The sequence below is a fragment of the Phodopus roborovskii genome, unplaced genomic scaffold, assembly GCF_943737965.1.
Source record: "Phodopus roborovskii unplaced genomic scaffold, PHOROB, whole genome shotgun sequence".
Lineage (NCBI taxonomy): Eukaryota > Metazoa > Chordata > Mammalia > Rodentia > Cricetidae > Phodopus > Phodopus roborovskii.
Genome location: NW_026126511.1, coordinates 36,115,557 through 36,187,645, shown reverse-complemented (window position 1 = coordinate 36,187,645; position 72,089 = coordinate 36,115,557). Strand labels below are relative to the sequence as shown.

The 72,089-nt window shown below is 43.9% G+C and overlaps 1 protein-coding gene and 1 pseudogene across 1 annotated transcript; one reads left to right on the top strand and one right to left on the bottom strand.

Moving 5' to 3' along the window:
- Nucleotides 1-23,355: 23,355 nt before the first annotated feature.
- Nucleotides 23,356-53,802, bottom strand: Tnfsf11 (TNF superfamily member 11). Its single transcript, XM_051195772.1, has 5 exons — nt 53,534-53,802; nt 46,486-46,653; nt 29,870-29,915; nt 29,694-29,792; nt 23,356-24,546 (listed from the first exon to the last, which is right to left on the bottom strand). The coding sequence occupies exons 1-5, from the start codon at nt 53,753-53,755 to the stop codon at nt 24,125-24,127; spliced, it is 957 nt and encodes a 318-aa protein (XP_051051729.1). The 5' UTR covers nt 53,756-53,802; the 3' UTR covers nt 23,356-24,124.
- Nucleotides 53,803-60,566: 6,764 nt separating this feature from the next.
- LOC127230482 (ceramide-1-phosphate transfer protein-like) lies at nt 60,567-61,296 on the top strand (annotated as a pseudogene).
- The last annotated feature ends 10,793 nt before the right edge of the window (nt 61,297-72,089 follow it).

Sequence of the window (72,089 nt, the reverse complement as noted above, 5' to 3'; positions counted from 1 at the left end):
AACAAGCCTAAGCTAGGCCGGACATTCAAATCTAGTAAGTCTCCATGTCATGATTTGGGAGCTGATAGGTGGTCTAAAAGAAAAGGCCTGGTACAAGCCTTCCATCATTATTTCGTGTAATCCAAGTAATCTCCCACAGGTATGCCCGGGAGCCCTTCTCCCAGGTGGCTTTGGATTCTGTCAAGGTGACAACTCTAACCATCACAGTGGTCACTCGTTATCCTGAGTCCACATCTGTGGGTTCAAACTACTGCAGGTGTGTGTGTGTGTGTGTGTGTGTGTGTGTGTGTGTGTGTGTGTGTAAAAATTAAAATTAAAAATTAAAAAATTAAACAAAAATGAAATCTATCCTGAGCTGGGCATGGTGGCACATGTTATTAGTCCACTCAGGAGGCCAGCCAAAGCTATGTAGTGGAATCTGGGATCCTGTCTCAGAAAAGAAAAGGAAGAAAATGTCTACCTCAAACATGTGAAGGCATTTTTCTTGTATTATTCCCCAACCAATGCAATAAAACTGCTATTTAAATTGTATTAGGTACAATTTAGACATTACAGTTACCTAAAGATGATCCAAAGTGTACCCAGGGACGTGTGTAAGCAATCTGTAACTATCACGTCATTTTATATACTCAGGGCTTGAGCATCAGCAGACTTTGGAATTTGCACAGGGATCTGGGAGCCAATGTCATCCAGATGCTGAGGGACGGCTGCACCGATACACTGCTCAAAATATTCTCCTAGTGTTGTTTCAGATCATGTGTTTAAAGCAGATTCCTCATGTCCTGTGCTATTCACACCAGAGAAGGAGGCACTGAGCACACAGGAAGTAATCCGTCTACTTTCTCTGGGGCTACAAGAATGGTTTAGTCAGCAAAACTCTTGCCCTGCCAGCCCGAGGATGTGAGCTTCATGTCCAAAGACTATATAAAATGCCAGGTGCATGCTTGTAATCTCAGCACTGGGGAGGCAAAGTCAGGACATCCCTGGGAAAAGCCACCATAAAAGAGTTATTTCTAAGTCACAGGGAAAATGGGTACTGGAAATGACAATCAGTTTCCACATGAAGTCACCAGCTACCCGTGAGAACCCTCACAATTACAAGGAATGCATTTACTCTGCTCTCAATGGAGGGACTGAAGAAGACTTGTAGATTTGGCTTTCACAGAAGCCCCAAGGTTTTTAGATGGCCTTAACATTTGTTTTCAAGACTGGTGTATCCCAGAATGTCCAAACCAATGGGCTCATTTTCTTCACCTTCCCGATGCTTAGAGGATGGAAGATGAGTCAAAAAGGAGAGCTGACACAAAACCCCATTGGGATGAGAGTGAATAGAAAACAACCATTGCTTGACTTAGGGATGTTGAAATCTTCCTTGGAAAGATTTGAGACACATCAGGCAATTTAGAAAATTCCTTGGGCTGTAGATGGTGATTCTGAGCTCTAAGAGAAATTCCTTCCCTACCCTGACCTCTTGGAGACTCTGCTCTCCATAAACTTATGTGGTCACAATAACAGTGAGTATAGGGGCATATGCCCTCCTTGAGGCTGCCCAGCCTTCCTGGGGCCTTCGTTATAGATCAGAAAATTATAGCTTTTGCAGGCCAGGTTTGTGGTTTCTTTGATCACACACTGCTCTCAAAATCCTTAGCAGTTTTCTGGGTTACTTGCTTCTAGTCATTTCCATGAACATGTAAGGATAGCCAAAACCTTGTCTACATAAATCGTCAGCTTCTGGATACTCCTATATTTACTCATGTCTGTATTTGGATTATTTTCGCTCCAGTAGCAACTTTGAGGCCACGTGAAATAACAGGCTTGCATGAGACAACAACATGTTTAATTCTGCATTTGCCATTTGATTGGCTCCTCGGATTCCATTAACAACAGATCCCAGAGAAAGGTCCATAGATAGCGTATTATCTTTTTCTCTTTATGGTGTGGAAACAACTCTGTGATAACTAAATTACTGGATTGCTAGTCTGTTCAGGTTAAAGTCCCAAACCCAAGGGAGGTCCCTACCACAGTGTGCTTCCTGCCCTTTTTGCTTGCACACTGGCAAATTCCTACCAAAAGGCATCTTCCCCACCAAAAGCATCAAGGAACAGTCAACAGAAACCAGCATTTTGATTTGGCTCACTATTTCCTCCAGAGCTCCAAGTGTGGTAAGCTGGTAGCCACCTTTCCGAGTCATGATGGGACCAGTTTTTCCCAGTGCACTGCCATTGTTTGAGAAAGGTGACCTGACCCAAGCCCACAGCATCTGTTTCCTTGATGCCTGTTCCATAATTGCTAAAATGAGAGGGACAATCCAATGTCTCTGTTGCTCCTTCAGGATATGAGTGGCACCGCTCATGTTTAGCACAATTCAGGCTAACATAACTGTTATCAAAGCCCTCAGACTACACTGTTGTACGAGACGTTTCTCACCCAAAGGAAGGGGTTTTGTACCTTAAGCAGAAACTGAGGATCTCCGTTTATGAGGCTGTCCAGGTCCCCAAGTCTTCTTTGTTTCCCTTCTGTACTTGCTAAGGTTTCATTCTAAATGAATGAGCCTATTGATTCACAAATACTGTTTCCAACCCCAAGGCAAGTAGCAAGAAGGTGAACAAATCGGTTGCTTTCTTTAGATGGATGTTAATCTCAGGTTGACCATATCCTCATTTTGAGACAGAGGGGAGACTATATGTCTTCACAGAGTCATGTAGGGCAGCTATCTATTACTAAATGCAAGGAAATGAATGTTAGAGACAAGCAGAGCCCCTCGACACCAATGAGCCATGAGCATTTACTAATAGCATCTTATTTCCTGTAGAATATTTTGTCACATTCTTCTTTCCATAGAAATCATTTCCTAGTCTGAGCTATAATATAAAAGCTTTAGTGGACATCTTTAGCCGCCTTTTCTAAGACTTTTTAATTAATATATATTTAATTTAATTAATTTTTAAATTAATATACACGTATGTCTACATGGTGGTGTGTACATGTGAGTTCAGTTGCCTGAGGAAGCCAGAAGAGGTCATAAAATGTCCTCTTATTCCTTAGATCTGTAGTTATAAGTGTTTTTAAGCAGTCCAATATGGATACCAGGAACTTAGCTAGGCTCTAGCAGTTTTTATACACACCTCTGAATCACCCATTTAAGAGAAATTCTTCAATATAAAAATATTACATATACAAATACTTTTAAAGATTTACTTTTCACTTAAATGTGTAGGTTGCATGACTGCATATGAGTGTCTACACATAAATGCAGATGTCTTCCAAGGCCAGGTCTGGAGTTCGGGTTATAGGTAGTTGTAAGCCACCTAATGTAGGTGCTGGGTATTGAACTCAGGTCCTCTAGAAGAGCAGCATATGCTGTTAATGGCTGAGCTGACTCTCTAGCCCTCTGCACATGTCAAAGTCTGCCTAATTGAATTTTTATAACTGTCATAACAATTTATAATTCCAGCTGAAGTATATAAATATGTTTCCTTCTCAAATACTCTATAGTATTCTAACATTCTTACACTTTAAATTCTGGCTTTATTTAACACACACTGGCTTCTGGAGACACACTTACTCTATGAAATCATCAACCACAAATATTTTTGTTTGTTTGTTTGTTTTTGAGACAGGGTTTCTCTGTGGCTTTGAAGGATGTCCTGGAACTAGTTCTTGTAGACCAGGCTGGTCTCGAACTCACAGAGATCTGCCTGCCTCTGCCTCTGTCTCTGCCTCCTGAATGCTGGGATTAAAGACATGCGCCACCACTGCCCAGCAGCCACAAATATGTATTGACCACCAGCAATAATTCTTTCTCTAAAATACTAAGGTAAATAGAGTGATTATTAAATCACTCTTCTTATAAGAAAATATTTGAAGGGTAAAGGTTGAGGAGGAGAGTCAGGCTTGATCTCTTTAGATAAATTTTAAACTGTGGGAACTGCTTTACTGGGATAAAAACAAACACTGTCTAATAAGAACTTAAAATAAGAACAGAACTCTCTAAAGAAAATCAGAGTCCCCCAAATTATAACAGAGAAGAAAATCATCATTTAATATTTCACAGCTACCCACCCAAATCTTCTTCCTAAATATGTATATATACATTGACATATTTTACAAACTTCTTTTCTTCATTCATATAGCATTCCAAATCCTTCTTTAATTAAAAATATGACTACACATTTTGCACAAATATTAGAAATCCTTCCCAAATATCCATTTTAATAACCATATTACATGTTCATAGTAATACATGTAACATAATAGACACTAGCTTCTATTGCCCGCTTAGTAGCAGCAATAGAATTTAGCCATTTGAAACACAACATAAGGTCAATAACAATTTAATAGCAACCATTGAAGATTTCATTGTTGCTCCCACATGTGGGACGGAGGCCAAGCCTGTGATCCTCAAGAAATACTGTACGGAGATATTTTTAGTTGTCAGGCTTCAGGGATGCTCCTGGTCTCTGGTGTGTAGGAGAATCCAGGAATGTTAGCTGATCATCTGACATACCCAGTTCAGCCCCCTGGAACAAAAGTTACCCAGCTCCATGATCAAAACTGCAGGAGGAAGAGCTTTGTTACTGTGGGTTTAGGTTGTCTGTTCTCTCTGTCTCTGTCTGTCTGTCTCTGTCTCTCTGTCTCTCTGTGTGGGGGGGTTGCCTTCTTTACCTTGCAAATTGTTAACTTGTTTACCATTAAAATGGGGGGGTGGCAGGATTTCAGGGTGACATTCTCACCGACCATCACTCCACTCTGGTTTTTCTATCAGCATGTAAAGCCTGTGCTCTGCCCACTCCCGGATGAGGGGAAGTTGAACTCCACACGGAACAGGGCCACCCCTGCACACACACGTGCACACCCACACACACACACACACACACACACACACACACACACACACACGCAGTGTCTCTACAGAGAGAAACAGAGCTGCCCAACCCACAGCCAATCTGCAACGTGTAAGGTATGACCATTGATGACTAATAATGAACCCACTGAGCTGCAGAGTAATTTTTATTCGATAGCTGCTGGTTCACATGTTGGATGAGAAGATCGGCTTGTCATAGAGGAGGTAGTTTTTAGCCAGGACCTGGTTGGCTCTTGTGCCCACCCTTATCCTTACAGTTAGCTCTGCATCCCTAGCTTGGATTCATCCAGCTGTGGACCAAAAACAAGCCAGTGTCTAAGTGAGGCCACAGACAAGGAGCTGCCTGTGTGAGGACTCGGGATATGCAGAAATGTACTCTCTTCTGCTTCCTTTCCCTGCTCTCTCGTTCCTCCCCCATTCTCCCTCCCTTCCTCCCCCCTCCCTTCCTACTTTTTGACTTCCTTTCCTTCTTCCTCTTTTAAATATTCCCCAGGCAACTTCCTAGACTGGCCACCTTGCTGGGTAATTCCCTGTCCCAACGCCAGGGAGGGAACAAACAGATAAACAAAATTAGTTATCATATGACCTGTGAAGGTGAACCTGAAGGAATCAGTATCGACTCAGGTCCCCCAAGACCAAGTTCTCAGCACAAAGGAGATTTGTTTGCCCCAGAGGGACAAAGGGCAGGTGTTTGCTTGGAACCCCTGCTTGCCCCAGCACAAGCTAGGAAACCTGTCTGCCAAACTTACCCCAACCCTGCCCACCCACATTCAGAAAACTCTACACAAAGGAATGGTGACAAAAGAATATTTCACATGTGTGACAACCGAGGCCGCTCACCTTTCTGACGTAGCAGCCCATCCAAGTGTCAGCCCAAGGGCTTAGCTTTTACCCTACTTAGGCGTCACAGGTCCTGGCTGGTACAACATCCCCTTGCCTAAGGTCTATAAAACCTCCCTGATTAGGCCAGAGTGTGTAACTTGCCTGGCATTTCTTAGGACTCCTGTCTGCGAGCAACACCCAATAAACCTGCATTTATCTTAATCTTGTCTGATCTGGCCTTTCGTATCATCAGAAACATCTGCAGGGAATAAGAGACAAAGACAGGAGATAGAGGACGAAGGAGAAAGGGAAGGGAACAGGGAAAGAGAGGGGAAAGAGAGGGGTATTTGTCCCAGAGGGGAACAAACGGACTACCTCTGGATAGAGGCGAGACAGGCATGGCCCACAGGCAAATGGCAATTTATAAAGGTAAGAAGGGAAACCCTGTGTTAGGATGAGGTGATCAGTTGTAATTGGGCATGTTAATTAGGTGACCCAAAGGTGGCTTTTGATTGCTGGGCTTCAGTACTTTGATAGCTAGACCATAGTAGTCAGCCTCAGGAAGAGGAAGAGGCCAAATAAGGGAGTAGACCTTGTTGTCTAGCTTTAGGGATGTAATCTAAGGTTCTTGAGCAAGGCAGAGGGAATGGGAGAGAAGGGCAAGGCCTGTCAGAGCCATGTTTGCTGTGCTGGAGCTGGCTGGGGTTCCTTCAAAACCAACGTGCTGTGTGAGCCCAGAGTAGGAACTGCCTTCCTGATGACCGCCAGGGTCCTGCAAGCAGCAGGTGATTCTGTAAGTGACTGGGGAATATGAAAGAGAGCTCTACCAGTGAACAGAGACTTCAGGAAACAAACTTGCAGAAAGAGGCTGACACTGGTAGTTGCTTGGCAATCTGTCAGCATGCCGACGTGATGTGGGGCTTTCAGGAAATGGAGTGGCTGGACCACAGCCCTGCTTCAGAAAATTGTCCTGCTGTACATAAGGCAGACAGAAAGCCTCAAAGGGCTGGAACTGGGTAGGAAGAGCAGCTAGTGCTCTACCGCAACACCCAGCTGGCATGAAATTGACTGTTGTTGTGGAAATACATTTCTCCCTTGTCTTAATGGTCAATCTCTACGATCATTTGAACCGGTTGCCCAGTTGGCCCAAAGCAGTTGTTAAATCATTGAGGAACCTGAAATGATTATTGATCTCATTGTGAGCACTCAAACAAGTTTGCAGAAATAGGCCCTGAATAGGCTCAATCAAACCGGAGAATGCTTAAAAGAAAGAAATATTTTCAGCCCAGGTCCTCAGTGTGCTAATGAGAGCCGAACACTCAGAATTCTTGATTTTAGAAAAATGTTCATGTGCTAAAAATTAAGCCCCAAAGTATCACTGGTGGAAGCAGGTGGCCGAAGGGAGGGTTCAGGAGAAGGCCACACAGCTTTTGAGTACTCGGGAGTCTTGTCTACGGGAAAACCTTCCAATTTGTGTCCTGTACACAGAGGTACCATGAAAGGCCTCATCAGAGTGTGGAATCTATGTGCTGGGAATACAGCTCCCTCTGCTCTGCTCTGCTCTGCTCTGCTCTGCTCTGACTCAGGCTAGAGGGGTTTGTGTGGATTTCTGCACAGTTTCGTATCTCTAGGAACACCTCGAGGGCACAGGCAGAGCTGGGTCCAGTTAGACTTATTGGTGATGAACAACCGTGTGGTGTAGCAACTTTCCAAAGTGAAGAAAGAGGCAGCCTTTCTGCAGCTTCCAGCAGGGACTCAGGTACACTGCAGTGGTGTTGTTGCTTAACAGTTTCCTCCCAGGAAGAAACTTCCCATCCTGCAGCAAAGCTCTTTCATCAGGAAGGTAAACAATTCAAACAGCTTCAGGAAGTTCCTGAAACTGACCAGATTCACTAGGCCCCTCCCTGCCAGAGTAAGCAATGGAAGCTGAGAGTCCTCTCAGATGGAAGAAGGAAGCTGGGTTGCAAAGACTCTGAGACCAGAATAGCTGCCTGGAAGAAGCAGAAAGCATCCGAGCAGCCTGAAAGAGGTTTATAACAAGCCGGGCCCCTGGAAAGGACACTCTCCAACCTGTTGAGATGCCAGCAGGCTGTGTAGTGTGCCCCAGATTCCAGCTTTGTGAGTTGTAACCCATACTGGGGTGGGCTTTGTGGATACAGTTGTTTTTGAGACATCTCTGTCCCTGTAAGTAACCCTTTACCCATATCCTGTAAGTAACCATAATAAAATGCATTGGTTCACCAAACTGAACTTTGGTAGTATCTGTACTTTAATGTGTCACGAGTTACCTATCTGGAATGAGTAGATGTGTGCTTTGTGTCTCCTCAGGAAAAGTTTTGTCACATTTCGTCACAACAAGTGGTCTCTCTAAATTCATATGCAATTTATAATTTATTCCTGCTTATTCTGCCTGTCTATTGGGCATCAGTGGGAGTCTGCCTCACATTATACCCATGACACAGAGTCAGGCAAACTAGACTCATTTGGCATGCTGTACCTCAACCCCGAGGTGACTAGTTTGGTTATGGAGAGTTTTATGAGACAACCTAATTGGAGAAGAAGGAGTCCCAAACCTATATCCAATTTTCTGGGGATACAATTTTGAGAAGTTTCTGGAGGCTGAACACACCATGTACTGATGTGTGAGGAAAGGTAGGTAGCCAGTGCTCTATGCATATATATATAAGTAAGCCATGGCTCTTTGTAGGACATATGTTCAAAACCTGGCATGTACACAGATGGGATGTAGACTTGAAGACAGACAATTGTGCAAGTCTAACTGGAAGTTTAGTGATTTCAACCAGATTGAGATAGACTGCAGCAGACTCATAGCTCCTAAAACACTACTTAACAGCTGTCACCATGGTTACCACATGTCACAGATAGCTTAACTAATGGGAGTATACTGCCAAGTGACACGGCTCTCAGAACTCATGATAAAAAAGCAAATAACGAACAGCAAGCTAAACAAGGAGGTTGTTCAAGCTTCCCCACTTCCATTTCAGGTCCCAAGGTGTTAGAAGCCATGCTTATGGATGCTACCGAGTGCTACCAAAGGAAAGACATCACTGAAGGCTCATGCACCATGAATTCAGTGTTCCTGTCCACATATCACCACATATGACCAGTCAGTTAGAAGACAGTGGAAAGGTGCAACCTACCCACTATGGGAAAGGAGAAAGAAGTGAACATACATGGAAGTCAATAGCTGCTACCAGAACTATGAAAGCAGATGCAAACATCTGCTGGACTGAGCCCTTGAAACATCTCACTATGTCTTGGATGACAAAACAGGCCAAGAGGGGCTGGTTTCAAAGACCTTTTATGTGGTAGAATAATTGGTCCAGCTAGCTCAATTGGTAGAGCATGAGACTCTTAATCTCAGGTCCTGGGTTCATGTCCCACATAGGGCACCATTCTGTAGACTGAGTTTCTGTTCCACCTGGTCCCACAGCCATTCAGCCCCAAATAAACACACAGAGAATTAAATTAAATATGAACTGTTTGGCCAATGGCTTAGGCTCCTTACTAGCTAGCTCTCACTTAATTATTGACCCATTTGTATTAAACTATGTATTGCCATGAGGCTGTGGCTTACCCATCATCTGGCATGTTACTCCTTCAGCAGCATGGCATCTCCCTGTGACTTCTTTCTGCATCCTCTCCCCAGAATTCTCCTTGTCTGGTAGCCATGACTCTATTTCCTGCCTAGCTACTGACCAATCAGTGATTTATTCATCAACCAATAGGAGAAACATATGTACAAAAGGACATCCCCCATCAACTTAGTGACCTAGACTCTCTAGACCTCATCATGCTCACCCTCACTGAAGCAATGAGGCAAGTTGCATTACTAAAGCTTGAAGAAAGCTGTTCTGTGGAAATATTTCTGAGCGCTCCCTGGTGTGGCAGATCAGGGAGGTACTGTAGACCTACTATTGGCTGTCAACCACGCAGTCCTCCATCTCGGTCCCAGCTCTCTTGGAGGCCCTTTTTTCTCTTCAGCTGCTCATTGTTTTGTAGTCTGCCAACTTTCTCCCTTCCCTCCTTGGTCCTTTACCTGATTAACTACCTACATTCTAGACCTCAGCTATAGTCTTTTAGAAGCGCTCTCTGGATTGCTAGGTAGAACAGTGTGCCCCTTTTCTATACGCCCAAGCCTCGAAGCATATTTCTAATACTTCTCACCTTCTGTGGACATTTATAATCTCCTTCAGAATGTCATGGAAGTTGGGAACTCTATCATTGATTCCAATTATTGTCAGTTATCTGACACTGAGAGGACCTCAGCAAATGGAGCACTAAATTGTCACCAAGTCTCTTCCCCAATGGTGCCTACGGGTGCCCTGCAAAGGCTCTTCCTGCTGCTTTCCTCTTGAACTCAAGACAGATTCCTTCATAGGAGCTGGAGGATTTCTAAGCATCACCCACATTTACTATTCTACCCATACCCTTGTTCTGATACCAGTCATACTATGGGACAGGAGAAGGGAGTAGAATGGAGCCTGGGTTGCCTGGGACCACTGCCAAGAGAGATCTTTGATGACTGAGGGCTCACATAAGCTGTCTGTGCATGGAGTGGGAGGAAAGTGTTAGAAATCAGAGGAGTTGATCTGTCCCAGCTTAAGGCTTACAGCTCTTATTGGAAGACTGAAACCAGCCAGAGGCCACACCCACTCCAACTCCAACTCCCAAAGTGACAGGTATCCCAGTGCAGACCTAACCAGTCTTTACTTATCAAAACTTCCATAATTTCTTTTATTAGTTAAGTCTTCATGGCACATCAAAAATGACTCTAATTGAAAAAAGCAGTATGTGAAGAAAACAAGAACTGAATTAACAGTTCTGAAAAATAGGATATGTATTAACTACTCTAAAAGCCAGAATCTTTCCTGTTCTGTGGAATTAAAGACTTTCAAGTTGTCCAGACATCTATCAGTGTGCTTCTCTTCTTGATAATGAACTTTAACTTTATGTGTCACTTGCTTAGTGTGTGTGTGTGTATGTTTCAGCTAGCAGTTACTCGCTGAAAGGCTAATAGAATACAAAGTCTGCTTACAACTCTTTCTACAAAGACATCGTGCAGGGGTCTGGACTTAGAGTTCTTTCTCTGGACCCCTCCCTGGATCTCAGAATACAAAATGTTTCTGTCTCTAGCAGTAGCCTCAGACTTAGTTGAAAGATTTACAGTATTGGGGACTTGGCCTTTGTTGGGCATCTGCAAAGCATAGGAGTCATTGCACTCGTGAGCAAGATGCTGAAGTGAGAGGATGTATTTTTCTGATAGATAAGTGTTTCGTACATAAAGACTAGAACTAGGAACTCTGATGCTGAGATGTGCAGAAAGTCAGAGAAGGAACACTCGGAGTTTGTGATCTTCATGTAGGACCTCTAGGAGGGGCTTAATGTCTCTGTGCTTTTGCTTTGAATTATCTTATATTAGCAGAGCAACACTAGCTTCAAAACCAAATAAATCTCAAATTACTTTGGTTAACACAAGTCTATTTCTCACATGACAGGAAGGTATTGCTGTAGGTATGGGTGTGACTTTCTCTGTGAGAAGGTCAGGGGTCCTGACTTCTTGCATCCTATTGGCCTAGGTTTCTTAGACATCAGAATATTCTGCTTCCAGCCAGCATAGAAAGGAAAGACCACAGAGCTTGTAGGTGGCATTTCTTTTCTACTAACATTGTACTGGTGAGAAGTTGTCACATGGCCCCATGACATGGATAGTAGGAAATTTAGTCTCTGGTACAGGAACTAGTGGTAGAAATAAACAATGAATAATCTCAGTTTCACACAAAGGAAAACAAAATAAAAATATCTCAGCAAGGTGTTTCTTTTTGGGGGGAGGGCATGGATATGCCAGAACCTCACTACTGGGGTAGCAAGAACACCAGGACCAATGTGGCTCCTGTCTTTTACTTGACTTAGGTGATGACCTCATCTCATCCCATTGGTGGGAGATTGACTTCATTATCTAATATGATTAGCTAATCAGCCTAAAGGGGATTACACACACACACACACACACACACACACACACACACACACACACACCTCACACAGCAATGACCTCATAAATAACTTGTTAGATAGACCTTTCATCACTGTGGCAAATTCCAGAACAAAACTGTTTTAAAAAAGAACACATTTTGGCTCACAGTTTTGCATTTCAGTCATGATCCACTGGCTCAAAAAGATCTTGGAAAGAGGGTAGAGAGGAGCAAAGCTGCTCACCTAGTGACAGTCAGGAGACTGAAATACAGGACTTCGGGGAGGAAGGGTTAAGGGTGAGATGATCTGACCAGGTTACTCCCCTACTGGCCTTATTCCACTTAGGCCTCACTTGCTAAAAATGCCATCATGACGAAGAGTCCTCAGGGTCCAATCACTTCCTGAAATTCACACACTGAGCAATGTGCTTAGGGATCCAAGCAGCACCCACTAGAGATGGACGGGGACCCTGAGTCAGATGGGGATAACATAAAGTTCAGCCCTACTTAAAGCTCTCATCTTGTAAGTAACTTGGTAAAAGAATTCAAGGATCTCCAAATGTAGAATATACTGTACAGGAATTCTTTGTAAGAATCAGGGATGCAAATGCAAACTGGTGGACCATGCCTAAGTAGGAGACTCATAAAGTTTATTAGAACCTGTGTAAAAATAAAATGAGGGAAACTGGAGATACAACTCAAAGATAGAGCACTTGTCCAGCATATGCCAAGTCCCAGGATCAGTCCATCATAATGGAAAAAAAAAGAATTATTATTATTATTATTATTATTATTATTATTGTGGGGCATTTTGTCTTGCATTTTAAATATATGAGCTTTGATAGCTTTCACTACTTGGAATTTTGAAATGAACTCTTGAGGAATCCCTGAAGGATAACACAAGGGATGCTGAGGGGAATTTTTCCCTCTCCTTATTAAGAGATGTGAAATAATGATTCTTTCTCCCTATGAACAGCATTCAATCTGGGCTTGAGAGCTGTCTCTGTCATGATCAATTTCCTACCATCTTGAGGGTGAAGCCAACCATGAAACAGAGGTCTGGAGTCTAGGCATGGCACACCAGTAGCCTGAACTACTTTTGGGTTTCTAATTCTGTTAGAAAACAGAAGACTTGGGTGTGTCTGTTATTACAGATAAAAACCACCCTAATTTGTGCAAAGCCAAACCCAAGAACAAATGCCACAGATACACCTACTTTGATCAGCGCTTGCCATCTGGAACCCTGCCCCCAGTGAATCATTCCCTCACTGGGACTTTTCTTTCCAACACGATACACAATTCATGTGTTTCTGGAGAAGGAGAAAGGAAGCAAACCAAAAAAGAAGAGGAGGAGGTAGGGTGGAGGAGGAATGGGAGGAGGAGGGGGAGGAAACGGAGGAGGGGGAGGGGGAGGAGAGGAAGGAGGGGGAGGAGGGGGAGGAGGGGGAGAAGAAGTCTCTTAGATTTTCTTCAGTGATCTATTCGGTCTTTACCAATCGTTAGTCACTTGGGGCTGGGAGGTTAGAAGATGGGAAGATCAACAGGCTGGGTGGTCCTCAAATATTCATATGTTTTAATGAGAAATAATAACCCATTAGACTGCTACCTTCTCGGGCTCCCTTCTTTTCACCATGAGCCACCCTGATCCCATGAGGTTTGGCTCAGCTCCCCCAAGTGTAGACTACACACACAGAAGCGCTGGGCAGAGGGACGAAGATGGAGCTCTGGTTCTCCCTGCTTAGAAAGACACTGTGGATGTTGCTGTGGGAAAGGGGAAGGTGATGCAGGGCAACTGAGATTCGGGTGAACCTCCCCTCCTCCCTCCCTTTCCTCTTCTGCTTTAGAGAGGGGAGGTTTGAAAGAAACAAATTCATTCTCGGGAAGGAGAAACCAGAGCTCAACAAGGGAAACTCTATTTGAAGTGCCCAATCTAAACAGAATTATTATTTTTTTTTTACTTTGTAGTTTTAAAATTGACTAAAATTGTATGCACTTGACTATACCTCATGAGGCTCTGGGGTACACATACATTGCAGGAAGGTTAAATCTACTTAAGCTGTAAATGTGTTATTTTACATAGTTATCCTTTTATAGTGAGAACACATGACATCTTAGTATTTTCCAAGAACACACTTTAGTGTCACAAACTACCATTATTATGCTGCCAATAGATCCCTAACTTGCTCCTCCTACCTGCTTTCCATCTTTCCATCAACGCTGTAATCTGTACACAAAGTTCACTTCAGAGACCACACAAGAACTGGCCAATCAACCCCTCGGGTCTCCCCTAGAAATGCTCAACGGTGCAGAAGGGGGCACCATACCAGGGCCAGAATGAACAGGCATGGAGAAGGGGCTCTGAGCTCTGACCAACTCCACAAACCAGGACCCGCCTCCCTCCCTCTTACGTTTTATTCTTGATATTTACACATGCGTTGTTTACATGAACTCTCAAAAACTCAGAAGACAAGTTCCTTGGTTATAAAGTAGGCTATGTGGCTGTTATTATTTCAATGTTACAAATAAAGAATTGGAGTTAGAGAAAAGTTGTTTTTATGCCAAATTAGGAAATGATCAGTGACAACTGGGTCTCGATCCCTGTTCTCACAGCATCACGTCTACTGCTCTCCCTGCCTTCATCCCACTTCCCTGTCATGAGGCACAGGTGACATGCGACAACCCTGAGCCTACAAAAGCTCTCAATGTGAAACTTCCCATGTTTTACTCACTCCATGCTACACAGACCCAGCAACAGACCGAGGTGAGACTTCCAAGGACCTTTAAGTGCTGGGGATGATTGTGACTGACAGAAGACACAAAGGAACTCACTCATCACACATTCAAGCATCCCTAATGGATCCTTCTCTGCCCTGTTATGCACCCAGTGCCTGTGGGGATGTAAGAGAAACACCAAGAACAGACCTCCCTGTACCAAAGTAGCCTGTGTTCTTCAGCGAAAGAAAGGTGAGACCAGGGAGACAACAAGGAGGCTGAGGAACCATATAATCAGTGGCACCTTAGACTGATAGATTAAAACTTAAGCAGCAGTAGAAGCTCACAGAAGGAAAAGATCAGTGATAAAAAGCTGGGAACTGAAGGTTGGGGAAAGCCTCCAGGGGGAAGTGGGAGGACATTAAAGGTAGAAGGAAGGACACACATCGGTCCTTAGCTGCAGTGCAGGCTTGCAGGAGAAAGCCCTGAATTTACATTCAGGTCTTATGTGTGTGTACACGCAGGCACACGAGTGCACACGTGAGCACACATACACGCACACACCCACACTGCGGATTCCATTTTAGTATCTAAGTCTGCAAAGAGGGATTCGGGCAGTCACTGTAGAACAGTGATGGGAGATAAAAGAGACCATGTAGGGGATCGGCCCTGAACTGATGCTCAATCACCTGAAACTTCCCAACCCACTTTTTCTTTGTTTTGTTTTTTTGTTTTTTCTTGTTTGCTTGCTTGTTTGGTTGGTTGGTTGGTTGGTTGGTTGGTTGGTTGGATGGTTTGGTTTGGTTCAATTTGGTTTTTCAAGACAGGGCTTCTCTGTGTAGCTGGCTGTTCTGGAACTTGCTCTGTGGCCTCGAACTCACTCTTGAGTTCTGCTCTGGTTCCTTGGTGCTGGGATTAAAAGTGTGTGCCACCTCCACTTCCTGGGTCATAACACAATTTTTAATCACTGACATAAAGTGGCATGATCCTTCTAGTTACGAGACGATGTCTCTTACTGGATATTGGTATTTTTTGACACCTGGCTATAACATGGAACTTTGATGGTGATAAGGAGGGAATTTTCCTTTGAAAGGCTGGTGACAATATGAATGGGATGGGGGTGGGGAGTGACTGGGGCACTGAAATGTAAAAAGATGGGAGTGGAGAGAATATATGTTCCCTGGATACACTGGGAACTCATTTTTTACATCAGTAGGACCAGCTACCTAAAAGGAACTCTGGGAGAAAGACACCCTGTGCAGGTATGGACAGAATGCATCTCTGCTGCCATAAACAGGCTAACAAAAGGAAAATGGAGGTTTGCTAGCATATATTTTACATACATGTGGAAGATAAGTAGTTTCCAACTAGGTAGTTTTGAATTCCAGCTTACATAGCACCTTCCAACAACAAATAGTGCATTTTCAGAGGAGTAATAAGACAGAGACTTTGGGTCTGTCAGCAACTTGAGGGAAGAAAATTAGTGTAAGATAAAGGCTCATGCTAGTTAATGAAGATGCCTCTCTTAGCTTCTCCTGGTCAGGGAGAGTCAGAAGTTATGTTCACTGATCAGCCTTTGTTCTCGGTGGAATAAGGCTGGGACAGCTTTTGAATTTTCCAGTACATCTATGTCCTGCTTATAGCAAATCACTGCAGTGAGTGTACATCTGCTTTTCCTTAACTGCTTTCTGGCCAACAATCCTTCATGTTTGAGGAAGGCACATGCCAGTCCTCTGCAACTTTTTCCCCAAACAAAAAGCAGCTGTTAATCTCTCTGGATGGATCCCAATGAACACAGGTCTGAGCCAAATCTGAACTGTTCATGTGAGCCAACCAGAGGCTTAAAGAACGCTACCACCAACAGCCCCCATTTTGTCCTCTCGCACACACCACTCTCCTCTCCTCCCCCAAAATATTAAATGGATACTTTACAATAAAATAAACCAGTCAGCCCTAGATAACTCAGAATCTGTATGTAGCCAGGACACTGAATGAGTCAACCTTATAGGGACTCTAGTGACCACAAAACTCTCTCCAAGTCCCCTATAAAAACAAGACATGTCACAAGGTGGCTCATTGTTATAATCTAAAAGATATCAGTATTTTGAGGATGATGACATGTACCTTTAATCCCAGCACTAGGGAGGCAGAGGCAGGTTAATCTCCAGAAGTGTGAGGCCAGCCTGGTTTCCACAGAAAGTGCTAGACCAGCCATACTACATAGTGGGACCCTATCTAAAATAATAACAACAAGAAGAACAATGGCTATACACATTAACAAGACACAATTTCATTGCAAACCCTAACAAGGAAGGTTTTCTAAACACATTGCCTCTTCCCTGTAGTGGTTCATTGTTGGATGTCAGCTAGAGTGGAATAGACTTCTGGACAACTGACAAGGAATTATTTGGAGTGTGTCTGGGAAAGCATTTTTCTGAGGGGATTGAAGAAGTCTCCGCTCTCAGTGTGTGTGGGGGGCATCCAATCAGCTGTGGGCTGGACAGAACAAACACAGAGTAAAGGGGAACTGTTCCCTTTATTTTGCAGCTGGGGTATATTCTTTCCCCCATCTCCCCTGCCCTCTGACATCAGAACTGTGGGCCTTCTGGTCTACCTGCAACCCCTGAATCCTGAGGCCCCAGGATTTTGACTGAATGGTGCTATCATCACCCCAGGGTTCCATGCTTTAACATGCTAACATGGAACTTCTCAACCTTCCATACTGACATAAAGTGATTCCCTTAAACAATGCTGTTTACATCTATCTACCAATTGATTAACATGTCTCTGCCTGCTCCTTTAGAGAATTATAATGAATACACGTCTTTTCATCAATTTTACTAATAGAATATCTGAATTCTTACAGTGCTGATGGACCATGAACTTAACTCTATGCCAAGACCAGCAGATGTGCTACAAACACTGTCATCTTCACGGTTAGACTTCTTTTGACCATTATCTCCTGGGCATATATAGGAACTTAGGTATAAGAAAACAATTTCTATAATAAAAGGAAGTCTTTCTCCATAAGCTCTATTATACCATCCAAAAAATACAATTTTAACTTTGAGCTTCTTGTAACAATCCATTACGAAGACACATACCTGATTAAATAGCCATGCCATGGGGATAGCATCTTTGTTTGAGTGGTTACATGCTAAGGAAACATTTCAATTAATTTATCTCTGTCTCTGTCTTGCTTACTCCCTTGCTGATGGCAGAAAACAAGTTGTCAAGTGATCTTTGAAAAATTAACTATGAGCGAGCCCCTTAAACAGACTCTTGAGGCATTCAGAACCGTGTTCTCCCTTTTTTGTAGCATCCTGTTTCCCTGTCTCTTCATTAGAGTCAGGGAAGGTGGAGGGAGTGATGGAGACTGACTGAGTCTGACTCCCACAGGTCTCCATAGCCCTTAATCCTGAATGTAATGCAAGTCAAAGGCTGTAAATAGTGTCAGATTGTTTATAGCGGGAGAAGTCGCTTCCTCCTATGTTAACAGTGGGTTCCTTCACACTCTAGCTCTCCAGGGCTCTACCCAAGCCCCTGAGGTATTCCGTTTCTAAAGCACACAAGCCCACAGCTCAGAGCCTAGATTGTTCTGAAAGCTATCGTCTCTTTCTTCTATTGAAAAGATCTGTTTTAATGCTCTTTATTATTGACTTCCATAGCAGATAACAACAGTAGGGAAATTTTGAAAAGAAGAAAATACCCATAAGCCTTCTCTCCAAACAGTAACATGCTGTTGTTTATGTACTTCCCCTGGGATCTGTCTCGACATTTTTTAGAAATTTGCAGATCTAGGAATGTGCATCACTCTGTACTTTGTTTGTTATTTTCATAATTACAGTCTTGCTGTGCCCTGCCCCTCCCTGAAAACCAAGGTCCCCTGGGGGAGGAGAGCAGAGTAACTGACAACACAGTCTCAGATATGATACTTGGGGACTCCTGTAGATGGCATGGTGACCCCCCCCCACTAGAACATGTATCTGTCCTAAATCCTGGAGCTTGTAAATGTGGGCTTCCTTAGATAAAGGGCCACTGCAGAAAAGTATGCAAATATGAGGTCACCCTTAAAGATCAGGGTGGGCCCTAAATTAAATGCCACGTGTCTTTATAAGAGGAGGGGACTGGTAAGATGTCTCAACAGTTGGAGGCACCCTGCTGTGGAACAAAAAGCTCCCCGAAGTTGTCCCCTGACCTCCATACTCCAGCTCTGATATGAAATGCCACGCGGGAGGAGAAATGCGGCGCGGGAAAGTGTGAGGAGGGGCCAGGGCAGAAACTGGAAGGAGAGAGGTACCAGGAAGTCCCTAAACACCCTACCCCCCTCCCCCGGAAACCACAAGAGGCGAATTATTCACCCCGACTCTCCAGAAGGCTGAGGCTCTGCCGCTGCCTTTGTTCAGCCTCCGACTCCAGGAGCAAAGAGAATGTATTTCTGCAATTTTGAATCACCAAGTTTGTGGCGGCGATACCAAGCTAATTCAGGGGTCAACAGCTTCCTATAGTTTCAAGGACAGGATTTCATGGAAGCTTTGGGAATCCATCCCACAAAAGAACATTGCCTAGGGCTCCCAGGCACCTTGAGTTTCTTTTCACGTGGCGCCCCCTGGCGACTGGGCAGCCACTCAGGTCTGGATGATTTCTGGAGTTCCGGACAGCCTTACTTAGCTACATTGCTGGTGCTGATGCTGATAGCCATCAAGCTGTGTTAACATGGAGACTCACCCCCCAAGTTACTGTCCTATCTCATCCCTGCAGGCCAGATGCTCCTAATGATTCTTGTAACTACTGACCTAGGCATCTACTCGGGAGTTGCCTTTGGAGTAGCCGTCACTGTATTTGTAAGTTAGTGGAATAGAGAAAGAGTAGAAGTCCTAGGCTGGCTCCTGTAGGTGTCTTGTCCCAGGGATGGGGATCTCTCTTACTCTGTATGGTACAGAAGGTCTCTTTGAACCATGGTAGTTTAGATAAACTCAACAAAATTCCTATTCTGTTTCACGATCTAATTCCTCATTGGGTTTCATCCTTACAATGAGTTTATTATTTGTGTTTCCTCTAGTGTTGTCTGGGAACTTTTCTCTTTTCACCTATTTGGATTGGGATCATTTTTATCCTAAATTCACTTCTTCCGAGCAGTACTGGAGTTCATTAGGAAACAGCTTTAACAGCAGCGTAAGCACAGGAATTAAGAAAGTGAGATGCTCAGGAAGGGACAGCATGTGCTGAGTTTGTTACTTTTCTCACTACTGAAGGAAATACCTTACTGAAGCAACTTCAGGAAGGAAGGGTTTGGGCTCACAGTTCTAGTGGCAGGAAAATCATAGTGAGAGAGCAGGAGGAAGCTGGCCATCATGCCCATTCAGGGAGCAAAGATGAGTGTTTGTGCTTGGCTCCCTTTCCCTTTTCTATTCAGTTGGGGACCTCAGCCCAGGGACAGGTACTGCCCATATTCAAGGCTGGTCTTCTTACTTAAGCCAAGCTAATAGATCCTCTCCCAAGGTGTGAGCAGAGATCTGTTTCCATGGTAATCCCATCAAGTTAGAAGTGACATTGTCATCATCCAAGTGCACTTGGGCTTCTCAAAATGGCTACCTCTGCTAAGCTATTTTACAGGTGTCTTGTCCTCAATGTAGCAAGCAGCATGGTTAACTTTATGAGGAAAATCCACTGGGCTATTACAGAACGCCCAGACAGACAGTGAAACACTATTTCTGGGTATTTGTGAGGGCAGTTCTGGAGTTGATTAGCTGAGTCATGACTGTCTTCCCCAGCGTGGGTGGGCACCACCTGATGCTCTGAAGGTCTGAGTAAAGCCAGAAGATGGCAAGGAACCATTTGTGCTCTTTGCTTGATCTGGGACATCCATCTTCTGTCCCCAGATGCCAGTCCTCCTGGTTCAGGCCATGTCTAATAAAAAAAATATAGCTGGGGTGCTGGTTAAGATGCCATAGTGCCCAGCCCCCAAAGTAAATTTGTCAGCAAAAAACAGGGAAAGTGACTAAAATACATACAGACTTTCAAGTTACCCAAATAAAAGAGGGGCTGGAGAGGTGGTTCCACCGTTAAGAGCATACACTGTTCTTGCAGAGGGTCTAGATTTGGTTCTCAGTACCCATGTCAAGCTGTACACAATGACCTAGAACTCTAGTTCCAGGGGATCTGAAGACCTCCTTTCACCCTTGCACAAATGTGACACCACACACACACACACACATACACACACACACACACACACACACACACACACACCTTTAAAGTTAAAACACAAAAGAGAATTGTCATAGCGTGTTATTAATCAAAGGGGTACTTGTTTTATCGATGAAATATAACATGTCTACACATTTTTATTATAAGAAGTGACATGAGGCTAAGTCATAATAATGTGAGTCAATAGCTAATTAACATTTATAACTGCAGTTACTGAGAACATGTTTCAATTTCATAGCAAAGAAGCAGAAGAATCAATTAACAAAGACAAATTAAAGGGAAATGCACATGTGGTGTGCCCATCGTGACCCCAGAGGCCAAAGGTAAGGTCACAACGTGAGTTAAAGTTCTGTGTCCCCAGAGCACAGCATATAGTGGTGTGGTTATGTCAAGCCAATCCAACATGAACACTCAGAAAGAAAGGATGGGTCGTTCCCCAGTTCTCAGCTTCCCACCGAAGTCACTGAGAAAATAGGTTATCTCCCTGGGAACTTTTCAAGGCAGCATAATAAAAATGAATGAGATGGGGCTAGAGAGATGGCTTGGCAGTTAAGAGCATTGACTGCTATTCCAGAGGATCTGAGTTCAATTCTCACCACCCTCATGGTGGCTCACAACAGCCTATACTCCAATTCTGTGGCGTCTAGATTCTGGCCTCTGAAGACACAGGCACATACTTGGTACACAGACAATGATGCAGACAAAACACCAGTGCCCATGAAACAAAACGTTAAAACTGTATAAATGAATGAGATGAAGGAGAGCGAGAGAACACGGGAGACACGAGCGCGCTAAGTAAGAATCACTTCACGGCGGCATGGTTTAGAAAGAGGCTCAGATGCATGGGCCTGGTGTGGTTGTAAAAATTGATTCAGGAAGACAGATAACTTGAGGCTTGGCATGCTTTCCTTCCTCAGATTTGGCAGGTTAAGAGGACTGGGATGCGGCAGGTAAAATGAGCCAGCAGCTGAGACCTACACTACACCCAATATACACAGGGCTCCTGACATTGTTTTGTCATACCTCCCATTTACTCAGCCGTAGCAGGGAGGAGGCATGGCCCGGTCTCATCTCAATCAGACACAACAGCCTCCTTATCCCCCGAGGACCACAAGTGTGATGGTGAGTTTATGTCAACTCAACACAGACCTAGACACATCTGCAAGAGGGGCCCTCTATTGAGAAATTACCTCCACCGCATTGTCCTCTGGGTAACTCTGGTGGAGAGGGGGACTGGGAGAGGATTAAAGCAGAGAGAGTGTAAATAGAGGGAGAGATGCATGAGAAGGCAAAGCAGAAGGAAACGGGGGGGGGGGGGCTGCATTAAAGGGTTACAGCATTAGGAAGGTTGGAACCACTGGTGTAACGGGTTCTCACATATTTGTCACAACGGTTCTAAAGTAACTAACATGTTACTCCCAAGTAAAAGTTAATAGTGGGCACTCTGTATCCATATTAGAGGCTTTTGCTGCACTTCCTATCCCATATCTCATTTTAGACTTCCTGTGATTCCCAAGATTTGGAATGGAAGCCCAGGCCTAGGAGACCCACCTTTAACCACAGCCAATGGCCGACACCGGCTTAGCATAGCGTTTGGTGCTCAACAAATACGAAATGAACAAGTGGGAACTGCAGGACTAGAATATAAGCTAGGTAGCTAATGAGGCTGTGGCAAGAGTCTATGTCTATGGAAGCTACAGAAACTTGGCTGCTCATGGAAATTCTTCCTTAAAACAAGGAGCAGCCTTCAGGATACACAACACCCAAGTAATGTTTTGCACTATTCAAACTCAGATTTATAGACAGATGTAAAATAGTGGGTGTGTTTTGGCCAACACCATCGAGGCCCACCGTTACAGCTCTGCTGTTTAAAATTTGTTTTCTCCTTAGTAACATCTGCTGCTTTCCCCTATTCTATGCTGTCTCAATCATCAAAAAACATTTATCTGCAAGTGACAAGTGCCTCAAATAATGGCTTCCTGTGCCTTCCCAAGTTGACTGTTTTCGTCCTTTTCTCTGCCCTTCATGAGTGACCAGTGTGGTTTAGACATCCCATCCACATAGATTTCCATGAGGAAATGTGTCCAGGCCAAAGTGAGTCCCCTTTCCTGTGGTAAGGGTGAGCATGCCCTGATGCTCCCTCAAGCCACACACATTTTTCTCATGATAGAAACAGAGCAAGTTTTCTTTTATACATGAGGAGCTTATTTTCTCTCTGGCTATATCCTCGAATACAAATCCCTTGAAAATTATTTTTCAAATTCCAAGGTTCATTAATTTAGTTGATTCTGTCCCTAGGTTTTAATTAAATCTGTGTTTCTCCCAGTAACCTTTGGAGAAAGACAGAAGCTTCACTATCATATGGGAAAGAACAGGATCGCAGAGCAAAACACACGTGAAAGTGGAGAACAGAAATGAGTAGGCGTGTTTCATATAAATTTATTTTTGTACCAAAAAAATTAACATTCAGAGACAATGCTTTTATTGTACAGTATAATAAAATGACTTTCACTAAATTAAAATGGATTGTTTTTTTTTTTGCAGATAAACCGCAATACTTTTTCTATCAAAAAAAAAAAAAAAAGAAACAAAATTTACAATTTGTATCTCTTGTAGAAAAAGATACCTGTTCAATAATTACATAATTCTCCTGACAGATCTCAGTAGCCTGTTGTGTACCCTTTCTGGTCACAGCAGTCAATTTGCTTCTAAATTTGAAAGGCTTCTGGTCACCAACAATCTGCTTATTATTCAAGGTATCCATTTTAATGTTTTTGTTTGCATAGGCTTGACAAGTCTGAAAACTCTATTAAATTAAAAAGAGCGAAGAAATAAACTACATGTGGTCGCCCAAGACAGTATCCTTCCCCTTAGCTACAAGTTCCCTCAGGGGAATTACAAAGTGCAGCAGTTAAATACATCTGTACATTTCAAACATTAAATATGTCAACAGTGAGACATTTTTAAATATTTTTTAATCAAATACTATAGCACAAACATAATTTACAATATTTTGCACAGAAAACATTACACCTGAAATATAACTTTAGATATGATATAAAAATACATATATTTTCTCTCCTCAATAGGAAAAAGTATTCATTTGCAGGATCCAGCATGATGTAACACTTCAAAAGAATTTAGCCCTTCAAATTATCATTTGTCTACAATGAAATGGCACCCTCTTAACTTTGATGTTCTTTGTGACACATGGCCAGGAGTTAGCCCCAGAGACTATGACCCCTTCCATTTTTGGTAAGTATCACTATCCATCGTCCAGTCAGATTTAATTCGAGGCTCTCATTACAAATCTGTACAACATATGTAACCACCAGGAGTCTGACATCTCCTATTGACTTTGCATATGCATGACCTGTACAGGGTCAAGAAAGAAGACCATGAGCTTTGTACAATGTGAGCCATGCCTTTTAGTAGTCTTACACACCTATATACATCTTCCATTTTTGAAAATGCTTCCAAAAATCTAGGATATACATGCTAATGCTCCACAGAATGAGTGTCAGTCTATGTCTTGAACTTTGAAAGCCCCAAAGTAGGTGGCATCTTGATCTGGATCCAGCAGGGAAGGGTTGGACACCTGAACACTGATTTCTTCACCAGCTCGGAGCTTAAAAAGCCCTCCAACGTTTATGGAGTAAAAGTGGAATTCAGAATTCCCTGCCCAGTATTTGGTGCTTCCTCCCTTCATCAGGTTATGAGAACTTGGGATTTTGACACTGGTTTTCACGACATACACCATCAGCTGAAGATACTCTGTGGCTAAGGCTCCCGATGTCTCGTGATGTCGAAAGCAAATGTTGGCATAGAGGTAATAGAAGCCATCTTGGTTAACCCTTAGTTTCCCGTTGCTTAAAGTCATGTTGAAGATCTTGGCCCAGCCCCGATCGTGGTACCAAGAGGACAAGCTGACTTTATGGGAACCTACGGAGAACAGAGCACAGAGGTACAGATTTAGAATCCACTTCCTTGATGAGAAAATTTTCCTGGTTATTTCTGTAAACTGGTAGGATTATGTTACAGGCTCACACCAAAGTCCTTAGTCTAACACAGTGACTTACCTTGACACTTATTTTCTGTATGGGAATGGGTGCATTCAACTAGATTTAGTGCTTTCTATCCTGCACACTGGAGGCATGAAAGCTAAAGTCCTCCATTCCTGTCCTCAGGGAAGCTATAGGACACAAGTGATATTGCAATGTGTGCCACAGAAGAAGCAGAGCTTGGAGGAAGTACATAGAATTGCTATGAGAATTCAAGAGAGAGACAATTTTTCCCCACATGGGGGGGGGGGTTCAAAACGAGCTCCGTGAAGGTGCTATGATGCCCAGAAACATAAAAGGGAGAAGGAGCAGTTCATTCCAGGTTGAAGAGGAGAGTTAGCCAAGAGTCAATTCAGATAGGAATGAAATCAACTTGTACAGGAAGAGATTCTCCATCCAGGGTATGCAGACAGATGTGAGAATCTGGGTCTCAAAAGCTGTGGGTAGGCCAATTCCATCTATATCACCCTCCTTAGCCACAGACACACAGTTGAGTGTCTGTCCCTAGAGAAGCTCAAACACAAAATAACTTAGCTCCTCGACTTCATGCTACCACTCACATCCAATATTGTAAGACCAACCCCACCCCAGTTCCTAGTTCCCTATAACCCCTTCTGGTCCAAGAAATGAGGTGACAAGGGACCTCCGTACTGTTGTTTCTGGATAAGTTCACGTTCTAAAAAAAACATTGTAAATCAGCCACGTGCCCAATGTTTTCCACAATCCAGGTTTTTGATGTACATTACCGGCTGTTTAAAAATTGGGGATACCTCTATAATAAATCAAATTATGCAATATGTGTACTTATGTGAACATTAATTACTCTACAGGAAAAAGTGATAACTGAGAGGATAAGAGTTTACAGAAGTATGGGAAGGTCCAAAGCACATCTTTCCTCCAAGGATTCTATAAAGAGTTGTACCAAGCTAACAGTCTCTCTGGAGTAAGCAACACAAAACACAGGCAGTCTCTGACTGGGGGCAGGGAGCAAACAGTTTCTGCAGCACACACAATTTGTTGGGTGCCATGCTGCCTACAACCTGTTAGTATTGAGGAGGCAAATGACAGAAATCAGTCATGGAGACCCAGAAAAGTTAAGTATTACAAGTCCTTGTTCATATACAGAAACTAGAAGACACACACACGCACACCATGGAAATAGAAGGGTACTACTTGGGATTGGGTGTAATGGAAAATGAATAAGGTCAAAGTACATGAAAAATGACATAATTGTTTCAACATCATGGTATATAATAATATACATAAATAATTTTTCAAGAATAAAAGAAATAGGGGCCAGAGAGATGGCTCAGTGGTTAATAGCCATGACTCCTCCTCTAGAGGACTCTGGTTCAATTCCCAGCATCCTCATGGCAGCTCAAAACTGTTGGTAATTCCAGTTCCAGGGGACCTGACATCTATGGCAAAAAATACCAATGCACATAAAATAAAAATAAGTTCTAAAAAAGAATAAGAGAAATAAGTACAGGGACTAACATTGAAACCACCACCTCATGAACTAGATTCCAAGTCATGAAAATTGAGAACTCCTGATTTGGTGGATCCAAGAAGATCCATACAAATAATAAAATAATAATAATAATAATAATAATAATAATAATAATAAAATAATAATGCCACCTATACTATCTACCTTCCCACAGTAGCCAAAGTCCTGGGGAGACTTGAACACCTGTATCCTTCCCTAGAGAGTCGGACGATGAACAGAGAATGGTCGGTGGTCTCTTGGATGCAAACCGAGGACCTCCAAATCAAGCTACTGCTGAAATCAAAGGAGATAGAAAAAGTGGGGGAGGGGGACTCAGCAGTAGCCACTCTACAGTGGGACAACCCATCATTAGTTGACCAAGAAAACAAGATTCCAGCTCCCAAAGAGGACAAGAGGGTTCTCAAACTTCACTGCAGGGATGATACAGCCAGACACAGTCTCTAGGCAGTGGACAACAATCCTTTGTTCCCCACTGGAAGTCTTTATCTCAGCTCTGCCTGGAGTCAAGTGTCCCCAACACAAATAGCACCCTAGAGTCCCAAGTGAATCAACATGAGACTGTGGAAGTCTGCTCATGCTATATCTTCATACACGCTGACATGATAACTCTTCCAGGCTGGTAGGTAGCCCCCTACTACATAGGCAAAGCTTATGAAATTCAAAGTAGTCCCATCTCAAGTTACTTCATATTGCCCAGCTTCTTGTCCAATTCCTGTACTACATTTCATTCGATTGCCATGTGCATATCTCTTAGCAGAGACAAGTTAAATTACTAAAGTGCCATCTCTTCTGTCTGTGGGATGGACCAACACATGTTGGAGTGAGATGTGGCCGGGGAACGCAAGAAAGTAATACAAAATAGTGGTGAGAAGAGATAGGGAACCCTGATCAAGTACGATCCCCCTAGCCCAATGCACAAAGTGCAAGAAGCATCCTCCCTAAATACCATAAATACCCCCTGCTTTTCTCCATTCCTGTTCTCAATCTGACAGGACATCTAACATGGTGCTTCCTATAGACACTCACTGCTTAAAATGAAGAATGACCTTCTCTGTCCATAATGAAGACTTTTACCAAGTCTGGCCCCTTGGGGTGCTTACCACTGATGGCAGGGAAAATGCGAAGCCAGCATATAAAGTATGATCTTCCCATTGCTGCCTGCTGTAAGGAGCAGGGTTTGATATCAGTGTCAAGCGACTGCCCACCGGAAGCGGCAGAGATGTCAGCAGGGCTGAGCTTGGTGAGACAAAAGAGCCAGAAAAGTGGGAAGGTTCAAGTCAAAACTGGGAGGAAAACACTATTGAAGCGCAGTGGGGCGTTCAGGAAGCGCACAGAAGAAAGGCCAGACCGCTAGCCCTGTGAATAAAGGCCTCACCAAAAGGTAACTGGGGGAAAGAGGGAGCAGCAAGGTGAAGGGCTGTGCTGGCAGCCAGGATTTCTCTTGCTAATGAGGCGTACTGAAGACCTCTTACCCCAGCCTGCCTGACCTCCCCAACTCTCTGCCGGGCTCCCAGCTGCTCACCTTGGAGAGGGACCTCAGCAAACATTTAGCCTGCACAGCTCCCTAAGGAAAAATCCCATATTCTGACCCTGCCCCCAAGGACTTCCTAATGCATTTGCCTCAAGAAACTTTGAAACTGCAGAACAGTCCACAGAAGGACCGATTCTGACTCCCTGTGCATAAAGAAACATCTAACAGTGCTCCAAAATGAAAATAGCAAGTGAAAGCCAACTTCCCCTGAATCACTCAGCACTGGCCAGCACTGGGAGGACAAGGGTTGGAGGGGCTGTTGGCCCAACCAGAGCTACGAACTCTATTTTCTTAAGCAGAGTCATACATAGGTTCATTTCCCTGTGCCCTATACCAGACAGCTGTCAGAACATAACCAGGAGTTTTGCCTGGATTTTTGGCACTGGTTACATTCTAGGTGTCTGCAGAGGGAGCTTTATAAGTAAAACATGCTTGCCATTGCCAAGCTGACTTTGGCACACTGTCTCAGGCAATATTTATCCTATGCCATTTAAAGGGAACTGAAAAGATAAACGTAGGGTACATTCATAGCACACTTAGCCTGTGCACTGGTATTAATTTGATTGCCTCTGCAAACATGCAAACTATTTTTCCCACTCAAGAGAAAAATCAGCATAGCCCCACAACCAGGCACATACAGAGAGCTCTGTGGCTCAGAACAGCCTAGAGAAATCTCCTGATGGCTCAAGAGTTGGTTTCTCACCTTTCGTATCTTCAATCAGGAAAAAAAAAATATCCCTCTATGGCCTATGCTAGGGTAATGGGTCAAAATTATTTATTAAAAGGTGAACTTTTATTATTTAAAAGACAAAAAAAATTAAACTAAAAAAAGGCATCCTTAAGCCATTTGTAGAAAAATATAGTATTTATAAAATAACTTAATCAAGCTCAAATAATAATTGTAAATCACATTTGTTTAGTGTAATGTGCCCCTTCTATCCAAGGATGTAGTATGTATAGCTTCCCTACAAGGTGGACATTACAGCTATGATTGTTGTAGCTGGAGTACAGATTCAACTGCTTCCTACAAGATCATAGGCCCAAGCAGACATTAGAGCCCTTCTCATTAGATACCACACTAATCCACTTCTGGCAAAAGTAAATATGGCCCTTGTATCACCGCCTTCTGACAAGGCCAACCCACCACAGGAACCCTGCAGCCCGCTTCTAGCATAATGTATATCGCTGATCTGCAAATTAAGTAGAGTGGAAAGTCAACTTCTAATCTTGTGACCACAGTGGCCTTAAGCAAGTGATATGCTATGAGAAGCGACATCATTGTTTATATAATTCCAAATGATAATTGCTACCTTGTAGCAAGGATGAGGGTTCATGGACACACGGCAAAACACTTAAGCATAGGAGGTGTTCAGTATGCAAGACACAGTAGAGGTAACAGTGATGTTTAATTATCACTCCTTTGGAATGTTCACAGGAATCCTTGAAATCTTTGCCTAGCCTGCGGTGATGACTACCTAGTGTGTTCAGGTGGCTACAGGCACGGAGCTCTGGGTCCTCATTTTCAAAAGTAATCAGGTTTCTGGCCTATTAAACTAATTATTTACCAGGGAGTGGGAAGATAGGGGAAAGGGACAGAATAGCTCAGCTTCCTGGGGACTTAGGTCGTCTGCTGGCCTCCACAAAGCCCTCCCAGTAGGAAAACTCGCTCACTTCCTGAATGAAGTCATCCACCAAGGAGGTCAGTAATGGGGATGCCCTTAATTCCAAGCTATCCTACTTCATGAGTAAGAACAGATGGCCACTGTGAACAATGATATGTATGTGCAACAGGCAGGTACTTAAAATAAACTCCCACTTCCATGACCTGAAAATGAATACAGGGATGATGTGGAATTTGACACGATTGGCAAGGAAGGCGCCAACCAAAGGGTTTGCCTCCCTTCAGGTGAGAAGGTAAGGCTAAGAATAGGCTTGATCATGTCCATGGGCTGATGAGTGAAACATTGACAGTGTAAATATAACTTACCCGATGGGATGTTGGCAGCATTAATAGTGAGATGAGCAAAAGGCTGAACCTCGGACTTGACTCGCTGGGCCAGTTCGGACCATGAACCTTCCATCATAGCTGAGGGCGACAGAGCCAGGTGAGCTTAGAGATTACAGATTGTCCGACTTCAAACACGCATACCAACTCATAATTACCTGGAACTCCTGTGAAGCGCTGTGGCCCGACAATATGTTGTAATTCCTGGAATAGAAGAGAGTTTTATTCATAAACTCACTCTTCTTGTAAAGCAGTAAAAAAAAAAAAAAAAAAAAAAAAAAATGTAGGGCTAACAGATGTAAAATCAGCCAGGATGCTTTACAATGAGACCAGAAGCTCTGAGGCAGCGAAGTCCCCGCATCTTGTATTCCTAGATCCTGAACCCCCCACAACACTTAAAAAATCCAGCACACACACACACACACACACACACACACACACACACACACACACACACACACACACACATCCCTACCTACTTTCAGGAGCAATAAAAGAAAACAAGAGACAACTTACAAAACAAAATAATGGAACATAATTAAAAATCTGTAACAGGCACACAAAAGAAAATGAAGTAACCCAGCAAAGTGACAAATGTACACAGTGCCTTCAGTGGGCCTCTTTTTGTGTAGCCTGGTAGTGAATTCCTATTACAATGCAGAGGCTCATCCCACAAGAAAGATGGCTAGCTCCCAGTGTTCTTTGTTGTTGCTTTTTAAAGTTATAGTATGTTTAAAGTTCCCTATGAAGGTCTAAGAGCTTTTAGAATACCAATAATTAACTTAAAATACTGCTGCAAATAAGTGCACAGGCCAGGAAAAGAATGAATACAGATAGATAGGTGTTGCTTATTGCACATTTAACTTGAACTCCTGGAATGAAGTCTCTACAAAGTGACCACATGCTAACCCAGTTCAGACATTTGCTAACACGGAATCCAATAAGGTAGAGCAGATCAAAGCTCTGGCTTTTGCCTTGATTCAAATCTCGGTGCTTCAAGGGCAGCCCGCTGGGAAGGTTGGATGGGATAATGTGAGTGAGCACCCAGCTGAGCGCCCAGTAAACTCAGACACCCGGATGCTGTCAATGCGGGACAGTGTCCTATTCCCCTTCCTAGGATACTCGCTCCTGCTGAGCACCTACCACTCCACGATGTTTAAAGAACAGCTCCTGTCATGAGAGTTTCCCCTATCCGGACAGGAAGGCTTTCAGACAGTATAACACAAGTTCAACTCTTATCAGTGAGAGGCGACCTGGAGATAACATTTATTCCTCTTTGTTCTTCTCTCGGCCTTCAGTACCCCCCAAAAGAGACAAGGATCTATTGTGTTTTTCATAACTCTTAGAGAACCCACAGGGGTCACATAAGGTCAGCCTCTGCCTGAGCCTACACTTGGTTCCCTGTGCGCCTGAAGCCCACTGAGGGAGTTTGAAGCACATGGTGGCCCCTTGCAGCGAACACGATGGCTCCTGCTGATCTCCGGCCTCACAGGCCTCTTTGCAGGGCTCTCAGTGGTGTCCCAGGCTCTGGAATCTCCTGGTTTGGCTCACTTGACATTCATGTTGCAGATTATGTGCATATATACATATGTATGTATGATTGTGTGTATATATAGTTACATATGTATTTTGTATATTTGTATATAGTTGCGTAATATATACGTAACTATATATATAATCATACATAGTGTACTTTAATAACAATATATATTTTTAAGCATTTGTGGGTCTCTATACATTTATATATTCAGTATCACTATATCCATTGTACATTTCTACACAAAGATACCACATGTACATACTGCATCTTTACCTGGTAAGAACAGGCATCTTGAAGACAGAGTTGCAGTCTGAGGCTTAAAGCCACGCCCTCACTTTCCCTAGCTCTGACCTGCTTCACTGTCAGGAGAATGGATGCACATCCCTACAGATCTCTTCTCTGATTTTCCACACACTCTAGCTGAATCGTGGAGAAAAATCAAGAGAAGCGTCAGGGTGGCCAAGACAGTGACTCTCGAAACTGAGGGTGGTGCGTGCGTGGTGCGAGCTGACCTGCAGGAGGACAAGCATGCACCTACTGCAGGATCATGCAATCTGAGGCTGAGATGGGGGGGGGGGGGAGGATCCGTGCTGGATTCTCACATTAGAATTTCTAACAGATGAGCAGCTGCTATAGTCATGGCCCAGATTGACAAATCCCCTTTGCAAGGATTTGCACATGGGCAAATGAGGAATTATCTCAGAGATTGAGACTCAGCCTAAAGCCCAGACTGAAGCCCCTGATTAAGGAGGCTGGGACGTTTTTTTCTCCCTCTCCACTGGGAATGCACTTTCCTTTCCTGTTTAATCAGTGGCTTCTAGGTCAGAGCTGCCAAAGACCCATTTAGTTACAAGAAAATTCAATAAATAGCACCTCTTAGAAGCACTTTCAATGCCCGCTGTCAGGGGAAAAAGGGTTCATGTCTGGGGATGAATTAGACCTCTCGTTAGAGACCCAGGAGGTAATGCCTTTGTGTTATTTCACTAGAGTATCCAAGAATTGCAATTCCTCTCAGAAATTCAGTAAGACAGTTTCAATGCCAAAAAGGGATCATATGATGAGTCTGTGGCCTCAGGTCACACACACAAAACACTGCAGCATGTATATCTCCACCCCAAACTTTTGAGCCCGAAAGAAATTGCTATTTTGGGGTAATCATAAGCATACCATTCTAAGTCTATAATTTTACGTTGTCTTTGAGTTTTGAGACTGTATAAAGATAAATACATACATACATACTTAGCTGAAGGGTTTTTCATTTGGCATAATGCCTGGCACACCACCATGAAGATCTGCATTAGATCCCCAGAACCAATGCTTGGCTTGTTTGAAAAAAAGAACCAGGAAACAGACATTGGTGCACCCTCATAATCGCAACACTCACAACTCCCAAGCAGGTCCTTGGAACTCTCTGGCCAGCTAAACCTAACCATCATTCTCCAGGCCAATGACAGACCTGGTACTAATAAACCAAGGTGTGTGGCTTCTGAAGAACAAAACCATCACATGGCCTCTGGCTTCTACACATGTGTGCTTCGAGTACCCACACACAAGTGCACCCTTACACATGCATGTGCATGTGTGTGTGCGTGTGTGTGTGTGTAAGCATGCATCCTCACACAAATATCTTCTAGGTATAATTTGATGTATCCCAGTGGGGGAGGTGCAGTTGCAATTTGGAGGACACTTTGGGGTTGCCCTAACCCTGGTCATAGCCACTGGTTTCATATCAACTTGATGTTTTTCAAACGATGCTCCAAGGAGGGCTCTGATATCCAGCAGGCGTTGAGAAACATGACCGCTAAATCCGTGTTCCCATGAATCGTTGTTCAGGAACGCCCGTGTTCACTCAAAGGTATAATCTCACAAGTTACATTTCTATCCCACATTCTAAAGCATGAATAACTTCTTACATTTTCAGCCAACCAACTTTTCCCTTGAATTATCATTTTTAATTACATGAGAATCACATAATAAACATTCTAGAGCAGAAATCTGGATAGTTTCTAGAGTGGGGCTGAGCAAAGCCCTCCCTTGACTAGGAGCCACTATCAGGTTATCTTCAAAAGAACCCAATTTTCTACCTGACTCCCTAACTTAGAAGATCAGCAATTTGCCTTCCCAGAATACAGCTGCCTATAACACACAAAGAGATATACACTCATACACAGACACACACGGACATACACAAACAACAGACACACACAGATACATACATACATCACACACACACACACACACACACACACACACACACACACACACACACAAAGAAAAGAAAAAAAGAAAAAACAAACCTTGGTCCCTATAAACTATCCAGGACACAAGAATCATTACCTATGAGAGTTAAGAAACTTCATGAATGAATGAACTTATTTATGGTCAAACTGTAACAAGTAGTCTTTCCAAAAAGATGTATCCGTTTTTAGATAAGCATACTCTAGTCCTAAATTATAATAACTTCCTTTAGCAGAAGAAAATGGAACAAAACAGAAAGAGAAAACTGAACCAAGTAGGCAGCCCAAGAAATCAGGCATGAAAGAAACCTTCTGACACAGTGCCACCTAGTGGACATTGCCCCAAATTGACGCCCCCTGGAACACCACAGACAGGCTTTCAGGTTTTCAAATTGGGAAATGACGAAATTTCACCTTGAGTGCTATCTGTCGAAATAGAGTGCATTAATTTTTCATCTTTTCCGTCAGAGTACATCTGCAGAGACAGGAAAACAACAACCAATTTGATTTTTTTCTTAATTTCAACTGAGTTTAAGTCATAGGAAAAATGTTTAGATTTCACAACCTCTCCTCGGGGAAGAAAGCACACAAAAGATGAATCGGTTGTGTAACTGTGGTCTCCACTGTGGCCGCCACTCAACTTCTCTTAAATGGGATGTCCAAGAAGTGCAGTCCCCAGGGTTGTGATGGGGGAAACATCCAGTCTGCTGGGACCCAGCACCCTTCAGAGCCCAGCACGGCTTTTTAAACGATTTCGGAATTTTTTGGCAAACACGGGGAAAAGCTGCTCTTCTTGGGAAGTCAGGCCCACTTAGGGGAGGCCGCACTGTGTAAGAATAAATACAGACTCTGAGTTGTGCTTTAAAGTAACTGGATATAGGAACTTTGCTCCACGTAATTTATCCAACTACTATGCCCACCTTTGCAAACTGTGCTAACTACTAGAAACAAGCCCCTGAGTATATGTGTTTAAATTGGTCTTAAGCTTGTTTAACTTCAATTTTGTTTTCATTCTTCTAATTAATATATGTATATTATATTATATATACACACATATGTGTATACACACATAGACACACACATATATACACACACACACGCACACAGAGGGCATTCCATGTAGAGGTCAAGTTGCTGGAGTCTGGGTTTACCAGTCTGAAATCCCACCCATGCTGTGATACGAATCATGTGACTCCATGTAATACCTGTCAATCAAATCACAGAAGAAGCTATTTGTATAGCCAGATGCTCCAGACATTCTTGGCATCAGTCGGTAGCAAGGGCCTCAGGTGGCTGCCTCCCCCTGCGATACCACAGCAGCTGCAGGGACATCTGGCTGGTTGAGCAAGGATTTAACACCCCACTTGCCAGATATAATACAGGGTTCATACACTTGTTAACATATGTAATGCACTCATTTTAACATCTTAATGATACCCTTCATGTAATTCTTCTCCAACCTAGTTACAAGAATAGTGCATTCATCAGCTAGCTAGTACATGAATGCCACACTCAGGTTGTTTCTGAAAATGAATAGCCCATTTCCCATTCCTGCAGGGAAGTCCTGGGGACTTATACATGGTAAATACCCCAGAAATCCCGCCTCCTCCTCATCAGCCTGGAACTACTGCCTTCAAACTCCCATCTCTCCTTCGTGGGACGACAGCAATTACTTCCTGGCTCTTCTCCCTGACCCCTCGCCTCAAACTGATGCCCGCCCAGCTGCTGAAATAGCTTAATGACTTCAGGAACAAGTGCCATCCTATGGGTTATGAGACTATGTAACTGGGGCCCTGTCATATTGCAAGATTGAAAGACGTAAATAATTAGGTCTATATCCGAAGTTCCTGGCACACTACCCCGAAAATTCCTGGGATTGCTTTAATGACAAAAATGATACAAGCATCTTCTGTTATTCGTAAACCTATCTCAACCAGGCCTATTTATACCAGTGAGATAACTCAGAGGATGGGAGCTGGTTGCCAGAGCAACCAAGTGCATGATTAGGAGATTGGAGTTTTGTAAGGCATCCAGTTGTCCTTCTACATCTTAAGACTTTGAGACTGCTTAAAGCAAGGGGAACTAGACCACTTGCTATCTGAGGTCCCTCAGGCATAGAGAAAACAGCAGCTAGTCACTGAGACACCTGCCTGGCTCTGTGCTCTTCCTACACTGCTTGCTGGCACTGCTGGGGATTGGGTTGTGACCCCTGCAGTGGCTCATCTTTAGCGACCCAGCTATCACTTCCAGGCAGTCTTCCCGGACACAGAAACAGTAACTACCACTATGCTGTAGAACCCCTACCGAGGCAGAACCTAACATCCTTATCTCAGCCACTCACCCCCATTCCTAAAGCTCACAACAGGAGAGAGACATTATTAGATGTCCCATTGGCAGCCTGGGTCCTTAGGAGAAGTCAGTGGTGATAGACAAGCATGCCCCAAAGCTGAGAACTTTAGAGCAGACTTCTGTCCGAGCAGGTACACAAAGGTACACAAAGAGATGCTCCTCACCTTAGCTTCCTTAGGCAGGGCCCCAGTACACACACACACACACACACACACACACACACACACACACACACACACACTCAGAATGGAGGCAGCTCCTCCCCATCCCCAGGTAGGATGGAAGTACACAAGAGGTCCAGCAGTACAGCAAGACGAGGGAGGTCAAAGGCGGAAAGGTGTCCAATCCCACTACTCCCAAAGGCCAGACCTCCACCTGCTCACTGAGGGATTGTCATGGAAGTATTTGAAAGCTCCTGGTGAAGAACTTGACCATGATGGCCACCTGGGTACCATTTCTTCCAGGAGTGGAAGAGACGCATCTACAACTGCTAATTAATGCACTCTCCATATCCAGGGGCTGAGGAGCTGCATGTCCTTGTTTTTATAAAGCAGAATGATACTTCTCTTGGAAGGGCAATGGGTAGTCTGGGAATAGAAAATTAGTTTTTATTGTTTAACCTTCATGATTTCAAAGAGGAAGCTTCTGCTACAGTTAAAGGTCCCCTTGGGCTTTGATAAAGAAGCCTTGTGACAGTGGCATTAGTCTTCATGAAAAGCCCAACTTTAAAGTGTCTTCTACTATGCTACTCATATATAATTGCCCATATATATATTATGCAGGGGCTCAGCAGAGGGTTGCAGAGTGACTCTGGTGACTCTGGTTTGCTCTGCCCACTGCAACAGGAATGCCAGCCTTATGCTGGCAGGATTTTCCACACCACCAGGACCCACCTCCTCAGTAAAAGATGGCTTTCACAGTCTCTCAGAAGGGTTCCCGATGCCCTAGGAATACGAGTCACAGGACAGCAACTCTACTCAGTGAGGATGGCAAGAGAAGGAAGCAAGCCACTAGAGGAGGACCCTTAAGGGGCTCATGCCCAGAGAGAGGAATGGGAGCAAAACACACTGAGACCTGCAACTCTAACAAATCCTGTGGGTTTACAACATGGCTTGCTTCTGCCAAGAATGACTAGCCATGTGTACTGACTAGTTTTATGTTAATTTGGCACAGACTAGAGTCATTTGAAAGGCTGAGAAACTGTGTCCATGAGATCAGACCGTGGGCAAGCCTGTTAGGCATTTACTTAATTGGTGGTTGATGGGGGAGGACCCAGCCTATTGTGGGTGGTGCCATCTCTGGATGGTTGGTTCTCAGTTCTGTAAGAAGGGAGGCTGAGCAAGATATGAGGAGCTAATCAGTGAGCAGTGCTCCTCCATGGCCTTTGCATCAGCTCCTGCCGCCAGGTTCCTGCCCCGTTTGAGTACCTGTCCTGACTTCCTTCAGTGATGAACAGTGACATGGAAGTGTAAGCTGAATAATCCCTTTCCTACCCAACCTGCTTTTAGTCATGATGTATCTTCATAGCAATAGCAACCCTAGTAAGACACCACACATGACATATAATTCAGGAATGGGTATGGATTATTCACACATTCAGTGTGTGCTTTAAGTTGTACTACTGTATGCCTGTCACTGGGGCCACAAATGAAAGTCACAGGACCTTGAAAACCTCACCTAGGATAAGGCAGATCCAGCCTGGATACATGCAACCAAGGTTCAAATAACAAGCTGTGTGTACTTGTGTGGAATTAGGGTCTCCACAGGCAGGTGGGCAAGCATTAGGGGAGTGGGAGCCTCTTTTGGGACATGCCCACACTGCATGACATTGAGAGACAATCTGAAAAACAACTAGGCAAAAATGGGCCTGAAATGCTCAATGAGAGCCTAATTCATTCATCCACCATGTAGAGCCCTGTTTGAATGTTTTGTGAGGAGGCAGAATCCACAGCATGAAGGTCAGGGGACAAGCTAGGGGTAAAAGCTTTAGACCATCCTCAGACTTCTAGCTAGGTGTGGTGGAGGTGACAGAGCTGTCACTCGGCCCAAGGAGTAGCTGTGGTGGACATAAAGAGCATTCTGTGTTCTGGAAAAGTTGAACCCTTAGCATTTTTAAATTAGTATTTTTACCCCAGCATCTTAGTGACCAGGAAGTTTCCTAGAGCGGATCTCTTCCAAACCTTGAACTTCAGGCTCAACAGTCACTAGATGTCAGATCATCTCTGATAAACACCACTTGCTCCAGCTTCTAGCCTCCACTATCTCTCTCTCTCTCTCTCTCTCTCTCTCTCTCTCTCTCTCTCTCTCTCTCTCTCTCTCTCATATTCAATTCATTAAAAAGAAACGTAAAAGATAGCTGTTCTGTCTGCCAGTGACTCTTTGCACTTGGGATCGTTTGGAGAGTCCATAAGGTCCACCCTTGTGGCTATCAAGTCAGAATCTCTAGCCAAGGATCTGGGAGCTCTTAAAATAAACCAAACAACGACCCCCAAGTTCATTGAAGATGCAGCTAGATTGGAAAAACAGTACCCCAGAACTTTTCCTCCCTTCTGTTCCATGGACTGCCACTCTCCCTGCATGTGCAAGGCAACTCACCCCTAGCATCCATCACAAGCTCCTCCAAAACTCTGAAGTTGGCCCATCATGAGTGCCCCCTCTCAAGTATATCCTTCCAACTCTCTCCTTCAAGATGCCCATTCAAAATGTCCTTTCTTCCATCCTGGGACATTGAGAGCACAGACAGCCTCTCACATCACCATTGCAAACCTCTCTGGGCTCTCCTGAGATTAAGTATACTTCGCCAGACTTTTGTTGGGCAAATGGTAGAAGGTGTTGTGCTTTAAATGAGAATGTTCTCCCTCCACAGAGTTGTGTATTTGAACACTTGATGGCACGATTTGTAGGGCTCTAGAAGGTACAGCTTGCTAGAAGAAGTATGTCACTGGGGATGGAGCTCTAAGTTTTCAAAGCCTCCTGCCATTCCCAATGTGGTCTCTCTCTCTCTCTCTCTCTCTCTCTCTCTCTCTCTCTCTCTCTCTCTCTCTCTCTCTCTCTGTCTCTCTCTCTCTCTGTCTCTCTCTCTCTCTCTCTCTGTGTGTGTGTGTGTGTGTCTCTGTCTCTCTCTCCTCCCCTATTATTGACAATTTGCGCTCTCAGCATTCAATTCCTGCTACCATACCTTTTGCATACAGCTACACTCCCCCTGGCGTGAGGGGCTCTTATCTGTCTGGGACTGTAAGCCCAAATAGAGCCTTTCTTCTGTAAATTGCCTTGGTCATGATGTTTTAATCACAGCAACAGAAAAGTCACTAATACAAGGATGGCCTTGGCTCTGGAGGGAATCTTTGTGGATTTTACTTCAGATTTCCCATAAAGATGGCTTTTATACACACTAAATATGACTGAGGTTGATTACAATTCCCAAAACTGTTATGGCAAAGGGAGATGGAATACTACTGGAAAACCACTACATGACTAACATCTCGACTTGGGAACACCAGTGACCCAAACTCAAGTTTCCTTCTGTGTTTATGAGAAATTCTCTTAGGATACATATTCTTGAACACAAAGGCAAAAAGACAGTAAATGGGATTTGAAGTCACCCCTTGATCTTTCTTTGGAAACTGAAAAAAAAATCTATGAAAAATAATATCTACATAACAACTCCAAAGTCTCCAGGCAGACATAACTTGTTCAAATTTTCATTGATTTCTATTTTACTTCAGTTGAAATTTGTGGATATGCTTTTTTGTTTTTGGCCAACTGTCCTGAAATTCACTAGGCTATAGACCAGGCTGTCCTCAAACTCACAAAGATCCATTTGCCTCAGCCTCGTAAGTACTGGGATTAAAGACATGTGCACAATCCTGGTAAGGCTTTTTCTAGTAATCAACACTGGAATCCAAAGGAATCAGAGTTCCTCGAGGAAAAAATTAAACAACCACTCAACATGATGAACATTCTGTTTTTGATCAAATGTTTCTGAATCCATAAAATCTAATCAAAAATGGCAAGTGGCAATCAAAATTATAAATGTAAGTCTAGAAGAACCTGTGACAGACACTCCCTTAAGGGGTGAATGTTGTTAAAGCTACTGTTCAACCTCTCTTCCATGCTCTCTCTTGATCTGTCTAGTTACTTAAATATAAACTTTAGAAAATAACATCCTGACCACAGAAACTTTTCAGACTTGTGTTAACACATGCTTTATATATATGAACATCTATACAGATATGTGTGTGTGTGTGTTGCATATAGTGAGTCTATTTTCCTACTAATTCAGAGCTAATGCATGTCAGAAACTGCCAATGGCATCTCTCTCTCCTTGTTGGTTCTAGTCAGTCTCTTCCTGAAGCATCACATGCAAATGGAAGCTCAGCTGGACACTAGATGTCTAGCCAGCAGGGTGTATTAGTACAGGGGTACCACTCCCACAAAGGGCCATTACTTTTTCTGTTACTCTTTCCCTATCTAAGTATGGCAGTCCAACAGGCCACCCTGGACACAGGGAAGGTGCAGACATGTTGAAGAAAGAGAATCCAGCCCTGGATGGCTCATCTTAGGAGTATGATAGAAAGAAAAAGAAACGTAACCAGCCATTTCCATTACTAAGATTCTTCCAGTCAAGAAAATAACAAGCAGCAGTGAACTATTTCATTGCACAGCAGAAGCATCAGAAATGATGGGTGGACTAGTCTTGCAATAAAGGTACAGTGTGAATATACATTATCGATTATAACGGGAATGGGACTAAACATATACTGACTATCTCAGCACAACAATTATGCTCTAATAATGACTTTCTTACGTTCTTTCTCCAGTAAGGCATTAGAACCATTATTCTCAACCTTCTTAATGCTGTGACCCTTTAATACAGTTCCTCATGTTGTGGTGACCCCCAACCATAAAATTATTTTGTTGTTGCTTCAAAATTGTACATCTACAACTGTTATGAATTGTAATATAAATATCTGATATGCCAGATATCTGATATGTGACCCCCACAAAGGAGTCACGGCCCAAGGGTTGAGAACCACTGCATTCAAGGGTCAGATGTCTGTGAACAAGATTGACTGCCATTGCTATTAATGGGTTGGTTGGTGTTTGTTTGAAGAATTACTTATTTGATGTGTGAGAGTGTTTTGCCTACATGAATGTATGTGTACCACATGTGTGCAGTGCTCACAGAGGCCAGTAGAGGACATACGATGGTTGGAAACCAAAATGAGTGCTGGGATTGTATCTCAGGTCCTCTTCAAGAGCAGCAAGTGCTCTTAACCACTGAGCCATCGCTCTAGTTCCCATTCTTGGCTTTTTTCATATTTGGGAATGGGATTAGAGAGTTCTACACAATTGTACTTACATAAGAAACCAGAGTCAAGTTTCCAGCATACATTCTAGGTCTCTGTATACACAGTGAGCAGACTGTGGAATAGCACACACCCACAGGACATGAGAAGTCTACATGGAGACACCACGTTCACATAGAGACCCAATTTTAAAGGCACTGCAGCAATATTGTTCACAGCGGCCATTCACGATAACCAAGCACATGTCTGATATACCAGATGAGAAAGAACTATCTTTATAACATTTCCTAATGGCATCAGAAATTGGTTGATGCCCCCATTTCATTCAAGAACCTTAGTTTACAGAGTTCAATAGGTGGGCCAACATTCATATGTGTGCCTTTCTTTCTTTCTTTCTTTTCTTTCTTTCAAACAGTCCTAAGAATAAGTTAGGTGTGATACATTCAAAAGCCAACTAGAGTCCTTGGCCTGTGGAAGCTTACAGGTTTGTTCCACAGTCTGTAGACTTTTCTTATTGTTCAACCTGTATAGAGGCTAGAGGCGCTATTGATCTCCACCTTGGTTTTTTTTTTTTTTTTTTTTTTTTTTTTTTTTTGAGACAGAGTACCTCATAGAATGTGGAGCTTGTTTGTTTGGGTAGGCTGGCTGATGTGTAAGTCCCCAGGATCTGTCTGGCTCCTCTCCCAAAGACTAGGATATAGATGGACATTTATGAGCGCTTTTTCTGTTTGTTTGTTGTTTTGCTTGTTTGTTTGAGCTAATATTAGAGATGGCACGCTCATAACTATCTCCTCTTCCCTGGGGGTTTTAGGCAGCCCCTTCCTCAAGCTTTATAGGCAAATGACAGCACAGAAGCTAGCTGAGCCTTCTGTGCAGGAGGACTAAGGCTAGGGAACACTGAGACACTGAGCTAACTCAGTCCTAGACATTATCAGGCAAGTTACAAGTGTGTGTGTGTGTGTGTGAGAGAGAGAGAGAGAGAGACAGACAGAGATAGAGACAGACAGAGGGAGGGAGACAGAGACAGAGAGAGACACAGAGAGATAGACCGAGAGAGGGAGAGACAGAGAGAGATACCACATGACTACCTTTTTTTTTTTTTTTTTTTTTTTTTTTTTTTGGCATTCCATCTTTTTTTTTTTTTTTTTTTTTTTTTTTTCTGAAAGATAGGTTTTTACTGGTCTGGTATTTGCCACATATGCCAGGCTGACTCTCCAGCGAGCCCTTAGGATTTCCTTGTCACTTCTTCCATAATGTAAGAATTACAAGAACCTAGTCCTGGAGTTTTATTTTATTTTATGAGGATAGGTGTTTTGTCTGAACCATTTATCTATACCACACGTGTGCCTGGTGGTCAGGGAGACCAGGAGAAGTTGTCATACCACCTGGAAGTGAAATTACAGACAGCAGGGAATGGAACCTGGGGTCCCTGGAAAGCAGCTAGTGCTCTTAGCACCAAGCCATCTCTCCAGCCCCTGCCAGCATTTTAAAATGTGTGTTCTAGAAATTAAACTCAGGTCTTCTAAGCACTTTACCAATACAGCCCTCTCTCAAGCTCTATCAGGAAAAAAATTTAATGTTCTCAAAAAAATGTTTGTCTACATAAATATTAAATAAAAGAAGTCTTATATATTATGTACAGTAAAAATATTTATATTCAGGTCTGTAGATATGGCTTAGTGGGAAAACTGTTTGATGAACAATGAAGGCATCATGAAAGCCAGACATAGGGATGCCCATCTTCTCCCAGTGCTTGGGAGAAGAGCCAGGCAGACCCTGGGAACTCACTGACCAGCCAGCCAGGCTCACCAAATGAGCAAGCTCCACATTCTATGAGACACTCTGTCTCCAAAAAAAAAAAAAAAAAAAAAAAAAAAAAACCCAAAAAACAAACAAACAAAAAAAAATAAACCCCAAACCCCTAAGACAAAAAACAAACAAGGTGGAGCTCAATGGAAGAAGATACCTGATGTCCTGATGTCAACCTCCAGCCTCTATACACATAGGCAGGGGTGAGCACACTTTTACACACACACACACACACACACACACACACACACACACACACACACAATTCACAAGGTAAAGTCTAGCTTTTAAAAGCTAATATGAAAAACAAGTACAGGGGCTGGAGAGATGGCTCAGCAGTTAAGAACACTGACTGCCCTTCCAGAGGACCCAGGTTCAATTCCCAGCACCCATACAGCTGCTAGTGACTCCAGGTCCAGAGGATCTGGGCTCCTTCCTCTGGCCTCTGAGGGTACCAGGCATACACGAGGTACACAGACATACATGAAGGCAAAATACCCACAGGGATTAAATAAATAAGAAATAGATAAAGCAACCATTAGGGAGTAAATAAATAAGAAATAAATAAAGCAACCATAAGTCCTTTTGCTTCTTCCTACCCCCTTCAAGGCACAGGGTACCTCCTTGCAGACAGATAACAAGGTGGCATCTATTGGTCTCACCCTTTGATATCACTCATCTAAACACTTTGGCAGGCAAGTTTCAGACAGTTTTTCTGTAAAACAACATGGCACAGTGAAGGCAGGTGAAGTCACAGCCCTAAGGGCTCAGCACATTTACTAGAGCCATCAACAGATGTCTAACCACAGAGTCCAGATAGAAGGTCTAGGGTGAAATGTCCTGCCTGCCACACACAGCAGTCCTGGGTAAGCCCTGAACTCACTACTCTGTCCGAGCCCAGCTAGCCAGACAGAGCCCAGGAAGGCTGCCAACACTGAAAACAGGCATCGCTTTGCACATCAGACACCGCATTTGTACGAGTGTTTTTCTTTTTATTGTCATAGACTGTTAAGATAGACTTTATAAATTGCGGTCGGTAGAGTTGGACCAGTAGGAGCTTTCAGAGTTCTGTGCTAAAGGGGACTAAAGGCCAAGAAAACCTAGCCACAAACAAAAAAGGAGGGGAAAACAAGATTACTTGTCTGACCACAATGAGCTGGGTAAACACCACTTTCTGCATGCCTATAATGTGATATTGCACTCATGTCTGGTATGTGTTACCACTGCATGGGCTGGTCTCTCAATACTGATTGTAGCTAGACAAGAATTGCTTTATGGGTTCACTCAATATCTGCTAGAACTAAAGTTAAGACACAAAGCTACTTCCAGAATGCCTGCTATACCCATCCTATTTTTAGCATTGCCAAGACAAATTAGAAATCTGACTACTCGGCAAATACCGCACACGTCACGTTAACCAGCGACTTTCATCAAGGGGTAATGCGTTTGGTGAACCATTCATTTGATCAGGATAAAGAGTAAATTCTTGGACCTAAGAAAGAAAGGTACAGTGAAATGCCTAGGTTCACAGTTGTACCATATGGATGCCGGTTAACTGTAATGATAAGGATTGGGTAACATTCGTCTCCTTCCTAAAGATCAGGCCTAGGAAGAGCCTGGATCTTAGACCTCTAACATGCACTGGTTACTACAATACTGTGCATATTATACCAGTGTACACCCGCTTATTGTAATAGTTCATTGAGCTTTTAAACGGATTTCATAAATTGCCCATGTTTTCTAAAATGCAAACCCCTATAGCATAGCAAATAAAGTACAAATTCAATGAAATAAAGTCCCACTCCTCGTGAGAACCATAATTATCTGTTAATATAAAAGACTAGGCTCGGGCTGGAGAAACGGCTCAGCCGCTAAAAGCTAGGCTCACAACAAAAGACTAGGCTCTCTCCTCCTCTCTCCTTCCCCTCCTCTCTTCCTCTCAGAGGGACTGTCTCACGATGTAGCTCATGCTAACCTCAAACTCACAATCCCCCTGCCTCAGCTGGGGATTACAGACGTGAGCTGCCATAACCGTGCGCCTTTAATACCAGCAGTAGATTCTTCTCGTCTGGTCTTTGTCCTAGTTTGCCACGCTGTGAACTTGAACCCAGAGCGTCAGCCATACTAAGCACGCTTCATTCCACCCCTAAGCTCCATCCCCCAACCAAGAAGGGCTGTAACCTTTCAACAATGGTAAAGCTCTTTCTTTTCCCCCCAATCCAAACTGTGCTCACTCATTTAAAGTCACTTTATACTGTATTAAATTATATATACACATATTCACAAAGACAGATGATAGCGGCTGAAGCAACATGCCTTCTTGTACTTGCTCCAATGAGATCCATCTTGCTGATTTCTATGCTACTCGGTTTTAATGAATCGTCTCTGAAATTGAGGTGCACGTAGCATCTGTGACGGTCACGTTGTCCACATTTTGTCTTATGCTGATGTGACAAACGAAGTAAGCTGAAAGTTAGTGGTGTCTTACATTGAATAAAATATAGCCAGCCGCACCTTGAAAGTGTTTTCTCTACCTTCATTAGTTTTACAGCTTAGTCGCCCCACCTGGACTTTTAGCTGACACACTTGTAGATCTACTGGCTCCCCCTGGAGAACTAAGCTAGAACTGTACTAGTCAATTAGTAAATCTTAACAAATTCAAGACCCAACAGCATTGAGAATGCTAGGGATATTCTGAGATAACGAGACAAGGCAGGAAGTAGCGGGCTGGACGCCGGGAGGGCTGGCGGGGGGTTCACATGCACACACAGCAGTGAGCACTGGACTCCTACCCAGTTTTTGGTGGAGTCAGAACATTAATTCTGAGGCAGCAGACTTCCCAGGTGGCTGTACTCAGGAAAACCTGACAGGCAGATACGGGTCTCAGCTGAGGCTGATAGCACAGTTGTCACCAACCTCTTCATTCTCGTCTCGCTTATTGCCCAGCCCTCGCAGAAAATGAGAAAGGAGACACACGATTCCCACCTCCCCTATCACCGAGTTTCCTTCTCTGCACACCTGCCTCTCACCACACCCGACAGCTCCCCTGAAGGGACTCCTACAGACGCAGATGGGAAAAGAGCCAACAAGAAATCCCGAAAAGCTAGAACACGGTTTTTAGGTAAAGGATTCAAACTAACAAGGCAATCGCCTACACACTAGAGTCACTTTGGTTTTCCTTCCAGATACACATTCAAATCCCTCCTCTTAAAAGGGAAGAAAAGAGCCAGGCAGTGGTGGTGCACTCTAGGGGCTGAGGCAAGGGGATCTCTGTGAGTTCAAGGCCAGCCTGCTCTACACAGTGAGTTCCAGGACAGCCATGGTACACAGGGAAACCCTGTCTTGAAAAACAAAAAGCAGAAAACAAAGAAAGAAAGAAACTGACCACCACCAACTTCAAAAGATTCCCCTTTAAGATAGCCCCATCAGCAATTTATTAAAACAAACGAACAGAGTCAACAGCGCTTCTCAATTCAGTTACTGTAGTGTCAGCAAGAACCCTTGGCTGAGGGACTTCAGTGCAGACTTACCTTTTGCACGGCCCAGTGAAAGGCTTGTTTCACCCTCCTGCAGGGGTCAGGTAGTGCATCTGTGTCGTCATTCTCCATAGTCGAGTCCTGCAAGCCTGTGTTCTCATGGAGTCTCAGAATTCTATAAATGCAGTGAGTGCTATCTTCTGATATCCTGTTAGGATCCATCTGGGGAGGGAGGATATTAAAGGAATTATGGTTAATGAAATGTAACTCAATAACAAAAGGGTGATGCTTAGAGTTTTATATAATTATATAGAGAGCTTTAGATAATTAACAAAATTACCCTGTAGTTGATGCAAACATTTTTTTTTAAGTGCGCACCCATGCATGTGTGGGTATGAGCACCTAACATGCACATTCGGAAGCCAGGAGTTGAAGTTGGATATCTTCCTCTGTCACACTCCACCCTAATTTTTTGAGATGGAGTCTTTTGAAGAACCTGGAGCTTGCCCCTAGGGGAGACCAGAAAGATCTCAGGATCCTCTAGTCTGTTGCCCATCCCTGGGATTTGTGTGGCAAGTATTTTATTGACCGATCCATCTCCCTTGCCCAAAACTCACTGACTTCTGAATTCATTTTGGTAGTAGCTAACAATCATTCACAATACATGATGCCACATATTCTTAACAGATGCGAATGTGTGTGATTCATGGGGAATAAACTTCTTCATGGACAGTAGAGATATTAAGGATATCACATGTGATGCAAGTAGGTAAGGAAAGACTTGTCATGCTAGACTTGTGGTTCACAATTATAATCGAAAGACTTGAGGAGCTGAAGCAGAAGGATCAGCGTGAGTCTGAGGACAGCTACATAGTGATTTCCAGGCTAGCCTGGACTACAATATAAGGCCCTGTCTCATAAACAAGGATAATAAGACGCGTGCTGCATGTTAGGTGAAAGACATGGGGATGAAGTGCCCATTTGGAGACCCAAAGAGTGGCACCATCATAAATAAGGCAAAACTGGAAGGCAGGGGTGTAACTTCTTTCCCATGCATATCTATTTACCCCGTATTCACAACCAGGATCTTACAAACAGGTAAGGGTGGTGTCTGTCTTCACATCAGGGTGGAGAGGGTACTTGTGCAGGCCATATGGACCAAGTGCTAGGAATGCTAAAGTGTAAGGATTGTCTCATTCAAAACGTTCCCATGGAGTTACTAACAGAACACCACCAAGCATACAAAAGTTTCCAGCCGAGCATCTCTCCATGTTCTTCAAGAAGGTTGCCTTCTACTTCCCCAGCTCCTACAAGGCTCTGCAGCTGCTTTGACCACCAAGGAAGAGGGGGAGAGGGGGGAGGGAGGGAGGGGAAAGGAGGAGAAGGGAAAGGAGGAGAGAGAAAGGGGGGGAAAGGGGGAGAGGGGAAGAGGGGTAGAGAGGGGGGAGAGGGGGTTTGATTTGTTTTTTTTCTTTGATCTTCTTTTTTTGTTTGTTTTCTTTCTTTTTTTGTTTTTTGTTTTATTTGTTTGTTTTGTTTTGTTTTGTTTGTTGAGACAGAGTTTCTCTGTGTAGCCCTGGCTGTCCTGGAACTCACTCCTAGACCAAGCTGGCCTTGAACTTAAAGAGATCCAAGAGTGCTGGGATTAAAGTTATATGCCATCACCACCCAGCTGACTTTGACTGTTTGACTGCTTTAACAACAGCTTCACTTGCCTTCTTTCTTCCAAAAGTCAAAGTATTTCATGAACATCTACCTAACAGTAGCTAAAGAGTAGACTAAATGCAAAGGGAAATTATGTAAGTTTATAACAACCAAAGCGCAGGCAGACCTAACACCAATTTAATTAGATGAAAGAAATCAGAATAAGTTATGCCCTTATTAGTTCGTCCTCAGGAACAAACTAAAAGGTGCCCTCTCCATACTTGTAACTCTTAAATTAGTCTTTTACTAAACATGCACACATGCTTTATTATTCTAGTCCTGCAAATACAAGGATGATCTGGGGCTGAAGAAATGGCTCGGTAGCTAAGAGAACTTTGGTTCCCAGCACTGAAGTCAGGCAGCTCACTGCTGCCTGTGACTCCAGCTCCAAGAGATAGCACCCCACCCCACCCCCCGTTCTGGATCTGAAAGTGCCTGCACACGTGTGTCATACTCCCATAGACACACACACACACACACACACACACACAAATAAATAAAGTTCTAAAATATATAAGGATAATCTGTAAACATGAGTGAGATCTTATCATGAAACAAAATTATTTACAATGCATATTTATTTCATTTATTTTCTTTGGAACAATTAGTACAAGTCAGAGAGTGTGAGTTTTCACCGAAGGGCAGCTATTAATTTTTTTTTAATTTTTTTTACACAAGAGCCTCACTGTACAGCCCTGGCAGGCCTGGAACTCTCTATGGCAATCAAGCTAGTCTGAAACTCACAGGGTCCAGCTTGCCTCTGCCTCCCTTGTCCTGAGATTAAAGGTGTGTACCACTGTACCCAGCTCAATCAGACTTTTAAAAAAGGCTCGTGTCAGTCAATAAGCATCCTATAAAAGCAGACATGTCAGGGCACTTGCTATGAAGGTCTGGGTTCAGACCTCAGGAAATCAGGATTCTGCAATGGCTTATTACCAGACAAGAGCTGACTGAAGGGACCGTGTGGCATTAGGATGCCTGGAGACCCTGCACAAAATCCATTCCGCTTGCATTCTACAAACTAAAGGTCTCCTAACAGAAGCAGCAGCCCGGCACTGAGCACTGCCAATACTCAAGGAGCCACTAATCACCAGCATGGGCTCACAGGCGTGTACTGTAACTGGGTCCAAGTTCATTGTCTCGGTATTAAACTCCAACAAGTGAAGCTTTAAAATGTCAGATACACCTCCCATCTACTCCTCAGAGAGGGTGAGACCTCCCATGGGGAGTCAACAAAGTCTGTCACTTCATGTTGAGCATGCCATTTTTTTTTTTTTTAAATTTGTATCAAGCCATGGACCGTTATTACCTGGTGCAATATTGTGCTATGTACTCAATCTTGGCCAAGGGGCATTTTAATATCAGAATAGCTATATGAATTTGTGTATCTAACACTTTAAAGCTTCACTCTTTGAAGGTGGGGGAAGTGGGAGGAGGGGGAAGGGGGAACTAGGATTGGTATGTAAAATAAAAAAGGATTGGTTAAAATGTGTGTGTGTGTGTGTGTGTGTGTGTGTTCAATAAGTACAAGAAAAGCATACAAGCTTGTTAATTAATAAAAGTAAAAATAAGATCACAAAAATGTGGCATCAAAGGCTGTCCTTTCCCGCAAAAAAGAAAGGAAGACAGAAAGAAAGAGAGAGGGGGAGGGAGGGAGACAGGAGAGAAGGAGGAAGGAAGGGAGGGAGGGAGGGAGGGAGGGAGGGAGGGAGGGAGGGAGGGAGGGAGGGAGGGAGGGAGGGAGGAAGGGATGCCAGTGATAAGCCCTCACCCAATTTTATGGAATGCCTACGTTAAAGTCAATTGTTGAATCTTTCTTCAAATGCTTCAAAATTGCACTTGAACCACTACTCACATCTCCAAACCTCATCAATTACTGTGACAAAGGAACTCATGATTATTCAGCAAAATTGACTTTGAATTGTCCATTTATCTACCTCCTTAAGTATGACAAGTTAGAAATCAGATGTGTATCTCTAACCAGATGTGTGTTCTCCTTGAGGTGCCCAGGCAAAGAAAGGCAAGAAGCTTGAGAGGTTCAAGGCCAAGCGCACGGTGAGGGCGGGCCGTCCAAGCAAAGCAGGTCTGGAGGACGGTTACTGGGGGAACTGCACCAGTGCTCAGAGTAACCAAACGTATGGCTCTCCCACCCAGTAGCATCTTTGGGGTACACAGCAGTCTGGATAGAGGATTGGCATGGTTGAAAGTACCAGATATTTGCTACTTTATATTTGCATAATAGTACATCAGAAATGGAGAGGTGTGTAGGGTGGCAAATCTTTTGAAAGGCCTATCAGCCAATTAAGTCAGTCAGGCACTGTGTTAAATGCTGGGGGTAGTGGTGGGGACTGAACAAACAAGCACCCCGTCTTCCTGGATGGCACATCAGCTGCATTCCACAAAAGAACCAGTCACACCTACATGTGTGCCTGCAAACACCAACGAGCATCTGACTTTAAATGGATCTCGTTAGGGCTGGGAAAGTAAGCACACACTGGAGGCCCTGTCCCAGTAACACACACACACACACACACACACACACACACACACACACACACACACGGGGCTTTGAAAATGCACCTATCAGATGATCAGATGATGCTGTGGCTAGGAAATGAACTTTTCTTTTCTTTGTGAACTTCCTTGAAACTGATCATTCTTTCATAGGGTTGGGTGAAGCAGGATGCTTGACATTTGGGCTGCTTCCTTATCGGGTTTTCAAACACACTGCCTGCCCACCTCAACATCAGATTTGCAGTAGTGACTGCTGTCCTGGGTGATAAGCAGCCTGGGAGGCTGCCATGTGCACAGGGAAAGGGAGCAGGGTTTAAAAACAAAATACATAAAAGTAAAGAATTGTAGATTGAGCCCTTGTGTGCCAGAACCCACCTTCAACAATTATTCACACATGGCCAGAAATCATGCTTTGTATAAGCTACGAGACCCCCTACACCTTCACACATTTCTATCAATTATTTTGGAACATCTTCCAGACATCACAGCATTGCATGTGTAAGGCTTTCTGAATGTATCTCTTAAGCGATTAGGATTCCCTTAGGTACCAAGTGTGGATACCACACTCAGTGATATGCAATCAGAATACTCAAATTACTCAAATACATGTGTTTTTCCTAATGCTATGCTAGTAATGGAGACAACCCTTTTAACATGTAGTTACAGAGCTGGGTTCAGAATAATAACTAAAATATTTCCAGTAAGTCTTAGAGAAAATGGATCTTTGCAGTGATTGGGGACTATAGGTATGGTACACTCTGTGTATTTAATCCCAGCACCACAATACATAAACCAGACATGGTGGTGCATCCTGCAGACCTAGCTCTTGGGAGGTGTGATATCCTTGGCTACATGACAAGTTTGAGGTCATCCTGGGCTACATGTAACCCTAGCTAAGAAGGGAGGAAGGAAAGGAGGGAGAGAGGGAGGGAGGGAGGGAGGGAGAGAAGGGGAAAGAGAGAGGAAAGAAAAATTGTGCCCAGAAATCTGATGGCATTAAATTCTCCAAAGGAAAATCATCTGGCTTAGCTTGACATCTCACATGTTTACTTTGGGAAAATGTTTCATTGTTATTCTTGTGCGTTGGATACTATTGTGTGATGGATGGAAGATGACAGACATGTTAGGCCACCCCACTACCACAGAAATCCTTCAGGAAAGTTGAACAAGAGCCTCACTGGTGACTCCTTGCTCCACAGTCATGCCGAGTCCCAGGGTTCCTGGCAAGCTAAGGGTCCATAGAACATGTTCACTCCAGGCTTCTTTCTGACCTCAATGTTCCCTTCACCATCACTGCTGGGAAAAGATGTTATGACCCTATCTAGGAAAAAAAAATAGAACACCCAGACTACTGCATCTTCAGGCCTAAAATCCCTTTGCAAAGAGTGATAATATCCTCTTACTGGAAGCATACCCTATCCCCCTGGCACCACACACACACACACACACACACACACACACACACACAGGGACTGCACATACAGTGATCTTAAGTCAATCCCATAGCTTTCAATAGTGCAACACACTATGCGGGTTCTCCATACACGTGCATTAAAATGCCAGATGGCAGTAGACAGCAGATAAGTTGCTCCTCATTGACCCCCTATACCCCAACAAAGGGGGAAATGTTTGCTCACTTTCATAAGCATTTGTGTGACTTCTATCACCATCAAACCACCCGAAACTTGTCTGGGGAAGAAAATCTCAACAGGTAACAAGTGTGATTATTAACATGGGTTTGCAGAAGTACTGGTTTATGGTCTTTCTATTTTTGCATTAGCGGGTAACCACAACAGTGGTATAAACTGCAAACCAGCAGATCTGAATAATTAACAAAATGTAGGATCCAAAGAACAGTTCAAGACTTTGACACGTGTCAAAAACCTACACAACCCAGGCGATGGCACATTGCAATGCATCCACTTTGGATTAGTAATCACCTTCGATTCTGGAAACAAACGAAGTCCAAACCCAACTTTCTTTTCCCATAAAAATATGCACAGTCAGCCCCCCACTTCCTCTGAGAAAGAGTTCATAGTACCAGACAAGAGTATTTGAATGAATCCAACCAACTGCTCTGCAATTTCCAAGAAAACACAAGAGCACAAACCACCAGAAAGCATAATATTACAAATTTACCCCTTCCTCTCTCTTCCATCTCCCCGCAGTTCAGCGTGGGGCTTCTTCCTCTCTTCAAAGGTTGGTTACTGGCTAGATTGCTGTCAGGGCTGTACACACACACACACACACACACACACACACACACACACACACACACACACACACAGGCACCTTCCTGCCTCTGTGCACCTCAGAGACAGGCACAGTGGGGCTGTCCCTTCACCCTCAGAGCCTGAGCTCCAGAGAGTTGCAAAGCCCCAGCCCTGGGACCGGTATATTTGGTAGATGTGTCACTCTGAGAATCTGGAGACATGAATTTTCACCCCCAGGTGCTCCAAGGACTAGTGGCACCTTCGCACTGGGTTCCCAGAACGCCAGAAAAGGCCAAGCAGACACAGTCAGTTAGCACGTTGGGAAAGCACTCACTTTTTCCCTAAATGGGTTAAGGTAGCTTCTTAACTCCAAGTGCGAAATGCCAGGTGGGGAGAAAGCATGAGATCACTCGCACAAAAGGGGAGCGGCCAATGCTGCTTCTGGGGGGAAATTCAAACCCATCCTCTACCAGAACCAGAGTAGCTAAACTTCTACATGCTGCCCTGCGGGAGGGGAAGTGCGGGTGAGCCTGGCTGGAGCCCCCCTCCCAAGTGCCCTTCCTTGGAGGGTCGCTTTCCCCTCCCGAAATAGGCCAGATCCCAAGAGTCCAGCCCGGGGGCCAGACTCAGTTTCCCGGGCAGAGAACAGGACAGAGAAGGCAGCTACTCACCTGCGCTCGAAAGTACAGGAACAGAGCGACACTGCAGACCACCTGGCCCAGCCCCAGCCCCAGGAGGCCCAGGAAGGTGGATCGGGAGGCCGCGGGGGGCGGCGGCGCGGCGGGTGCTGAAGGCGCGGGGTGCAGCGGACCCTCGTGCGGGGCGCCGGGGCAGCCGCCCATCTCCTCCGAGCCGCGCAGGTACTTGCTGTAGTCTCGGCTGGCCCGGCGCATGGCGCGGCGCCCGTTACTCGGGCGCCCTGCTCCGCGATCGCTCTGTCCTTCCCGGTTTCCCGCCGCTAAGAACGGGTTCACCGAGGTCTTGGCAGTGACTTCCCTGGGTGCGGGAAAGAGGGCAGGGTACCCAAGGCAGCCCTAACTCTTATAAACCTCGTGGAGAGGGCTGGCCTCGAGAGCCAATCAGCCCCAGGGAGGCTGCCTCTTCCACTCCCACTTCAAGCCCTCCTTCCTTTCCTTCACCCTCCCCCTCTTCCTCACTCTCACCAACCAACCTCCTCCCTCCCCAGAAAGGCCCTCTGAGGTGGAGGCTGTGGGTGGGTCCCGTGGTTCCTGGCTCCCTCAGCTTGTCCATCCTCAGTTTGCATCACTGGGCCTCAGTTTCCTCCGTAAGACATAGAGAGTTGGCTTCAGTGAACTCCTCCGAAGCGCTTTCCTGTCCACCACTCTCTAAATTTCAGATGAGGCCTTCCTCAAGGATCCTGAGGTTTGGCCTCTGCTATGCTTCCAAATATAGCCTCTCGGGGATATTGGGAAGACTTGGGGAAATTCTAGAACTCCCGCTAAAATCCCTCCCTCTCTCTTAAAATTGACTACTTGAGGCAGGTTTTGAATGATGCTGCAATGGGCCTATAGGCGCCCATATGAGAGGGAAGTGGGGAAAGGGGAGGGGACGACGACAGGAGAGAGGGGAAGAACTGGATCAAAAAGGAAGGGTAAGGGGGTGCAAAGCTGTAAGCAGGCTTCCCAGGAAAGAGCTGGTGCCAGATCAAATGGCAGAGTTAAGCTTCAGTGATTAAGAAATCCTAATGTTGAGGGCCCAAGAGATGGCTCAGCAGGTTAAGAGTCTTGCAGCAAATCTTGATGACCTGAATTTGACCAGTGGAATCTTCATTGCAGAGGAAGAGAACCTACTTCTGAAAGATGTCCTCGGACAACCCCCACCCCTGCATGAGCGCGCGTGTACACACACACACACACACACACACACACACACACACACACACGCACGCACGCACGCACGCACGCACGCACGCAAATTTGTTGTTGTTTTTATTTCTTTAAATTCTCCCTATGAAGATTTAGCTGGCCTGAAGCTTGCTATATGGACCAAACTGACCTCAATCTCATAGAGCTCATTCTGTCTGGGTCTCACCTCTGTTTCTGCCTCCCGAGTTTTGGGATTAAAGGTGTGTACCACTTACACAGGCAGAATAAATGTATGTTTTTTTAAAAAAAACATTTTTCAAGTTGTTCTTGTTTAATGTCTTGATTCAAAATTATGCCCCTCAGGAAGAAACACTAGATTTCATACAAATCCTGATACAAGTTCAAAGTGTCTGATACATGTTCAAGAGTGCAATGCTGCCTAGCAAGCTTAGATGTGTCCACCTTCTTTAGTTGTTCATTTCTGTCTGCCTAGTTGTCTGATGGTGGACATTTCTACAGGGGTGGTGTATCACTGGAGACCTGGCTCTGAGTGAGTGAGGGATGCTTTCCCACTTGGCTACATTAATACCCATTGTTCCTTGTATTCTTTTAATGAATCTCTTATCCAGGGTCAATTTTGAGCACTACATATCAGTCATATGGAAAGTATCAATTCACTGTCCATAGAGCTTCTAGTACTGACAATGGATGTCACAACACCAAAAGCCTAAATCGTGTGTGTGTGTGTGTGTGTGTGTGAGAGAGAGAGAGAGAGAGAGAGAGAGAGAGAGAGAGAGAGAGAAAGAGAGAGAGAGAGACATTTTTGTTGAATCATTAAAATCTTTGGTGGTTGGGAAAGGAGATCACTCTGACAGAAGTTTCTCAAAGCATGTCTTTTCCCCCTTGAGAGCTTGAGTTGTACCATTAGCAGCGAATAGCTTCAATTGTTCTCAAACTGACAAGTGAATCTTGTTCCTTTTGCAGAAGAGCCAAGTTTACCTGTGTTGTGATCAGCTTGCAACCCAGGCATCGATGCTTCTGCAAGACAACCACCTCATTCTATAGCGGAAGGGATCCCATGCGTACTTCCCATTTTGCCCTTAGAGAAACATTGCTCTCTTAGATGAAAAGTGCTTGTTGGAAAGTCATACACAGTACAGGTAGTTTTAGTAGACATGGGAAATACTCAGGCAAAAGAAGGTTTTGAAAGTAGTAAAACTTGAGGATTATAAAGCAAAAGAGAAAGACCTGTCATCCAGGAAAAGGAAATGACTCATGAACAAGTGGGGAGGTTAGAATTGAGAAACACTAAGCCATGGGCCACTGTTGGGAATCCCTCTCTAGCTCACCTCCACATTCTTTAGCAACCAGGGTTGCCAGTCATCCCCCTTAGGCCCTAGTGACTGCTTCTCCTGGTTAACTGGTACAGAGACCCAGCTTTTGAAAGCATTTAATATGCTGCTTTCAAGTCTACCTGGCAGAATCCATCAGATCTTGAACTGTCAGGACCACAAACATAGAGGCTAATTTTCCACAAACCTGCTACAGGCTGAGACAGCCAGGTTCCATCTTCTATTTACTGCACTCCTTATTCAGTTTTCAGCAAAAGAAAAGTTTCTGTGACCAAGATCAATACGTATTCAAATGTGTATTCTATCTTCAGCAGCATCCAAATGTGACAAGTTTAAAGTAAGAGAACACTTGGTTTCAAATAGAACCATACTGGATGACCCAAGGACTGATTTGAGGTTGGATTTGAGAGATGACAAAGTGTAGGCAGATAAGCGTGCTAGAAAGAGGTGCAAGCACCTATCCAAAGGATAGCTTTTGGTGTGAAGATACAGTCCATCATGGCAGGGAAGACAGTGGTGTGTGAGGCCAGCTGGCGGCATTGTATGCATTGTCAAGATGCAAAGAGAAATATGGATGCTGGTGCTCATCTGGATTTCTCCCTTTTACACAGTGCATGGCCCCAGCCATCAAGGGAAGGGCCTGGAGTTAAGAACAAGGTTCATGCAGCCTAGAAAAAAGCATCCAAAGGCAGTATTAAACACACTGACTGGATAGCCCCTGTTCCTCCTATCTACCCAACAAAGGCAATTCACTTACGCTTTTGAACACTCCCTGTTAAGATAGGCATGGAGCTAGGATTATCAGCATCATAGAATTATGGGAAGGCCTAACTTAGTTGATATAGACAGTGTGTACTATGCTGGCCATTGTTATTTGGTAATAGGCATGACTTGATGTATGCCCAGCAACAGCAGTGGGCGAGGGGTGAGAGGATGATTTGGTGATTGGGTGAGGCCATAAATCAAAGAAAAGATGCCAGAAAGATTTAGTGATGCTAGAGAGGACAGACATAGAAAGATCACACTTAACAGCATTTCTGGTATTCTCTTACCCATATCCTACATACAGAATTCGTAGATTTCTTCACATCTACTAGCTTCTGATCTATCTTTTCATTGCATTGTTTGGATAGATTTGATATGTATGTGTTGTCTTTGAAGTAAAAATAAACAAATATTTTGAGAGAGGAGTGGAGAATCTGCTATTGTAAGGCAATGGTTGAAATGATCACGGAGGGTAAGAGGTCTTGTGATCTTCTAGCTCCCTAGACTTCCTGACTACTGCCAATAGAGATATGTGTGCCTTCCTTCAGAGATAGCACTTCTCTCTGAGCCACTCAGACCCCAAAACTTCCAAATGACGCTCCCTCTAACAGCAAGAAGCAACCAGACAGAAAATAATGGTCCCTATCCTTTATATATAAAGGGTCAGGAATAAAGGAAATCCCCCACTTCAAAACCAGGGCCATAAAACAAGCCTAAGGCTTCAAGAAACCTGCAGCCAAAGGCATTCCAGAAAGCAGCCACAAACTTCACACACCTGGGTGCCAGGAGATGCAGAAACAAACAATTTGACTCATCTCCTTCTCTATAGTTGATCAATGAAGGAGGAGAATGAGGAGGAGGAGTATTCCTTCCTCACTTTCAACGCAAATATATAATAATAATAAAAATAAATTTTCAGACCTGTCATATTCTAGTGTACCTTTGGCTATTGAGATGTAGGATTTGAGGGTGCCAACCTCTCAGACCAATATAGTCTGCTTTTGCCATTTTGAGGTGGATTCTATCATTGTTTTATAATCCTTCATTGATTTACTGATTCTAGCAGCCCTCATAGCATTGGTTCTAAGGCCTAAGACGCAGAGAGACTTAACAGATTCCAGCCAAAAATCTAAGAACTAGTGTTACTAAAGACTGGAGAAGGCCACTTTGCCAGCAAATATGACCAAGCAAGGAGAACTGGTCCTGCTTCCACCCTGTTGTTCTATTGGATCTCTCCATAGATCGGATGGTCTGCACCCAGCCAGGGGAGGGCGATCCATTTTACAAAATCTCCTGATTCACATGTTCCTCCCTTCCAGAAACACACTCATAGATCCGTAGATCTGTGCAGTCCTGTCTTAGCATCCCAGAGTCCTACCACATTGACAAATAAAAATTAAGCAGCATCCACTCTGTTTGGAAAAGAGTATTTTATAGTCTAAATTTGGTGGAAAGAAACAGTTATCTTTGATGTTCTTATGCTGGGCAGTTTAAGAAAAACTTTCCTGAATTATTTATCACTGTTCCTTGTTTTCTATACTTCTATCTACTCATGCTACCCAAGCTGTCTCTCTTCTTCAAAGATGAAGCATTTTGGCTGCATTACAAGAGTTTTCCTGCTAGTTGCATCTGATTAGAAAGTCCAAAAAATTGCCTCTTTCTTCCCCTGAATACATAAAGGGGGAAAACTGGAAATTTTCACCTGACCTTCACAGCAATATCAATGTTCTCTTAAGTCCTTTATCAAACTGAATATGAAAGCCACTGAGTGTGAACATCCCTGTGAGACATGTTTCTCTGGAGAAGGCTTTTGTTAGATGCTGTAAAAGGTGATGTTACATCATCATGTTTGATGAGGTCAGTAAGAACTTTCCATCAGAGTATCGAATTTTTCAGGTTCCTTACATCGTTGTTAGAAAAAATGGGACTGAGAATTCTGCTGACAACTAAGAGCCTGCTTGATGGCTCCGGATGACAGACTGTGTGGTGTGTTTGTTACTCCACAAATAATAATGAGATCACACTATGAAACTTACTCCAAAATGGCCTGTGTATGTGTTCATCTGTTTATTTATTTGTTCATGATGAAATAGTAATTTCTGATGGAAAAAGAAAAATGAAGGAAAATGGTGATTTCTTGAACTCTAGTAAAGGATTGAATATTTATTATAACACAACCCTTTTCTGGTTAAAATTGTGTCTAAAAAAGACTATTATAATAATTCAACTGCTGTGTTCTTTATCTTCCATTTGTTCAGCTCTTCTCTCTTCAGCAGATACATTCCCTTTTCCTCTCTCCTCTGTAGCAAGGAGGCTGATCTTCATCACCTGTGCTATCCCCATCCCTGCTCCATCCCCAACCCTGCTCCATCCCCATCCCTGCTCCATCCCCATCCCTGCTCCATCCCCATCCCTGCTCCATCCCCATCCCTGCTCCATCCCCATCCCTGCTCCATCCCCATCCCTGCTCCATCCCCATCCCTGCTCCATCCCCATCCCTGCTCCATCCCCATCCCTGCTCCATCCCCATCCCTGCTCCATCCCCATCCCTGCTCCATCCCCATCCCTGCTCCATCCCCATCCCTGCTCCATCCCCATCCCTGCTCCATCCCCATCCCTGCTCCATCCCCATCCCTGCTCCATCCCCAACCCTGCTCCATCCCCATCCCTGTGCTAACCCCATCCCTGCTCCATCCCCATTCCTGCTCTATCCCTATCCCTGTGCTCTCCCCATTGCCTGTGTTATCCCCATTCCCTTTACATGACTCTGCTGAACCAGGGCTGACCAACAGCAGCAAGTGGGAGGCAGTGGTCCAAAAGGCAAAGGGAGAAGGAAAGTAAGGTCTTGATTCTCTCTCATCCTAATTCCCAGCCTCAGAGATAGTTCATGGCTGAATTGCTCACATCCAGCCTTTCGTCCTGCACAGCTCTGGCAACATCTTTGTCTCTCTTTATCATGTTGGGCCAAGGAGTGTGTATTCATCTCTTATTGCACAAATAACAAATTTAGTAACTTAAAAATAACAAAGAAATGTATTATCTTGAAGCTCTGGAGGTCAAAAGTCTGAAATGTCTCTGCTGGGGTTGGGGGGGGGCTTGCCTGTTTTGTTTTGCTGGAGTCTTCGGAGGAGAGCCCCTTCTCTTGTTCTTTGTTTGTTTGTTTGTTTTTCGTCTTCTAGCCTCTACCTACATTCTCAGCACAGGGGTCCCTTTGAAGCTCATCAATGCAGTCTCTGACCTCTATTTCTGTCCTTACATATTCTCTCTGACTCTCCCTCTTATAAAGAGCCCTTTGCTAACACTGCACCCACTCAGACAATATGGCTTTATACCCTGATTTCAAGACCCCTTAGCTTTAGTATATATAATTATATGTATGATATATGTATATAGTAGGGGCCTTGGATATGGACGTTGGATATGGAAAGCATTACTCTGTCTCCTGCAGTATAAGAAACATCCATTGGGAAACAGGCTCTGGGAGTGGCGGAAGCATGGGGACACCTACCTGACTGATCCAGGCTGTGGACTCACGTCTCCACAGACAGCAGGGATGGACAGGCAAAGATTCTGCTCTCATAGCAACCTTATTGCAATTTTGGTTAATCCTCCCCATCACTGACCTCTGCCTCATACCCTTTGCTCTTCGCCACAGGAACCTGTCCCAGACCTTCTTCCCAACCCCTTCTTGAGAATATGAACCACAGAGTGAGCTAATCCAGCATGATGACTAAAAGTTCTGTGTAAAACTATTTCAGCTCATGTTGGAAGATGGATGGCCCAGAGACAGATTTCAACCTTAAAGTTGTCCTGATCAGCTTCAAGCAGTGTCTCAATGAGGAGGAAGAGGTACTATTGGACCACTATATCGACAGCTGGAAGGGGCTAGTCAGGTTTCTGAATAGCCTGCGTGCTGGCTTCTCATTCATTTCCAAGGATATGGTCTCAACGCTGCAGATAATGGAGCACCTGAGGAACAGCCCACAGTATGAACACTACACTAGCTTGCAGTCCATGGTAGTCTATGAGGTGGGCAACAAGCTGGTGGACGTAGATCGCCGCTCCCATTCCCGATACCCTAACTCAGGATGCTGGACTGTGCTGCGCCTACATCTAGCTCTGCGCTGACTACAGATGTTCCTGGAGGGCCTGCGCACCAGCCCTGAGGATGCTCGTACCTCCACACTCTGCAGTGATGCCTATAATGCCACACTGGCTGCCTATCACTCCTGGATCATACGTCAAGCTGTCACTGTAGCCTTCTGTGCCCTGCCCGCATGCAAGGTCTTTCTCAAGGCCATGAATGTGGGGTCCTCTGAGTAGGCAATGGAGATGCTGGAAGAGGCACTACCGTTCACTGAGCATGTGTATGATGTCTCCCAGAAGCTCTATGCTGAGCACTCTCTGTTAGACCTGCCCTAGTGGCAGTGCCCATACCATCTGGGCTTCCCCTGCTCAGAACTGAGCTTGGGTAACCTGGGACTACTCCCACAGCAATGCTTTCTGGATGCTACTGTCACTCCTGAAAGCTTGTTAAGAGCCACAGGCTGGTGGGCAGCTGAACCAAGTTGAGGTGGATACTAGTCATGCTCTTGGTCCAGGATGAGACAACTGAACTCCAGCTTTGTCCTCTACTTTAGTTATGTGTGTGTTCAGTCAGGCCTTATTGAGATGCAGATGGCAAATGGAGAAGATGGGGAAGGAGGGTCGTGTTCTACCTCCCAGGTGTGGAATATGAAATGGTGTGAGGAAACAGGACCCTGGAGCTGAGGTTCTGTGTCCCCCAAAGTCAACATGCCCAGCCAATGTGTATCCTTCCCTTGCCCATCTTGAGCCCGAGACGTGGATTCACTGGTGCCAGGCAAACAACCCCTGGGCCTGTAAGCCTGGGGGCTCTTCATATTACAAAAGCTGTCCTTGGGTAAGATGAGGTTCTTTTGGCCATGGCATGAGTACTGAAGATGTTTCCCTGCCCTTCACCTGCCTCCTTGTCAGCCTCCAATATCAAACAGGCCCTTGTGTCCCTGGGAATGGAAACTGTCTGAAATTGCTGGCGAGACCTCCCTAGGCAAGCCTGCTCTGGTCAGTGCAGCCTGCCTTGCGGCTTCTGTGATACGGTAGCATCACTGTTCAGATGGTGGCCTCCCTCCTGCAGTGGTGCTCTTGCAGCACAGGCACCCCTAGACTCTAAGATGTCAATAGTAATTGACCAACCCATGCCTCTCTCTAGTCAGCCTTGTTTGCTGCTCCTGTCACCATGATACTCAGGTGACTTGGATAGGATATGACTTTGTGGAAGGAGGTTGGGCCCCCTTGTCTGGCTGACAGATGACCATACCCAGCATGGTTGACACCCAGTGCATAAGACCCTAACCTCTCCCACTGGGTCTTAATGTTAAACCCTAGGACAGTGTCCCCAGTATAGGTGATGTGTATAAATGCAAACTTTGGGACTATGATATATATATATATATTATTTCAACATAAATAAATTACAGCTACGTGGAAAAAAAAGAAAGAAACATCTATTGTTTTCTTGTTCCTGGGTTCATCATGATTTCTTATTAATTTGCTTAACCCTAACCAAAGCTCTTCAAAGTCCCTTCAGTTATATCCTTTTTCTTGAAGGTAATTAGTGTGATATGTAGTTGGCCTTCTGTATCTATGAGTTTCACATTATTGCCTTCAACTAATCATGAATGAAAAATGTTCAAGAAAAGGAAGTCTAGAAAGTTCCCAAAAGAAAAACTTGACTTTGCCACATTAAGTACTATGAAGAAATGTATGCGAAGTTATGTAAGTGCCATATGAGCATTGTAATATAAGTGATACTACACTCATCTAGAGGTTATTTAAAGGCTTTAGGAAGGTATATATGGAGTGTATATTGTATTATTCCATCCTGTATAAGGGTCCTGAGAGTGTCTACATAGTAAACAATGACTGTACTTGCTAAATTAGAAACAAATTACATCTGATTTATGAACTTTAACTTGTGCATTGAAATACACACATATTAATATGTGCCTTTGTGGTAATAACAATTTCAAAAGATTATAGTATGATAAATAATAAGTATCTTACCCTGGAGGCTGGGTCAGCCCAAGCAAACTTAATACCCTGCTTTACTTTGCCCTTCACACTTTGATCATTTTGTTTCTCTGAGCATTTCTGCCCCTTCTATTCTCAGACCCAAGCTGGTTTGCTCACTGAAGTCCCCGTGAAAAATCTCTCATTGCTTTTGATTGATTTGTTTAGTAGTTTGCTTATTATGTATGCAGTGTTCTGTCTACACGTATGCCTGCACACCAGCAGAGGGCACCAGATCTCAGTACAGATGGTTGTGAGCCACCACGTGGTTGCTGAGAATTGAACTCAGGACATCTGGAAGAGCAATCTATATGCTTAACCTCTGAGCCACCTCTCCAGCCTAAAACCTCTCATGTGTATCTAGCCTCCCAAATAGTCTATCCAACATTCCCATTGCTCTTTACAAACAATGTGTTCTTACTACATTCCCTTCAGCTAACAACTAAAATAGTATGATATGACAAGTTAATGCTGATTTATGTCAATGGGAACTCAAACAATGCTTTAGGTTGATGTTCTGAAGATGTATTTCCTTAACCATAAAGGTATATATGCTTGTAATTGAAAGTTATCAGAAACAGGGTGCACTTCATTCACACTGTGACCAAAAAAAAAAAAAAAAAACAAAAAAAAAAAAAAACTGACAAAAGAAAGGGGTTTATTGGCTCGCAGTTTGAGGGTTCTGACCATCCTGACAGGGAGAGATGGCGGTGGGAGGTGGTGACAGGTGGTTGCAGTGGGAATGTCAGATGACTGGTCACACTGTCTGCAGCCAGGAAGCAGAGAGATAAAAGCTGGTGTCTGGCTCACTTTCCCTTTAGTTATTTATTTATTTAGTCTTGGGCCCAAGTTCCTGGGACTATGCCACACACCTCCAGGATGTGTCATTCCACCTCAGTTAGACCTCTCTGGAAACACCCTCATATATCCACTCAGAGGTTCATCTTCTACAGGATTCTGAATTTCACCAGCTAGATCATTGTGGTTAATCATCATACCAGAGAAAAGCAAAGAGGAACAAGAAGAGGCAGATACTTCTTAGTTGTACAAGAAAGAAATTTGCCTGTCCATAGTTCTGTGTCTCTTCATGCTTAGTAATGAACCTTGATAGTAATGTCACTGCTAGGTCTCCAGCAAGCAGCCTTATAGGATAGCTTTTAAATGACTATGAATTCCATTTTATTTGGAAAGAAAAATACTATCAGAAGTGTTGGACCTTTGGAACAAACTTTTGAGAAATATTGAAATCAGGGAGATTATTATTGTTTCTGAAAATAATCAAGTCATATCGAAGTATCTCCTTTTATTTGTTCCCCAATTGTTTCTCAATCTATGTGCAGTTCAGCTTCGCTTATGAAAAATCAGCTTGTTAATGTTTCCTCTGTCCTATTCTTTGAAACTCCTGTTGTAAATCATAGGAAGCCTTCCCTTCTTATTGTTATTACTTTCCTTTATCATTCCTTACATTCATGAATGTGTCCTTTATTTAATCTTCTACCATAGATTTTGTTTGAATTTGCAGATGTTTCCTTCCCATTACTTGAGTCATCTGCTCGTTTTGAAAATGCAGACCTGAGTTTCTCTCTTTCCTTTTGTGATTATAAGGATTCAGGCATTACGCGGGCCTGCACCTGTCACCTGGCAGAATGCACTCAGGCAGTACCCTGGTCGGCCCAGGGTTCCATGGAGGTGCAAAGGACCCCTTTAAGAGAAAGATCCCGCCCACTTAATGGTATTTCTGCCTGCTCATGTCTTTCCCACTCCTCACTTTCCACTCTCCCCTCTCTTTCCTGCTGTTCTCCTGGGGCAAACCGGACTTTCCCTGTCTCCCTCCTCTCTGCTGTATCTCTCTTCGTCTCTGTGTCTCTTTACCTCTTTTCTCTTCCTTTCCCCCTTCCATCTCTGTTCTGGGTTAGCCAACACCTACCCCGCCCTTCGCTCCTTTTCCCAATAAACTCACGGTGAGTTTGTTGAGTTTTGTGGTTCATGTTTCATCGCCTGCAGCAGCTGCAACAAAACAACAGCGATGCTTTCCTGTATCTCAAAAATTCTCCTAATTATTTTAGATTTCCCTCTCCTACATATATGATTCTTTTCCTGAGGTCTTCTTTGGGGCCTTTCATACGCTTAAAGAACATTTTGAATGTGGGAGGGAGGGTCTTGCTTTTCTAGTATCGGAAGATTTAATGCAGTCCCTTGGCTCCAACACTGAGGTAGGCTGCACAACATGGCGGCAAGAACTTATGGCAGTGGACACTACTCACCCTACCTTAGCCAGAAGCAAACAAAGACAAAGTGTGTCCAGAGACAAAGTGTGCCCTTCAAGAGAACCTCCCAGGTGACCCACCTCCTCCCAGGGCACAACCCCCCACATCTCAACCCAACAGTGCTCTTAAATTATACTTCTGCCAGTGGATAGAACCAACAATTAAGTCAGATCTCTCATGATCCAGTCAACTTCTCGAAGCCCTATTGGCTGACAGCCAAGGCATTAACACAGGGTCTTTGGGAAGGCATGTCAGATCCAACCAGACATTCTGACTTTGACTCGGTGACAGCTGATCTTAGCTGTCAATTCGACAGGACTGAAAGAAACCAAGAAGTAAGCTGTTAGGTACACCTATAAGGGATTTTCTTGACTAGGTTATTTGAAGTGGGAAGATTCATCCAGAATGTGGGTGGCAGCTTCTGAGTGGGAAGCTTCACGTTTTCCTCATTCCCTTCACCTTTCTCTGTAGGCTCATTAATCACATTCCCAGGTTTCCAAATATACTGAAGGCCAGTGGCTCTACAGGAACCCTTCAGGACTTCAGAGCTACATTCAGCTTTCTGAGACATCCAGCTATGTAGACCAAACAGCTGTAGGATTCTCAGGTTCTCCAGTGTAAATACAGACATTGTTGGGTTACCCAAATTGTACTATGTACATTAACTTGGCAAGTCCCCATTTAATATGTATTCATTCTATCAGTTCTGCTTTTCTAGGGAACCCCAATACATCTCTCTGGGTTCATGTTTATCCCACAGTGCAAATTTTACTTAGTACCTCTCTAGGAATCTCCAATGAGTCAATAGTTCTAGCATTTCTTCCAAGTTCAAAGTCCCTCTGAGACTCAGGCAAAGCTCTTGGCTATGAGCCTCTATAAATGAAAAAGGAAACACACACTTCTGGCACACAGTAGTGACATACATGCCCATTCTGGGAGGGAGGATGAGGACATAAGCAAAAGGAAAGGACCACAACAAGACCAAACCCAGAAGGGCAAACATAAACACATGCACATGCACGTCATGCCTGGCATCTAGGGTACATCTTGGTGTGATACAAGTTTCAAAGGTCTGGGACAATTCTGAGTCCACCACCTTTCTGACTTCAGCCCACATGGCCTCCCTCCCGAGTCTTGCTGTACTCACCACCCTTGGCTTTACTTGACCCATTTTTCATTCCTGGCATCTCTGACTTCCACATCTGCTCTGTATCTTTGGCTTCACCCTGGTAGCTTCATGCATTGCCCCCTTGATGTTCTTACAAGGAATGAGGTTCTGCTACATATAGCCTAACACCCCAAACTTTCCTTTGAGTTCTTTGTTTCTATGACTCTGTAACTTCTTACGTTCAATATGCTTGCTCAGCCAGCCCCATGATGATGATGCAAAGATCTGCTGTCATCTCATGCATCACGGGGCCCTGGTTCTATAGCTATATAGTAGCTGAGCCAGATGAAACAAACCCCTGGAAATAACTTGTTATCTGGACCTATAGAACATAGGTCTCTCCCAGCCCCCACTGTACTCTCTTCTCAAGGGAGAAAAACTTTCACATGAGTTTTACAAATTTACCTTCTAGATGGGTAGGGTCTTGGGAATTCCTGAAGTTTCTCTCCTGTTGCCCAGTGAATTGTAATTCACTTCTTTTTAATTGAGTGTATCTCCTTAATAATTGCACTATCATTGTCTACAATTTTCCACATGCTTCTTTTCCTACCAGTCTTCACAGTGGTTTCAAATGTTTGTGCTCTCCTTTTTGTTCCCAGTTTTCACTGTGGACATGGTGAAAGGAAGCCAGCAACACCCAGCACTCCATCTTGGGCTGCTTTGGAATTTTCAAGTAGCTAGTCCATCCTCTTGAAACTTATTCTACCACAGTCTCTCAGAGGGCAGACATAATATAGATAAAATCTTTGTCACAAACTGACATGAATATTCATGAATCCAATACATAATAGCATCCTCATTCCCATCTGAAACCTCATGATAACAATTTCCAAAATTTTCCAAGCTCTTTCAAAACCCAGTTCTGAAGACTCTGAACTACACATGGTCCAGTTTAGTCACAGTCATGACTCCACTTCTTAGAAACAACTTCCCGAGTAAAACAACTTAAAAGGAATGTTTGCAATGATCCATACCTTCAGAACCATGCTGGTAGGAGTGTGTGACGTGGGAAGCTGTTCACCTCATGAACAAGGTAAGGAAAGTGCTTCCTCAACAAGAGAGTAACGTAAGGTAAGCCAACGAGTTTCTGTCAGTGCTTGGAAATTCTGGCAGATTCCTTATATCTCTCAAGATACCTTGGGGCCAACTCTCCAAAATATGGAATTGCTTCCCCTTTCAGACATCAAACAGTCTATTTTTTACCGTGTGTGTGTGTGTATGTGTGTGTGTACATAGGCACACACATGCCATAGAGGGCAGCTTTGCAGGAATGAGTTCTCTACTTCCACTACATGGGTTCTGGACATTAACCAAGTTGTGAGGCTCAGTGGCAAGTGCCTTACCTGCTGAGCCACCTTCCTGGTCCTACATAGTGTATTAATGGAAAGGACACTATTACGTCTAGAAATTAGTCTGTGTTCCTCTGCTTCTACATTATCTCAGCAAATGCTGAAGCTGAGGGTAAGCTTCCCATACCTCACGTTTTCAGCGATAGTTAAGACAGAAGTGAGAAGATATGAAAAGAAATTACCTGTGCTGACACTTTCCCAGAACCCTGATATCCCTCTCCCTTCTTAAATCCCCTTGCCCTTTCCTCTTTGTAGGCAAAAGTAATTTCCTTGAGGCTCTGCTTCTGTGAGCTTCCCCCCACCGAACTCATCTTCCAGGTTCATCTATTGATTGTGTGCAGCTGGCTGTGTTGCTTTCCTAATATTTGAAGTCTGACCTCTTTGCTTGTTCATTGTTTGATGTGTCTCATCTCCTTTCACTGCATACCTTGCATTTAAAATTCTAGTTTGAGAACATGAGGAATAATTTATAGTGTTTTCATACTCTATGCTATGTCTAACCTCCTTGTCTTTGTTTCTCTGGCCTTTGTTTATTCAACAAGCACTTACTGAGTACCAACTACAAGTTCTGGCTCTGTTAACCTAAAGCCAGTTCAAAAGAAAATTTCAAGAGTGAGGAACATAGAGGATATATAATTTGAAAATAGAACCAGAACAGGAGAAAATACAAATAGAACATGATGGATGTATAGAATGTAACCAAATGATCTAATGTATGTATAATTGGAGCCCCAGAAGGAACGGGGCTACATAAGAGTGATCTCAAGTCACCATAAGAAATTTCCAAACCAACTGAAAATTTCAACTCATAGATTGAAAGGTCAGAAAATTTCAAACAGATCCCACGCTTACACTCACCACAATTTAGTTGCCAAAGTACAAAACTGAAGACCTTAAAACCACCGAGTAACTGTGTGTGTGTGTGTGTGTGTGTGTGTGTGTGTGTGTGTGTGTGTGTTTCTTTATTGCTAGAAATTCCAGGCAGGTCTCTCTCCTAATTTCTTTGCTTCTCTTAAGTGACAAGGTCGCTTTAGTACTGAGGACACATACAATTCAATATTTAAAAGAAGAAATCACATTTAACAGAGCTTTGTATAATGACACACTCCCATGGGCTTAGGACTCAGGAAGCTTAGGTAAAACCATGAGTTCAAGGTTGATTTACACTACATAATATTTTCTCCCTGTCTTAAAAATAAACAAGCAAATAAAACACAAATATAGACTTTATTTAAATGTTTTTCCTTCCTTGTCCAGAGCTACCAGTCTAGAAATGTTATGTTATGAAGGAGAGTGGTGAGAGGAAGTAGTAGAGGGGATGAGTTAAGTAAGGAGTGATGGAGGACAGGGGGTCTCATTTTACTGCTAAAGTTAAGATCTGGGTGGATGCTCTCTGGGTTTGGTAAAAATGTGCAGTGCTGATGCTTTCATGGGGATATTTTGATGGCTTCTCAATGGCTTCCCTCTAGAAATTCTGATGAAGATGCTTCCCCCAGCTGAGCATGAAAGTACTCCCCACCGATTAGTTTCTGCAACTTATGGTATATTCCATTCTCTTTCTTCTGGCCAGCCAGCCTCATGAGGGGCCTTCTTGGACCAGGCCCTTTTGAAGTTTGTCCTCAGACTGTCTCCTCTCTGGTCACCCACTTCTTGTCCCCAGGATACACTTGGTCCTGTTGACAGTGAAAACAAACTATGTTTTCACAGTGTGCCACTTTGTCTCAGCCCTGCCACTGGATAGACAGCCGCTGCCACAGCTTCTAACGGTTAGACTTTTTAGAAAAAGGACAGTCACCATGGCAAACCTCACTCTCCTGAACTGCTTCTCTGAAAATACCCCTCAAACTGCTTCCCAATTATGTCAGGTTTGCTTTGCTTACCTGGATCCTTTTTTTTTTTTTTTTTTTTTTTTTTTTTTGGCTAATGGCATTATTTGACATTCTCTGTCTCCTTCTGTCTCTGTCACTCTATCTCTATCTCTGTCTCTGCAGCACACTGTCACACAGAAGCAAACAACCACTTACCATATATTATAATTAGTAAAATGTCTTGGGAGCACATAAGAGAAGTTTTTAACCTTGGCCATAAAAACTTGTTGGAGGAAGCCATATTTAAACAAGGCTTGTGGGATGAGTAATAGTTACTTAAGAAAAGTGGGAAAATAGAGGGACCAAGAAACAAAACAGGATGTATTCAAGGAACTGAAAGTTTGGTGTTTCTATAGCAGAGTGTGAGGATAGAGGGAGAGACTAGGACACTGGGAAAATGAGCCTTTGTCTCTCCAGATACAAAGCTGAATTTTCTTCTAAGACAATGGAGAGTCAGCAAATGTCTCCTCTTCATGTTTCTTTGTGTGGTTTGGAAGGCATTCTGGCTGCAGCATGGAGGACAGGCATGGGAAGGAAGATCATAGTTGATAGGAAGAGCAAGCCTGAAGCAGAAGTCAGTTGTATGGCCAAGTCCAGGCAAGGACCAGAGAGGAGGCAGAAGTGATGGAGGAGGATGCAGAGCCTCAGAGCCATTTAGGAAAAGTATCCACTGGGTTTGGGGGTGGGAAATGAGGAAGACAAAAGAAACAAAATGCCACCCAAGTCACTGACTTTCACTGTGACAAATGGCCAGGAAGAGGGGCAGGCTGGTGAGGTCCTCACCACGGCTGAAGGAGCCTTGACATCTTTCCCACTTCCATTACCAAGGTGAGTACTGTTCAGCCTTCAGATCCCAGCCAGCTCACAACTCCTCCCCACTCTCCACACACCCAGATTGAACTAAACAGCTCTTTCACTTTGTTCCTCCCTCACCTTCTTCATTTATGTTGTCTTCCCAATAGCCAAGAGCTTGAAGATGCAGAGTCTGTGTTATTTATTATGTCTGTGCCCCACCAAGTAGCCAAATGCCTGACACATGGCAGACTGGGGCTTGTTGGGTAAAGTGAGTCCTCCTGGCTTTTAAAAAACAGACGCAGGGACACAGATAGGAATGTCTGCGATGAGGTACCTTGAGCGAGCATGTCTCAGAAGTCTCAGGTGTGGCCATTATCATCACATCACCACCCCAGCAACATGCACAGATCACTGCCCCACAGCAGACAAGACTCTATTCACCTGGGAAAGATGGGGAATTCAGTTATCCAGAAGGAACTTTGCTCAAGACAGAGCGCATCAAATGTCTCATTGATGCTGTCAGGTTATAGACCTTCAGTTCTTTCCACAGTTACAACTCTCAACCATCAAACAAGATACAGGTTTTGGAAGAGGAAGGGGCTGGTTTAACTGTGAATATATTCATGCCCTGTGGCAGAGTTGCATTGCTAGAAGTCAGCCCTAAAACAAAGTAGTTGAAAATGGGGAGTCTGGGGCCTCACATCCTGTGAAAAAATCCAAGCTGTACCATTTACAGGTGAGCTGACCTCTACCCCCGGGTCTGAGTTTCACCATTTGAAAAGCTAAGGAAAATACACTCTAGGTGGCTGCAGGGTCACACCACCAGCATATCAGTGGTGAGAGTTCTGATTTAATATTCACGAGTTGGTCTGAGGTCAATATGAGTCTAGATGTCCAAATTGAATCTCTTTCTGCTTCCTATTATGCCCTGGAATTCCTGAACTCAAGGAATCCTCCTGTCTCTGCCTCCTGAGTGATGGGACCAGAGGCATATGCAGCCATGACCAGCTTCCGGTCACCATGTGCAGCTTCAGGCAGATCTCTGCTGCTACCATCAGCACCGGAAGTGAGGAAAACACCAGGAAAGACTGTAACAGAATCGGTGCACTTTACAAACCGGTCTCAGCGGAGCTGCAAACCCTTCACTGGGAAGAGGAGTCCAAGTTCAAAAGTTTCATGCCAGCCTGGCCTACACAGTGAGACCCCCCCCTTCTCAAAAACATATTTAAAAATACATGTGAAAGTCAGTGTGCTTTCTTCGGTGATGGTAATTCAAATCTTAGTAGAACAATCACTTATTCAAGTTCTTGTTTCCAAAAATAAACTCAGTGTACACAAAAAGAGAGAAGAGTTAGACTGTGAAATACTCTCTTCTCTGGCCATAGCCTGCCAACAACAGTTGGAAATGGCCAAAGTGGCAGAGCAATGAGGAAATGTGGAGCACGGGGTGGATTCTGAGGTCACGAGCCAGCACAGACTGTCACTGCCATGTTCAGATCCCGTCCATGGGGCCGACGATGACAGGCCTCACTCAAGCAGACTTTCTGTGGGACTATTTCTATCACCACTTACAGAAATTTTATTAAATCATTATATATTATAAATTATCAAATTATTAAAGGCAAGTCTAAGCTTTTATTTGGAAAATCAGCTTTTTCAATTAGAAAACTTAAGTTCCTTTTAGGAGAGGAGGGGGAGAGGGGAGGTAAAGGGGAGGAGAGGGGAAGGAGGAAAGGTAGGGCAGAGG

Excerpts from the sequence above, each read along its gene's own strand:
- Tnfsf11 (XM_051195772.1), bottom strand. The coding sequence starts at position 53,755 with ATGCGCCGGGCCAGCCGAGACTACAGCAAGTACCTGCGCGGCTCGGAG. Across the intron at positions 46,654-53,533 it reads TCCTGTACTTTCGAGCGCAG|ATGGATCCTAACAGGATATC; the intron begins GTGAGTAGCTGC and ends CTCCCTCCCCAG. Across the intron at positions 24,547-29,693 it reads TGCTGCCAACATCCCATCGG|GTTCCCATAAAGTCAGCTTG; the intron begins GTAAGTTATATT and ends TGTTCTCCGTAG.